This window comes from Lethenteron reissneri, unplaced genomic scaffold (assembly GCF_015708825.2).
Source record: "Lethenteron reissneri isolate LAM-NWPU_2019-01 unplaced genomic scaffold, ASM1570882v1 scaffold_1423, whole genome shotgun sequence".
Taxonomy (NCBI): domain Eukaryota; kingdom Metazoa; phylum Chordata; class Hyperoartia; order Petromyzontiformes; family Petromyzontidae; genus Lethenteron; species Lethenteron reissneri.
This window is the reverse complement of record NW_026891139.1, coordinates 17,860-89,719: the sequence shown is the minus strand read 5'-3', so window position 1 is coordinate 89,719 and position 71,860 is coordinate 17,860. Positions and strand designations below refer to the sequence as shown.

The following is a 71,860-nucleotide window of genomic DNA, read 5'->3' as shown; positions in this document are numbered from 1 at the left end:
GATACAGCTTTGATTGCCGAACGCTGGCTCTGGCCCTTAATTCCCAGGTCTCTAAGCAGTTTGGTTGTAGATGTTGCCACAAAACCTCTGCAGCCCACCTCCACTGGTCGGACTTCTGTGTTCCAGCCATGATGCCGTGCTTCGGCAGCTAGATCGGCATAGCGCAGATGTTTTCGCTCATAAGCATAGTCTCGTAATTCAAATGCATAGTCTCGTAATTGCATAAGAATTTTAGTTATTCATATTAATCGAATGCATGATATCGCAAATGCATAAGTGTTTGGTTATTCATGAATTATTGACGCATGTTTGACCTGCATGATAGAATGTCACATGCTTGTTAGAATAAAATTGCTTCACACCAACTGTTCGAGTGCTTCTTTCCAAGTCCATGCAAAACTATCTTATTCATAAGAGCTGTATCCTGTGATGAGATCTGAACTGGTGACCTAAAATAATATAAACACACTAAGATAATCGGTAAACGTTTATTCGATGATAATCGTGTTATCCTGATTGATAACTCTGGATAAACGAAACTAAGCAAATTATCAGAACTGCACACAGTAACACAATCGCAAGCATCCGCATAAATTACGATTATCTCCGTGATTATCATAATCTATGCATATAATTACACGCATTATCATAATGTATGCATATTAATACACACATTAACATAATTCATGCGATTTGCGCATTTCTCGGAAAATTATTATTTTTATTATTTTTATCAAAATTTCATTATCCCAACACATACAACACACCTCCACCACCTCCACCACCACCATCACCACCACCACCACCTCCACCACCACCTCCACCACCACCATCACCACCACCACCATCACCACCAACACCACCACCATCACCAACACCACCACCATCACCACCACCATCACCACCACCATCACCACCACCATCACCACCACCACCATCACCACCACCACCTTGAGTGTGGCTCTCTCTCTCTAACGAGTCTCTGTGACAGCGCCTTGTGGGGGAGCTCACGGCAGCTCTGCAGCTCCTCGATCCAGTCGCGCGTCTGCAGCGGCAGCAACAACAACATTGTCAACAACATCATCAACATCGTCAACAACAACAACATTGTCAACAACATCATCAACATCGTCAACAACAACAACATCATCATCGTCAACAATAACATCATCATCGTCAACAACAACATCATCATCGTCAACAACAACAACGACAACAACATCGTCAACAACAACAACATCAACAACATTATGTGACGCCTGAGTGGCTGAGTGGGTGGGTAAGTGGGTGGGTAAGTGGGTGTGTGGGATGGTGAGATGGTGAGTGGGTGGGTGAGTGTGTGGTGAGTGAGTGGTGAGTGAGTGGTGAGTGTGTGAGTGGTGAGTGAGTGGTGAGTGAGTGGTGATAGGGAACCGGTTCCCATAGAAAGTCTATGGGACAATGTTAAGAGATAGGGAACCGGTTCCCATAGAAAGTCTATGGGACAATGTTAAGAGATAGGGAACCGGTTCCCATAGAAAGTCTATGGGCCAATGTTAAGAGATAGGGAACCGGTTCCCATAGAAAGTCTATGGGCCAATGTTAAGAGATAGGGAACCGGTTCCCATAGAAAGTCTATGGGACAATGTTAAGAGATAGGGAACCGGTTCCCATAGAAAGTCTATGGGACAATGTTAAGAGATATGCAACCCGTTCCCATAGAAAGTCTATGGGACAATGTTAAGAGATAGGGAACCGGTTCCTATAGGAAGTCTATGGGACAATGTTAAGAGATAGGGAACCGGTTCCCATAGAAAGTCTATTGGGCAATGTTAAGAGATAGGGAACCGGTTCCCATAGAAAGTCTATTGGGCAATGTTAAGAGATAGGGAACCGGTTCCTATAGGAAGTCTATGGGACAATGTTAAGAGATAGGGAACCGGTTCCCATACGAAGTCTATTGGGCAATGTTAAGAGATAGGAGAACGGTTTAAAACTAAAACTGAACAAACTAAATTATATAGAAGCGTAGATGTGTTGACCACGCAGCTGCGCTCTTGCACAATGTGGGTGTGGGGGGGGGGGATTACTGAGGCAATGTACATTAAGCGTGTGCATTATGCGAGCCCTTTGAACGTGTCCTTTCTGTCTGTCTATTGTGTTTATTGAAATAGCCCTACCAATGGTAATCCCTGTTGAAGTACGCTGTCCTTTGTGAGTATGCATTTATCTAATGTATAATTTTAACGACACCTTCATATAATTCGGCTATCTAACTCCAAAACCTCTATTATGGATGATATTGGTCCCGAAATCTGACGTGTTAAACTCGAGTGTATGTCTTCTTGGTTCTTTCGGTAAAGTGACGTAGAATGGAAATAATAAAAATAATACAATAAAACATAATAAAATAATATAATGTTTTATTTCATTATTTTTATTGTTTACATAAAATAAAACGTAATAAAATAATATGATGTATTATTTTATTCTTTTTTATTGTTTCCATTCTACGTGACTTTACCGAAAGAACCAAGAAGATGAATCCCTGCAGCCACGAAAGCTTTAAATCGAGTGTATGTGTTTAATATTTTGGACGTGTTTTTTATGGCAATTTTATTGAATATAGAGAGGTTACCAGCGCCTCGCACACGTCCAGAGACCTCGTGGGCCTCTGTGGTGGCTACGAGCCTTCCCTCCGGGACATTGTCCGGCACCGCGGATGAGGCAGTGGATTCTTTTTACTCGTGGGAGGGGAATGCCAAACAACAGGGGGCTCTTCTTCAGAGAAAAACAAACGAATCAAGGGGACGTGGGAGCGTGGCGTAAGGTGTAGAAAGCTGTAAGCGCCAGGCTACCGTGGGCTCACCTCCCAATCAACGGGAGGCGAGGAGTGGTGGTTGCTCATACATCCACCGAAGATGCATATATGTCGAGTTAGATTCCTTCTATGCCCTCCTACATTATAATCCCACTATACTCTGATGTATGCATATGTATGCACATATATTTATTTACGAAACTAGGGACGGATATGCGAACTGGGGGTGCTGGATTAGAATTGCACTATAATTACTAGGATCGCATTGTGGTCGCATTATAATTTGCTGAATGTGCAATCTCAATGGATTGGAATAGCTATTTAACCGCACCATCCTAATCAAAACTCGTTGAGTATATTTATTGTTCCAATTGTAACCATTCGTTTCTCTGTTAGATCAAGTAACATGTTATTCATCATCATCACGATCAATGGGCAAACGGCGCGTAGGTGTGAAGTGCACATTTTGTACTCCTGCGTATACCATAAACCATTACATAGGAAACACTACAACAAGACGAGCACTCGTGTGTGCATGTACATGCATTTGTGTGCATATGTATGTAGGTACAAACGTGCGTGTTCGCAGTGGAACGCAATCCTAGTTGACGTACAATGCTTTGAATGTACACTCGTGTGTTTATGTACACTGCGTTGCATATCTGTATGTACACCCCTGTATATACACATTCGTGTGTATATGTATGCACATTCGTCTATGTATATACACTGCTATGCCCACTCGTGTGTGGGTGTGTGTATAAGGGAGTGTATATGTGTACTCGAGTATGTATCTGGTAGAGTTTGAGAGGATATTATTATTGTGAGGTTCGATGCGGCTGAAACACGCTGTTAGGAATGAGCCTTTGTTGTGTAGACTGGTTGAACTCGGAGGTTACAAGAGTTTGCATATCAAGACGAATTTAGCATATTTATGGAAAATGCAGATATGGGATTAGTCATGACTTGTGGAATCTGGCTATTAAGCTTAATCCTGAATACGTATATTCATGTCACCGCATAATTCGCGTTGATTTGCTAATATTCACCCTGCAATGTGCTGCAAAATGCTGCCAGTTCAAAGGCGTTACCAGGCAGATGCAGATTGTAGTATTAAAATTGTGATTTGGACTTTGAGGTGCAACTTTATACCGTGCTGACTTTATTTTATAAAAATATTGAAGTACTTGTGTTGATATGACCGCGTCAGAACAATCAAGGTGATTTGTTTAATTTAATCCACGAAAATTATTACGATTGCTGTCATACACTTTTAATGAAAATCGAAATGGTATAGCTTGTAAGCGTGTGTGTATTTACACTGTTGTGTAAGTACACTTGCGGAGCGGTAGTGTAGCGGTTTGTATGTACAAAGCGGTGTGCATGCACATTCGTCTATGCATATACACTGCTATGTCCACTCGTGTGTGGGTGTGTGTTTCGTACAAAGAATTGAGGGGCAACGTGGTGATGAATGCGGCACCACAACAGGGAACTACAGGGATGAGACTCCCCGCTCGTGGTGCTCAATGAATGAAAACAGCGCCACTGAGCGGACAGAGCCCCGCCCCTACAGCTCGTGCGTGTGACGTCATGAGTGTGACGTCATGAGTGTGATCAGCGGACAGCCACGATGCTGCCAGGTGAGGGTGAACTTGTGTGCTGGAGATGCTTCAACTGAAACTCGCCTCCACACGTGTTCGCTATGAACATTGTAGCAATAAGGGACGATTAGTCATCTTTAACATGTCAGGTCTTTATTGTTCTGCAAGTAAATTGACCTTCTTGGTTCTTTCGGTAAAGTGACGAAGAAGGGAAATAATAAAATAATAAAAATTAAACATAATACAATTATTTTATTATGTTTTATTTTCTTCTTCATCTTCTTGGTTCTTTCGGTAAAGTCACGTAGAAGGGAAATAATAAAATAAAAAAAATAATTTTATAAAGTTATTTTATTCGGTTGAAAATTATTTTTTTATTATTTAATAAAAATAAAACAATAAAAATAATTTTATAAAAAAATGTATTGTTTTATTTTTATTATTTTATTTCCCTTCTTCAATAAGGGACGATTAGTCATCTTTAACATGTCAGGTCTTTATTGTTCTGCAAGTAAATTACAGTTAAAACTCGTAGAAACACATGCACACTCGTGTGTGAATGCACATCGCTGTATAGACAGTCGTGTTTATAAGCACACTTGTGTGTGTATGTCTACTCGTCCGTGTTTTTTAAAGGAAAAATATGGTTGAAATAACGTACGATCAGTCATCTTTAAAAACAATTCAGGTCTTTATTAATCTGCAAGAAAATTCACGTTAATATTCGTATCGAAATCTTTATTAATACGCTTGCTCAAACAGGAAGGAACTAGGCAAATTATATCCCAATAGGAATTCAACAGTTAAAACATATTCTTAAAATCTAACACGTAAACGTCGATTTCCCCATTGACGTCTTTTTCGACTGAAGCCATTCGTCCAGAAGTCCAAGTCATCAAACACAAGAACAACGAACGTGCAATCCACACACACTCTGACACCTATTATTTTAAGTTATTTTATTTATTACACAATGATAAAAAAAAAAATTAAAGAACATGTTTAAAATATTGAGCAAAGTTGTGATCACAGTATTTCTCCAACTTTAGCTCAACAAAACCACTTAACCACGAGAGTAAAATTAGAAATTGAACCACCACACAACCGCTGCGCTTCACAACACATCAACAAGTAGTCCGATAGGACTACAAAGCACCACCTTAACGTGACGAAGTCTAGAATAAACTTTAACACGCAATTAGCTGTGAGAAGATGACATGGCACCTTCTACCATAAACACCACACATTTACCAGTCCCGATGATACAACCACCAGACGAAGCAACGCATCTATAGAAGTATAACATTGTTGTCATCCTGAAATAAGTGAACACTTCTGGAACTTAAAAGGAATACGTTCATCTGAACACATTATAGAGCATTCACAACATCACTCTAGCTCGGAGTACTGGAAATCACTGAAAAAATATATATAAGAGACACGAATATACACAGGGCAACAGTTAACAGATGTACTCAATACGTTTGAGTTTTCAGAAACTCCACTACATCCAGCCATCTTTCCGGATCCAACTTCATGGGGTCGAAAGTTGAATTGTCGTCAGGACTCATTACATCCACTACATTCAGCAATCTCTCAGGATCGACCTGCATAGGTTCGAAAGATGCATTTTTTCCAGGACTCATTGCAGCACTTTGAATTTCACTATTTGATTTCACTTCCCTATCATTGCGGATCTTCTGATGCTTGTTTCGGGGTGATGACTGTGAACATGTCCTCTCCCTCGTAGAGCAATTTAATGGCTTTTCACCCGAGGGTGTTTTCTGGTGCCTGTGAAGAGCTGACTTCCATACAAATGCCTTCCCGCACACAGCACGCTTGAATGGCTTCTCACCCGAGTGTGTTTTCTGGTGATCGTTAAGAATTGATTTCCGTGAAAATGCCTTCCCGCACACAGCGCAATTGAATGGCTTTTCGCCCGAGTGTGTCTTCTGGTGACTGCATAGAATTGTTTTCCGTGAAAATGCATTCCCACACACAGAGCACTTGAATGGCTTCTCGCCCGAGTGTGTCTTCTGGTGACTGTTAAGATTTGATTTATCCGCAAATGCCTTCCCACACACAGAGCAATTGAATGGCTTCTCGCCCGAGTGTGTTTTCTGGTGAGTGTTAAGATTTGATTTCAGTGAAAATGCTTTCCCACACACAGAGCAATTGAATGGCTTCTCACCCGTGTGTGTTTTCTGGTGACTGTGAAGATGTGCTGACTGTGCAAATGCCTTCCCACAAACAGAGCACTTGAACGGCTTCTCGCCCGTGTGTGCGTGGCGCTGTGGAGAGTTTATCTGCTCCATGTGACTGATTCTTCAGAGCAGAGTAACAGTCGCGGGTGTTGTTGAGAGTTAAAAGCACCCTCTAAGCTGCGTGAATGTCTAAATAAAATCCACACAAGCAAACTCTCACTGAAGTCTTACCAGTTTATCCACTAACGAAGACACTTACTTGTTGATGCACGGCGTGTCGATGTCCCTGTAACCAGTCTGAAGAGATCGCCACGAACTCTCCCAGTCGCCAGGCAATCGTGCTCGCCAGGCTGGGTCTCGCAGGAGAAAGGTAATCTGCAGAGCGAGGAGTTGCGCGTCTATCCTCAGCGAAATCCCTCTCGAAATGGTCTTGAGGTCTGATTTTAAGCCCCTTATAACTCCCCTCTAGCATTCAAATCCTTTGTTCTCGTCTTGGATTATCATAGACTTTGCATTCAATTGTTAATTTTTACATTAACAATCCGCATATGTAGCAACATAGCTTAGCTAATCCGGCCATTGTAATTTAACCTTACTATATATGCATATCTCACTGCATAATTGTACGCTTCCGTTTAAATAAAGATCTACATATCCATGCATAATTCCGTGCTTCGTGTTAATTTGCCAATATTCACCCGACAATGTCCTTTAAACTGATGCAAGTTTAGAAGATTTAACATCGACATAGAGTCTGAAGTATCTAAATGCTGATGTCCAGTTCGATATGGACTAAGAGGTGCAAATGTAAACTGTACTGACTTTGTTTTATAAAAAAAATATTTAAGTATTTGTGTTGATATGAGCGCGTCAGCAAATCAAGGTGATTTGTTTAATTTATTTCACGACAATTATTACGATTGCTGTCATACACTTTTATTGATAATCGAAATGGTATCGCTTGTAAGCGTGTGTGAGCAATGTCTTTCTCCAACTTTAGCTCAACAAGACCACTTAACAACGAGAGTAAAATCAGGAATTGAAACACCTCACAACCAATGCGCATCACACCACATCAACAAGTAATCCGATAGGACGAAGCACCACCTTAACGTGACAAAGTTTGGAATCAACAAGACAGCACGCTCACATCATTTGCTGTGCAATAATTACAACACATGCCACCTTCTAGCATAAGCATCAGCCGTTACAGCAGGGAACTGTAGCCATGTGTATGTACATGGGTGTGTACTTCTCTGTGGGTACATTCGTGTGCATGTGCACTCGTGTGTGTATTTACACTCGTTCATGGACACGTGTGGGTCTGTACACGTGTGTATGTATGTACAATCGTGCGTGCTCGCATATTTGTGTGTGTTGAAACGCAATCCCTGAGCATACACACTGCTGTATACGTGTGAAGTATGGGAATTGACGGCAGGAACTTCTTGACGGGAACACACTTTTTATTAAATCTTTACGTGTCAAAATACAACGTGTAGTCTCCTTTCTTCCGACTTCACACTCCACTACTCTCGTGTAAACTCTAGGCCTCTGGCTACACACGATACCCTTCACTCGTGTAGACCCTACGCCTCTGGCTACACAATACACTCGACTCGTGTAGACCCTATGTCCCTGGCTACACAATACACTGCATTCGGCTCGTGTAGACCTTACGCCTATGGCTACACACACTACACTCGCCTCTGGGTTACACAGAGTCCCGGTTCCGTTAGGACAGCGGGACTAGGTACCGCAGGGCCCTAGGTCTTCATCCCCGTCTTCATTCTTCGCTGGTTACACACTGCCCTCACGCCTGTGTGCATCCCCTTTTATATCCCCTGCTCACGAGAGGCGGAGCTGATGCGTACTTCAACGTGAGCATCGCTCCTTAATGAACCAATCACGACACACTCTCTCTACGATCCGTTTTCCCCAGCGCGTGTTAACACTCCTCCACCAATCACACCGCGCTGCCACCCGATCACTCCCTCTCAGCACGTCACCCGTCCACAGCCAATCAGTACCCCGTAACCCACGACCCCGCGCTGACCCCTGATCCTCCACCGTCAGCGCACGTCACCACCTACACAGCCAATCATTACGCGCTGGCATACGATCTCTAATCCCAGCGCGTATCACCTCTACATCACCCCCTCCCACATAGCTTGCAGCCGGCCCGGCTGTTAACCAACAACACAACCTAACGTCAATGCAGTAACAAAGAAACTCCACCTCTCAGTGTGCCCCGTAACGCAACAACAACAACACAACACAACACTTAAATATGAAGCAATATACAGCCCGACGAACAACACAATAAAAGCGAACACCGGAAAACGAACACAATAAAAGCGAACACCGGAAACCGAACGCGCCAAGTGTCTCTGTGACTAAACGCAGTGCCGAGGCGCTCCGGCTGCCTCGACTCCTCACGTGGCAGGTCACACAAAGTAGCGCGACCTAGCGCGAGTCCGTCTGGCCGGTCCGTCGTATGGGACGGGACGTTGGCGACCGTCCGGTGGCTCCGGCTGCTCAAGATCCGGCCGCCGGTGGTCGGCAGCTGTCAGTTCCGAGACACCTGGGAGCGGATCAGGCGGAGACATGTGAGGAGCAGGCAAAGACAATTCCCCCTCAGGGTCGCTGGTCACGTCACATGCTCGGCCCTCATGACACAAGGGGAGGCCATACGGAGGCGAGAACGGTTTCAGTCGGGAGGGGTGGACGTACCAACGGCGTTTTCCCCATTTTATCTGAACGCACTGGGGGCGTGCAACCCGCACGACCTCCACGGGTCCCCGCCACGGCTTCAACAATTTAGGCGACGTAGCCAAAGGTGCCTGCGGGCAATGCAGCCAGGCCCTGTCACCTGGTTCCCAATTGTGCACGGACACCTTCCGTGCCCGCAACCGCTCGTTTGCAATTTGGCGAGCCCGTGAATTAAGCCGTGCGGCCTCCCTTGCCTCTGTCAGCTTATGAATATTAAATTTAATATGCTCTGCCAATTTCGAATTTGCTCGTGGTGCGGACAGACTCAGCTGCGTTTCCATGGGCGGGTCGGCTTCCCGACCGTACATCAGATAAAACGGGGAAAATCCCGTAGCTGCATGGGGGGCCATTCTATACGCGGCGAGGACCCCAGGGACCTGCAGGTCCCAATCAACATGCGCCTCACACACCTGCTGGCACAACATAGAAGTCAATGTCCTGTTAAGCCTCTCCACCATCCCGTCCGTCTGCGGGTGGTACGGGGAGGTACGCACCTTCTTGGTACCCAACAGGTCGCACACCTCTTGCAGTAATTTACTCGAAAAATTCTTCCCTTGGTCAGTCAGCAAGCGTTCGGGAGCCCCCTTGTCCAGGACGTAGCCCTGGACAAAGGCGTCCGTCACAGCCGCCGCCGACTGGTTGGCGAGTGGCCACGCCATAGGCCACCGGGTAAAATATTCGACCCCCACCAACAGGTACTTATTACCCCTAGGCGTGACCGGAAAAGGCCCCAGAATGTCGAGTGCAACGAGCTCATTAGTGCGCGAGACCTGGATGGATTGCAGCGGTGGATTAGCTGGCACAGGCGGTGGTTTCCGTCTGGCGCACTCAACACAACCCTTCAGAATGTTCACCACGTCACCCCCCATTCCCGGCCAATAATAGTCACGCTGAAGCAGGGCAAGCGTTTTGTTAACTCCCAAATGCAAGAGGCGTTCGTGTGCGGCCAAGACAACCTTCCCCCTCACAGCAGCAGGCACCACAATCGCATGCCGCCGGGACAAACTGTCCCATCTCATCAATAGGCCTTGCTTAAGCTCGTAGGAGCCAGTTCGGTCGTGGTTACCTTCGGAACCCCCCGTCTTGCGGCGCAATGCCAGCAGGGAGCTGTCCGCCATTTGGAGACGGCCCCACTCAATCAATGACATTGAGAGCAGCGAGTCCTGACCCCCAGGGGTAGCGGGACCATCCCCAATTGGTGTGCTCGCGGCCGCAACCAACGCCTCCCCACCTTCCGTAACCGGCGGTTTACAGCGCGCCGATCCCGATAAGCACGCACATTTGTGACAAGGCAACAACCGCGACAGGGCATCGGCATTTGTGTGTCGCAAGCCTTTACGGTACGTAGTCGTGAACTGATAGTCCTGGAGGACTTCCAACCACCGCGACAATTGGCCCGAGGGCTGGGCGACCCGCAATGAATACTGGAGCGCCGCGTGGTCCGTCCGGACCGTGAAATGACGACCATAGAGATATGGCCTGAATTGTTGTACAACAAAAAACAATGGCAAGCAGTTCGCGACGGGTGACGCAGTAGCGCTGCTCTGCCGGCGACAACACCCTGCTACCATAGGCGACCACTCGTTCGACCCCTCCAACGACTTGGGACAGCACTCCCCCAATGCCCGTGTTGCTAGCGTCCGTGTCTAGCAAGAAGGGACTCGCGAAGTCCGGATAGCGCAAGGGTGGGGCCCTAACCAAGGCGTCCCGGAGGGAGCAGAATGCAGCCTCCTCCTCCGGTCCCCATCGGAACTTCACTCCTTTCGCCGTTAGAGCGTGCAAGGGTTTTGCAATGGTGGCAAAGTGCTCAACGAATCGGCGATAATACGAAGCAAAACCGATGAAACTGCGTACGTCTGACACTGACGTGGGCGTTGGCCACGAACTGACACAGTCCGTCTTTGCAGGATCGGTAGAAATCCCCGAAGAGTCGACAATGTGACCCAAGTACCTCACGGATTTACGAAAAAGGTGGCATTTGGCCGGTTTAAACTTTAATTTAGCCGATCGCATTCGCAAGAACACCCCCCTCAATCGCTGGAGGTGTTCTTCAAACGTTTTACCGAAAACAATGACATCGTCAAGGTAAATGAGGCACGTATCCCACTGCAAGCCCGACAAAACCAATTCCATAAGACGCTGAAACGTCGCCGGAGAGGAGTGAAGTCCCATGGGTAACCGGTTAAACTGAAACAGGCCCCCTGGAGTCCGAAATGCGGTCTTAGGCTTAGACTCTTCGTCGAGTGGCAACTGCCAGAATCCGGATAATAAATCAAGAGTCGAAAAGTATCGCGCACCAGACAATGCGTCGAGAGACTCGTCCATCCTGGGGAGCGGATACGCGTCGGCCACAGAGATCTTATTCAGGCGACGGAAATCGACGCAAAATCGCAGGGACCCGTCCTGCTTTTTAACGAGCACAATAGGCGCTCCCCAAGGACTGGAGGAAGGCGAAATAATGTCGGCTTCTAGCATATCGTTAACTGCCGACTGAACATGTTCCTTCTCAGCAGGACTCAGTCGGAAGGGATTTTGCCTGACCGGTGCCGCATCGCCCGTTTCAATGTGGTGGCGTAGCAGGTCCGTGCACCCAATGTCATACTTATGTTTACTGAAGACATCCGAAAATTCAATGAGCAACCCGCGCAGCGCACCCAACTGTACCGCTGATAAATCGTCAGAGTCCGCGCACAGCGAATCAACCCAATCGAGGTCCTCCTTCAATGTAACGTTTTTCGTGGGACTCGGATCCGCCTGCGCAACCAGCCTCTCCTCCGCAGGGACCCGCGCCGCGTGAGCTAGCACGGTGCCCTGCTGAATGACGGCCGGCCGCGCCCCAGCGTTTAAAACCATCACAAACGGATCCCTGTCAGCCCCCACCAAAGTGTGAGCCACCGACAAATCGAGACCTCCAACAGCCCTATTAGAAGGACCCAAAAGCATGCCCTGTTCCGAGGCCTCCTTCACCCATGGCTTCCGCAACCGGAGGGGAATAAACATTTGTGAACCCGGAGGCACGTGCACGGTCTGTGTCGCTAACGCCTGTATGGTAGCGCACGCCGTCCGAATTTCATTAGGGCTCGTCAAAAATGAAATACGGCGACCCGATGGTAGTTCAATGCAACGCTGATCAATGAGAATTTTGATGGGCATTTTTGCCAAAAAATCAGTGCCCAATAGACAAGGGACCGCCAGGGAGGACGAAACAAAAACGGGTCCCGACAATTTGATATCACCAATGCAAATGGATGCCCTAATCTGACCGATAATGCCCAAGGATCCCCCGTTAGCGGCGTAAAATGGCACATCCACCGGAAGAAGCGGACGACATTGTACAGGGAGAATATTATAAATGAGATCCGATATAATAGTCGCCGATGCCCCCGTGTCCACTAACACCCTGACCTCGACCCCATCAATAGATCCGGTAACTACGGATGAACCCGCTGAGGCAGCCACTATTCTGTGCCCCAACTCCGACCATTTAATGTCTCCCCGGTCCCGGCCGAATCGCCCTCTCTGAACCGAATTCCCGAACTCTACTCGGCTCTCCCCCGCCGCAACGCGACGACCCATATGTGCCGAGTATGCGGGCCGAGCATGTGAGGTGCCGCGACTTGCCGGGGTTTGCAGGGACGACTTGGGGCCTTGGTCGTCGTCCAGCCGAGGTCCCATGGCGCGCTGACGTGGGGCGCGGCAACCGGAGGCCACGTGGCCCCGGAGGCCGCAGTTATAGCAGGTGATGACAGTCGTCGGAGATCTCGGTTGCTCCAGCTTGCGGGCCGCTCGCAGAGGCGAACGACCCCCCGATCTCCAGTCCCCCGGTCGTCCCGCGATGAACGCCTCCTCTCGTGGGCTGACGACTTGGGGCACGGTGACAACTGGGCCCGGAGTTGAGGCCACGGCAGCGTTGCAGACGACTCCCTGTTTACGTTGAAGGACCTCGTGCGCTTGTATGCTTGTGGCGACCCGTAAGGATGAAATATCGGTCTCATCGGCCGTGTTGATGGGGACCCCCAGGTCCTGCGCCAACTTGAGCAGCTGCTCCAAAACCATGGCATCTTGGCCCTCCTCGTCCATACGAGGGAACGCGGCGTCGGCGAGAGCAAGCAACGCCGTGCGGTAGGCGAGCACGGTCTCCGTGTCCGCCTTCCGTCTTGCATAAAAATGATGGCGGCACGCGGAGGGAGGACCATAGACCTTGGCCATGAGAGCCAGCGCATCTTTGAGCGTGAAGCGGTCCGACCTGCGTGCGGACGTGAAGGCCGCGAGCGCGTTGTCATGCAGCATGGCAGGCAGTGCCCGCAGTGCCGTAGCGTCGGACCAGGCGGACATCTCCTGATGCGCCAAAAATCTGCGCTGAAATTGGCTCCAATCCCCGCCTTCCGCCTTGAAGGCTGACAACGTGGGAAGGCGCTGCTGAAAAATGAAGTCGTCCTCCTCCTCGTGCTTCCTCTCTGCCGCCCCGCCGGTGTGTAAGATGGCGGCCCCATCGGCGGGTGTGTGATGGCGGTCCGCCACGCGCGTTGGTGACGTCAGCGGGCGCGCATGGAGAACCCTTGCCACGTGGTGATGGCCGTTCCCGCCAAAAGTCGGTGCAGATGAAATGGCGGCCATCGCCAAATCGTTTTGGCGGGAATCTGCAGGGCGACCCTGCAGAACGTCGGCCGCCGTTCCCGCTCCTCCCGACGAGCTGATCTCCGCCAAGATGGACGCGGCGGCGAGCAGCAGCTCCGCCAGACGGGAGTGCGCTTCGCGAAGCACGGCGTCAGTCCCCCGTGGCTCGTCCGGCGCCGTCGGCGGATCCTGCCCCGTGGGCAACTCCTCTTCCTCACCCCCCGATGCCAGTTGACCCGCGTCGTCGAGGTTGTCCCCGTGGTCAATCCCGTGGGTCCGACGGTTCCTCCTTGTATCCATGCTTGGAAGACCGTTTCACTTCTGACGCCAGTTGAAGTATGGGAATTGACGGCAGGAACTTCTTGACGGGAACACACTTTTATTAAATCTTTACGTATCAAAATACAACGTGTAGTCTCCTTTCTTCCGACTTCACACTCCACTACTCTCGTGTAAACTCTAGGCCTCTGGCTACACACGATACCCTTCACTCGTGTAGACCCTACGCCTCTGGCTACACAATACACTCGACTCGTGTAGACCCTATGTCCCTGGCTACACAATACACTGCATTCGGCTCGTGTAGACCTTACGCCTATGGCTACACACACTACACTCGCCTCTGGGTTACACAGAGTCCCGGTCCCGTTAGGACAGCGGGACTAGGTACCGCAGGGCCCTAGGTCTTCATCCCCGTCGTCATTCTTCGCTGGTTACACACTGCCCTCACGCCTGTGTGCATCCCCTTTTATATCCCCTGCTCACGAGAGGCGGAGCTGATGCGTACTTCAACGTGAGCATCGCTCCTTAATGAACCAATCACGACACACTCTCTCTACGATCCGTTTTCCCCAGCGCGTGTTAACACTCCTCCACCAATCACACCGCGCTGCCACCCGATCACTCCCTCTCAGCACGTCACCCGTCCACAGCCAATCAGTACCCCGTAACCCACGACCCCGCGCTGACCCCTGATCCTCCACCGTCAGCGCACGTCACCACCTACACAGCCAATCATTACGCGCTGGCATACGATCTCTAATCCCAGCGCGTATCACCTCTACACGTGCACATGTGTTTATGTATATTGCTGTGTGCAATTACACTGTGCATGTATCTACACCCTGATGCATTTACACTCATTTGTGCATCTATACATATGTGTTGTATGTATAGATGCACAAATGGGTGTACGTACTCGTGTATGCATGTGCACCCGTGTGTAAGTACAAAGCGGTGTGTATGCACATTCGTGCATTTTCCTACAGCACTGTGTATGTCCACTCGTGTGTGGGTGTGTGTACAAGGGAGTGTATATGTGGGGAGCGATAGTGTAGCGGTTAGCGCGCTGCGCTATGAACCCGGCGACACGGGTTCGATTCCCGCTCACGGCAAACACCAGTGACGATTATCTGAACCGGTCCCGGGCCTCCCCTAGGTCGACTCAGCCTCACATGAGTACCTGGTGCGGTGTGTAAACATTGCCACTGGGGAGACAAAGGCGGTCGGGCGTGGTGCTGGCCACCCACCCCCTCGTGTACCGTTGCGGCCTTCATAGGTGCTCGCTAACAGCACTTGCCCCTACAGTCTGTTAAGGCTATACGGGGGATATTTATCTTTGTGTGTACAAAGCGGGGTGGATGCACATTCGTGCATTTTTCTACACCGCTGTGTATGTCCACTCGTGTGTGGTTGTGTGTACAAGGGAGTGTATATGTGTACCCATGTAAGTATGTGTAGTGGAACACACAACTTATTTTCATATTGTGTCGTACAATGAATTGAGGGGCAACGTGGTGATGAATGCGGCACCACAACAGGGAACTACAGGGATGAGACTCCCCGCTCGTGGTGCTCAATGAATGAAAACAGCGCCACTGAGCGGACAGAGCCCCGCCCCTACAGCTCGTGCGTGTGACGTCATGAGTGTGACGTCATGAGTGTGATCAGCGGACAGCCACGATGCTGCCAGGTGAGGGTGAACTTGTGTGATGGAGATGCTTCACCTGAAACTCGCCTCCACACGTGTTCGCTATGAACATTGTAGCAATAAGGGACGATTAGTCATCTTTAACATGTCAGGTCTTTATTGTTCTGCAAGTAAATTAACCTTCTTGGTTCTTTCTGTAAAGTCACAAAGAAGGGAAATAATAAAATAATAAAAATAAAACATAATACAATTATTTTATTATGTTTTATTTTCTTCTTCATCTTCTTGGTTCTTTCGGTAAAGTCACGTAGAAGGGAAATAATAAAATTAAAAAAATAATTTTATAAAGTTATTTTATTCGGTTGAAAATTATTTTTTTATTATTTAATAAAAATAAAACAATAAAAATAATTTTATAAAAAAATGTATTGTTTTATTTTTATTATTTTATTTCCCTTCTTCAATAAGGGACGATTAGTCATCTTTAACATGTCAGGTCTTAATTGTTCTGCAAGTAAATTACAGTTAAAACTCGTAGAAACACATGCACACTCGTGTGTGAATGCACATCGCTGTATAGACAGTCGTGTTTATAAGCACACTTGTGTGTGTATGTCTACTCGTCCGTGTTTTTTAAAGGAAAAATATGGTTGAAATAACGTACGATCAGTCATCTTTAAAAACAATTCAGGTCTTTATTAATCTGCAAGAAAATTCACGTTAATACTCGTATCGAAATCTTTATTAATACGCTTGCTCAAACAGGAAGGAACTAGGCAAATTATATCCCAATAGGAATTCAACAGTTAAAACATATTCTTAAAATCTAACACGTAAACGTCGATTTCCCCATTGACGTCTTTTTCGACTGAAGCCATTCGTCCAGAAGTCCAAGTCATCAAACACAAGAACAACGAACGTGCAATCCACACACACTCTGACACCTATTATTTTAAGTTATTTTATTTATTACACAATGATAAAAAAATTAAAGAACATGTTTAAAATATTGAGCAAAGTTGTGATCACAGTATTTTTAAAGGAAAAATATGGTTGAAATAACGTACGAGAAGTGAACGCATCTCAAATGCACGTCCAGTACAAGGATATACGCTGTGAGTTGTCTTACTAGCAACACAGAGCTCACGACCACACACGTCGGTGTAAAGCTTTCGTGACTGCAGGGATTCATCTTCTTGGTTCTTTCGGTAAAGTCACCTAGAATGGAAATAATAAAATAATAAAAATAAAACATCATAAAAATATTCTTTTATGACACATAATAAAATAATTTATTATGTTTTATAATAAAAATAAAACATAATAAAATTATTATTTTATTATACATACTAAAGTAATTATTTTATTAAGGTTTATTTTTATTATTTTATTCTTTTTCTTTTATTATACATAATAAAATAAGTATTTAAAGGATTGTATTTTTATTATTTGTATTCTATTATACTTAAAAAAATAATTAGTTTATCAGGTATCACATTTATTATTTTATTATTTTCATTTTATTATACATAAAATAAATAATTAAACGTTAAAAAAATTTTTTTTTCATTATTTCCATTCTACGCGACTTCACCGAAAGAACCAAGAAGATGACACACACAACTTGCACGCTACCAACGACACTAGGACCCTCTCGATGCTACGGAGACATCAGCGCACCTGGTCGCGTGAGCACGCCACTAAGTATTCTGATGTTTCTGTTGTTAAGGTAGCCAGATCGATTCCCGCATCCCCCACGGGGAATATTTTTTTTTTAATCAAATTTTAAATGTAATGCCCCAGCGTTAATGGTCGTGACATGTTCACATTGGTGAACCAGCTTGACCTCGATTTTGCTGTTTTGAAGCCCCTGTCCAGGCGTTAGAGATGTGACGAGAAATAAAACATATCTATAAAATAAATGTATATCGCGCCTGGCAGGAGTCGAACCCACAACTTCCAGTCTGCATGCAGCCGCTTTATCCATTATACCACAGACCCCAATAATAAAATACATACAACTTAGTGAAATAATTATTTTTATTTTATTTTTATTACGTGCCGTTCCTGAAGGTCCGGTGGCGCTTGCCCTGCAGGCGGAAGCTCTGCGAGTCTTTGAACCTGGCGGTGTGTGTGGCGCAGGTGGGGAGAGAGGGGGAGGGAGGGAGAGAGAAACCCGCCGATGATATTCACGAAACCGACTAAACTCCGATGAGCGTGTTTGGCCACGTAGGGTGCGAAAAAAGTTCAACGTAGGTACAGTCCTCGCGACTAAGAGTGCCCGAGGCATCCGTAGCTCAGTGGCAAATCACACAAACTGCCTCACGCGAAATGGATTCCTCTAAGACGAAGGTTCTCTGCAAGCCCACTGGCTATCGACAAAAGATTCGTTCACGAAGCCGCCCACATACAGTGGTACCTTCACTTACCAGTGTCCTCACTAACGAGTGTGTCGAGACACGAGCCGTCTCTCGGCCGATACTTTGCTTTGAGTCGAGAGCTCAAACTCGGGTCACGAGCCAGCTTCAGACACCCCACCGCGAGTTGGCGCGGAGAACGCCGCAGTGAACGCCGCACTGAACGCCGCAGTGAGAAACACTCACCACTCACTCACCACTCACTCACACTCACTCACCACTCACTCACTCACCACTCACTCACTCACCACTCACTCACCACTCACTCACTCACCACTCACTCACTCACCACTCACTCACTCACTCACCACTCACTCACTCACCACTCACTCACTCACCACTCACTCACTCACCACTCACTCACCTGGTACGGAGAGCAAGACCAGGCAGGTGAGAATCACTCACTCACTCACACACTCACTCACTCACTCATACACTCATACACTCACTCACTAACCACTCACTCACTCACTCACCACTCACTCATACACTCACTCACTCACTCACCACTCACTCACCACTCACTCACCACTCACTCACACACTCACTCACCACTCACTCACTCACCAACTCACTCACCACTCACCACTCACTCACTCACTCACACACTCACTCACTCACCACTCACTCACTCACCAACTCACTCACCACTCACTCACCACTCACTCACCACTCACTCACTCACCACTCACACACTCACTCACCACTCACTCACTCACCACTCACTCACCACTCACTCACCACTCACTCACCACTCACTCACTCACTCACCACTCACACACTCACTCACCACTCACTCACTCACCAACTCACTCACCAACTCACTCACCACTCACTCACCTGGTACGGAGAGCAAGGCCAGGCAGGTGAGAATCACTCACTCACTCACTCACCACTCACTCATACACTCACTCACTCATACACTCATACACTCATACACTCACTCACTCACCACTCACTCACCTGGTACGGAGAGCAAGACCAGACAGGTGAGAATCACTCACTCACCACTCACTCATACACTCATACACTCACTCACTCACCACTCACTCACCACTCACTCACCTGGTACGGAGAGCAAGACCAGGCAGGTGAGAATCACTCACTCTCTCACACACTCACTCACTCACCACTCACTCATACACTCACTCACTCACCACTCACTAACTCACTCACTTACCACTCACTCATACACTCAATCACCACTCACTCACCACTCACTCACCACTCACTCACCTGGTACGGAGAGCAAGACCAGGCAGGTGAGAATCACTCACTCACCACTCACTCACCACTGCAGTCATAATGCAAACAAAAAACACAACTCTGACAATGTATGTATTATCAGAGTTATGTTTTTTGCTAGCATTATGACTGCAGGTATTGTGGTCTATGCAAACATGACTCCTCGTAAAAAGGTGTCAGTTTTGTTGCCAGATAGAAGGGTAAACAACCAATGATCATGTTTTTACTGCCAAATGAGGTTCCAATGGCATGTACAGCTCGTCCAGACGATTCGACTGTCGCATCGTCGACCATCAACACACTCTAAACGACCGCACCGTGGACGTTATGCGAGAGCCGGGGTGCTGCGGTACACCGGGTGCTGCGGTACACCGGGGTGCTACGGTACACCGGGTGCTGCGGTACACCGGGGTGCTACGGTACACCGGTGCTGCGGTACACCGGGGTGCTACGGTACACCGGGGTGCTACGGTACACCGGGGTGCTACGGTACACCGGGGTGCTACGGTACACCGGGGTGCTACGGTACACCGGGGTGCTACGATACACCGGGTGCTACGGTACACCGGGGGCTACGGTACACCGGGGTGCTACGGTACACCGGGGTGCTACGGTACACCGGGGTGCTACGGTACACCGGGGTGCTACGGTACACCGGGGTGCTACGGTACACCGGGGTGCTACGATACACCGGGGTGCTACGGTACACCGGGTGCTACGGTACACCGGGGTGCTACGGTACACCGGGGTGCTACGGTACACCGGGGTGCTACGGTACACCGGGGTGCTACGGTACACCGGGGGCTACGGTACACCGGGGTGCTACGGTACACCGGGGTGCTACGGTACACCGGGGTGCTACGGTACACCGGGGTGCTACGGTACACCGGGGTGCTACGATACACCGGGGTGCTACGGTACACCGGGTGCTACGGTACACCGGGGTGCTACGGTACACCGGGGTGCTACGATACACCGGGGTGCTACGGTACACCGGGGTGCTACGGTACACCGGGGTGCTACGGTACACCGGGGTGCCACCACGAGGTGCAGGGCAGGAGGCAGCCAGGGCAGCGTTGCGTCTCACCACAGGATGTCGGCTGGCGGCCACGCCAACACGGCACACTCCATGTACACCTCCCAGCCCTCTCTCGCCTCGTACAGCCTGTCCTGCTCCGACAGCAGCTGTGGAGGTGCGGCTGTGGGGGGGGGGGGGGGGGGGCAGAGACAGCCGGCCGGAGGGGTCGTTCGTCAGAGGAGTCGGTCCAAAGTGCCCTGCCTAGAGGGGGGCAGCCTACAGCCGCCTGTCCAGTCACGGGCCTCCTCCTCATCCTCCCACTTCCCTCCCACCTCCTCCTCCTCCTCCCTCCTCCCATGTCCCACCTCCACCCCACCTCCCCATACTCCTCTTCCTCCCTCCTCCTCCTCCTCCTCCACCCTCCTCCTCCCACCTCCTCCACCCTCCTCCTCCTCCACCCTCCTCCTCCCACCTTCTCCTCATACTCCTCCTCCCTCCCCCTCCCTCCCTCCCCCTCCCCATACCCCTCCCCCTCCTCCTCCTCCCTCCTCATCCTCATCCTCCTCCCCATCCTCCCACCTCCTCCCCATACTTCTCCTCCCTCCTCCTCCCTCCTCCTCCCTCCTCCTCCACCCCTACCCCCCCCCCCCCCCCCCACCGCTCACCCGGCACTTTGACGTAGGCGTTGGCCAGGATGGTGCCGTGTTGGTTTGAGGCCTCGCACTGGTACACGCCGGTGGCCTCCTGCAGCCGCCTCAGGGTCAGGGAGTCGCCGTCCACGCTCCGCCCGGCTACCGCGGGGGCCTCTGCTCCACCGCACACCACACCACACCCGGCACGGCACGGTGTGGTGTGGTGGTGTGGTGTGGTGTTGTGGTGTGGTGTGGTGGTGGTGTGGTGTGGTGGTGTGGTGGTGTGGTGGTGTGGTGTGGTGGTGTGGTGGTGTGGTGGTGGTGGTGGTGGTGTGGTGGTGTGTGGTGTGGTGGTGTGTGGTGTGGTGTGGTGGTGTGGTGGTGTGGTGTGGTGGTGTGGTGTGGTGTGGTGTGGTGTGTGTGTGGTGGTGTGGTGGTGGTGGTGTGGTGGTGTGGGTGTGGGTGGTGTGGTGGTGGTGGTGTGGTGGTGTGGTGTGGTGGTGTGGTGGTGTGTGGTGGTGTGGTGGTGTGGTGGTGTGGTGTGGTGGTGTGGTGTGTGGTGGTGTGGTGTGGTGGTGTGGTGGTGTGGTGTGGTGGTGTGGTGGTGTGGTGGTGGTGTGGTGTGGTGTGGTGGTGGTGTGGTGTGGTGTGGGTGGTGTGGTGGTGTGGGTGTGGTGGTGGTGGTGTGGTGGTGTGGTGTGTGGTGTGGTGGTGTGGGTGTGTGTGGTGTGGTGGTGTGGTGGTGTGGTGTGGTGTGGTGTGGTGTGGTGGTGGTGTGGTGTGGTGGTGGTGGTGTGGTGGTGTGGTGTGGTGGTGTGGTGGTGTGGTGTGGTGGTGTTGTGGTTGTGGTGGTGTGGTGGTGTGGTGGTGTGGTGGGTGTGGTGTGGGTGGTGGTGTGGTGTGTGTGGTGGTGTGGTGGTGGTGGGTGGTGTGGTGTGGTGTGGTGTGGTGGTGTGGTGTGTGGTGGTGGGTGGTGTGGTGGTGTGGTGGTGTGGTGGTGTGGTGGTGTGTGGTGTGGTGGTGTTGTGTGTGGTGTGGTGGTGTGGTGGTGTGGTGTGGTGTGGTGGTGTGGTGTGGTGTGGTGGTGTGGTGTGGTGTGGTGGTGTGGTGGTGTGGTGGTGTGTGGTGGTGTGGTGGTGTGGTGTGGTGGTGTGGTGTGGTGGTGTGGTGGTGTGGTGTGGTGTGGTGGTGTGGTGTGGTGGTGTTGTGTTGTGGTGTGATGTGGTGTGCGGGGTCTTGACGCGATTATTATCAGAAGAATTTGGCAAAATGTATTGCGACTTGGTATTGCGCGGTGTGATTTGGCATTATTATCACAATTTGGCACAATCTGGCTGAATTCGGTAGGCTCTGTGATTGGTTGACTAAGTGTGCAATCAGCTGTGAGTGAGCGTGTGTGATAGGCTGTGAGTGAGTGTGGGTGTGTGATAGGCTGTGAGTGTGATAGGCTGTGAGTGAGCGTGCGTGTGTGATAGGCTGTGAGTGAGATAGGCTGTGAGTGAGCGTGCGCGTGTGATAGGCTGTGAGTGAGATAGGCTGTGAGTGAGTGTGGGTGTGTGATAGGCTGTGAGTGAGATAGGCTGTGAGTGAGATAGGCTGTGAGTGAGATAGGCTGTGAGTGAGCGTGGGTGTGTGATAGGCTGTGAGTGAGATAGGCTGTGAGTGAGATAGGCTGTGAGTGAGCGTGCGTGTGTGATAGGCTGTGAGTGAGATAGGCTGTGAGTGAGATAGGCTGTGAGTGAGCGTGCGTGTGTGATAGGCTGTGAGTGAGATAGGCTGTGAGTGAGATAGGCTGTGAGTGAGATAGGCTGTGAGTGAGATAGGCTGTGAGTGAGCGTGGGCGTGTGATAGGCTGTGAGTGAGATAGGCTGTGAGTGAGATAGGCTGTGAGTGAGCGTGGGTGTGTGATAGGCTGTGAGTGAGCGTGTGATAGGCTGTGAGTGAGCGTAGGCGTGTGATAGGCTGTGAGTGTGATAGGCTGTGAGTGGCTAAATCATGGGACCTCCTTTGCCAGTACCAAAATATGAGAAGGGGTTTTCCCCTTTTTTCTGGCAACAAAACAGCTGTGTTGAGATGTTAAACCACCAAACTGAAACCTTTCACAAGGAATCATGTCACTGCATTAACCACAATACTTGTGGTCAGAATGCAAGCAATAAACATCCTCTGATAGTAGTATGATGCATTGTCTTTGAAACTGTGAAACTCACAGAAACTGATTGGTCCACACCAGAGAAAGCTGCCTCTGGTGTGGACCAATCAGTTTGAAAGACAATGCATCATACTATCTCCTGGCCAAACCCCATTTGGCGGAGCCAGGAGATTGAATCTTTACCCTCTGGGCTCCTCCAGAAACAACAAAAAACCACTGCAGGTGGCCACGTGGAATGTTCGAACGCTCACTGCGGAGGAGAGGCTGCCACTCCTCTGTCGAGAGCTGGAATGGTACCGCCTGGACCTCTGTGGTATTCAGGAGGTCCGGTGGACCGGCTCTGGCTCCTGCCACCATGAGGGGTGGACAGTCCTCTACTCGGGGCAGGAGACTGCCAAACAACAGGGAGCGGCTGCTCTTCTGAAAAAAGAATGAGGGGGGCGTGGGAGCGTGGCGATGAGGTGTGGGAAGCTGTAAGCCCCAGGCTACTTTGGGCTCGCCTTCCCATCAACCAGAGGCGAGGAGTGGTGGTCATGGTTACATATGCCCCCACCGAAGATGAACATCCGTGGAGGGTTGCAGGCAAGGTCGATGAGTCAGATGCCTTCTATGACCTCCTGTCACAAGTGGTAGCTAAAGTGGCCCCTCGGGATATACTATCAGAGTATGTTTATTGTTTGCATCCTGACCACTAGTATATGTGGTTAATGCAGTGACACGATTTCTTGTGAAAGGTTTCAGTTTGGTGTTTTAACATCTCAACACAGCTGTTTTGTCGCCAGAAAAAAGGGGAAAACCCCTTCTCAGGCTACGAGCGTGCGAGCGTGTGAGCGAGTGAGCGTACGAGAGAGCGGCTGAGCGTGTGAGCGAGCGCGTAGGTTTGGACGAGCGGGCGAGGAGGCGCCTCACCGCTGATGGGGACGCCGTTGAAGAACCAGCGGACGAGCGGTTTGGGGATTCCGTCGGCGAGGCAGGCGAGCCTCACCGTGTCCCACGGTGCGTAGAAGCGCCCCTCTGGCTCCGGAGTGATCCAGTACGGCTTGGCTGGAGGGGGGGAGCAGGGGGAGGAGGGGGGGTACTCGTTTGAGGTCGAGTTGACCTAGGAGAGGCCCGTGACCGGTCGAGATAATCGTCGCCGGGACCTGGGCTGCAGAGGTCGCAAACGGGTTTTGATTCCTTACCCGTACCCGGCCGCACCAGGGTCGCAAACGAGTACCCGTACCCGTCCGGGCATCGGGTAGCCGGGTATGGGTAGGGTACGGGTATCGGGTACCCGGTTACGACCTCTGGGATGAAGCCATGTTGCAGGCGCGGGTGGGTTGATTCTAGGAACTTGAATTGTGAGAAGAGACAAGACGTTGGGAAATGAGTGACAAACGGAAACTCACAAGTGACTCACGGCCTACCCGTACCCGGCCGGGTACGGGTAGCCGGGTATTGGGTAGGGTACGGGTATCAGGTAGGGTACGGGTAGCCGGGTATCCGGTAGGGTACGGGTATCGGGTAGGGTACGGGTAGCCGGGTATCGGTAGGGTACGGGTATCGGGTACAGGTAGCCGGGTATCGGGTAGGGTACGGGTATCGGGTAGGGTACGGGTAGCCGGGTATCGGGTAGGGTACGGGTAGCCGGGTATCGGGTAGGGTACGGGTATCGGGGGGTACCCGGCTGCGACCTCTGCTGTGCCGCAGGGCTCGCTAACCGTCGTGCCGCCGCTCCCCGCCGCTGCGTGGCCCCGAGTCACCTTCCACGGTGACGGTGACGGTGTGCCGGGCGCTGCCCTCGCTGTTGGCGGCGTGGCACTGGTAGGCGCCGGCGTGGGCCGCCAGCGCGTGGTGGATCGCCAGCGTCCGGTTGAAGGCGCCGAAGGTGAATCGGCCACTCGGGAGCTCCCCGCCCACCTTGGCCCAGCGGAGATGCGGCGTGGGGCTGCGCGCACACACACACGCACACACACACACACGCACACACACACACACACACGCACACACACGCGGGGGCACACACACACACGCACACACACACACGCGGGGGCACACACACACACGCACACACACACACACACACGCACGCGGGGGCACACACACACACGCGGGGGCACACACACACGCACGTGGACACGCGGGGGCACACACACACACACGCACACACACGCACACACACACACGCACACACGCACACACACGCACGCACGGGGGCACACACACACACGCACGCGGGCACACACACACACACGCACGCACGTGGACGCACGCACGTGGACACACGCACGTGCGCTCGCATGCACGCACGCACGCACGTCCGTGGGTGTGCGTGCGAAACCGGCGTGGAATATGCCGTGTAGTGTATAGTGTAGTGCGTAGCAGTGTAGTGTACAGTAGTGAAGTGTATAGTCGTGTGGTGTGTGTGTGTACGTACGTGTGTGTGTACGTGTGTGTGTACGTGCGTGTGTACGTGCGTGTGTACGTGCGTGTGTGTACGTGTGTGTGTACGTGTGTGTGTACGTACGTGTGTGTGTACGTGTGTGTACGTGTGTGTGTACGTGCGTGTGTGCGTACGTGTGTGTGTACATGTGTGTGTACGTACGTGTGTGTGTACGTGTGTGTACGTGTGTGTGTACGTGCGTGTGTGTGTACGTGTGTGTGTACGTGCGTGTGTGTGTACGTGTGTGTGTACGTGTGTGTGTACGTGCGTGTGTGTGTACGTGTGTGTGTACGTGTGTGTACGTACGTGTGTGTGTACGTGTGTGTACGTGTGTGTACGTACGTGTGTGTGTACGTGTGTGTACGTGTGTGTGTACGTGCGTGTGTGTGTACGTGTGTGTACGTGTGTGTGTACGTGGTGTGTACGTGTGTGTACGTGTGTGTGTACGTGGTGTGTGTACGTGCGTGTGTGTGTACGTGCGTGTGTGTGTACGTGTGTACGTGTGTGTGCACGTGCGTGACCCTCTGCTCACGATCATTAAGGACCTTCACGATGGCGAGTGGGCCCGGGTAAAACTACGTGGCCGGGAGTCGGAATCATTCCCTGTTTACCTTGTTGTGCGACAGGGATGTCCTCTGGCTCCCACATTATTGAACATCAATTTCGACCACGTAGTTCGTGAAGCCTTCGATGGCTGTACCGGAGGAATTTACATCTGGTACAGATACAATGGGAGGCTGATCGATGCCCGGGTGCGGTCAAGGGATGGCGCCCTATTGGTCAACTGCGTTATGTATGCCGATGATCTGGTAATTGCTGCTCACTCAGAGGAAGAGTTGGAGACGCTGCTGCTGAACCTGGAGCTTGCCACTAAGAGGTGGGGCCTTACCATCAGACCCACCAAAACTAAGCACCTGCCTGGGTATTTTGTACCATCGGGCACTCCACCCCCACAACTCCTAATTGGTGATGGGGCAGTTGTGGAGAGAGTGAAGAGTTTCCCATACCTGGGCAGTGTGCTCATGACCGGCTCTGGTTTAACAGCAGAGGTCTCACTCCGAATCAGTCGAGCGGCAATATCTTTTCATCGGTTGCGTAATGCTGTGTGGAAGCTACCTGGTCTGTCACTCCGCACGAAGCTTCAGGTCTTTTCAGCCACGGTCATTCCCTCCCTTCTCTACGCTTGCAAAACCTGGATCCCCCTAATGGAACATCTTTGCCGGTTAGAAACATTTAGGCTGGCCTGCCTACGATCCATCCTGGGTTTAACCAGGCTGGATTGTGTGAGGAGCTCACAAATCCTTGCAAGATCTGGACAAAGTCCCATCGGTGAGCTCCTCCGGCAGGCACGGCTGCGTTGGCCCAGATACCGCATGCCTAAACAGCTTTCGTGTCTGTCGGTAAAGTCACGTAGATAGAATTTTTTTTTTAAAATCACGACGTTTCGATCGCAACACAGAAAGACTCAAGAGTATGCCTAAACAGCTTTTGTTCGGCAGGATAGAGGGAGCTAAACGGGCGCGGCACGGGCTAGAGAAGAGATGGAGTGATGTGGTACAGGAGGACGTGGAGCTGAGTGGACTTGCCGATGACTGGTACCAGCGGTGTCAAGATCGGCCTCAGTGGAGGAGGCTCGTGAAGGACGCTACTGGGCAGTTGGAGGCAGTCGCCCTCCAACAACAACTGAGGGCGGAGGAGCGACGCTCACAACAACGAGCGGCGCGCCGGGTGGCTAAAGCACAGCAAGTTGGTACAGTAGGGGGCACAGGTGGTGCATCAGCTAGTCATCTCGGTCATCTCAGTCAGTCGACCCCTGGCACCTGCTGGGTCTGCCCCGTGACCTCCTGCCAGCGGGCGTTCGACACTTCGCGTGGCCTCAACATGCACATGGCCTGGCACAAGCGTCGTGGTGACGTCACCGCCACTTAGTGGCGAATGGCGGTTGTTGTTGTTGTGTGTGTACGTACAACCCTTGTACGATGCAGCCCAGCAGTAGCGTGTCTCCCTGAAGCACCAGTCTGCTGCTTGTCTCACCCCCAGGCTCCACGAAAACCGGACGTCTCTTCGAGGGATGAGCTGTGTGTGTGTGCGTGCGTAGGGGAGTGGGTGGGTGGGTGGGCAGTGTCGTGGTTCGCACCGCGCTGCGCTCCCACTCCGCTGACCCGAGTTCGATTCTCGCTCACAGACAACACTTTGATTAGCTGAACCGATCCTGGGCCTCCCCTAGGTCGAATCAGCCTCAAATGAGTGCCTGGCGCGTTGTGTAGTAAACATCGCCACCGGGGAGACAAAGGCGGCCGGGCGTGGTGTTGGCCACCCCCTTGTGTGCCGTGTCGGCCTTCATAGCTGCTCGCTAACAACAGTCAGAAGGGTAAAAAACCAATTATCATATTTTTTACTGGCAAATGAGGTTCCAATGGTGTAAATGCTTCACCCCGAGCTCTCATCTGGTCCAACACCATGTGAGACTAGGCTCTAAGGAAAGCTGTCTCGGGTGTGGACCAATCAACTTCAAGGACAGTGCACACACATTATCAGAGTTATGTTTTTGTTTGCATTATGACCGCAGGTATTGTGGTCTATGCAAACATGACTCCTTGGAAAAAAATGTGTCAGTTTTGTTGCCAGATAGAAGGGTAAAAAACCAATTATCATAACAACAGTCTGTTGAAGCTATACGGGGGGGGGTCTTTGTCAAGTTCGGCAAAACAACCCCCTACCTCCTCGTCGGTGCCGCATGAGAACGCTGTGGTGGGCAGCAGTGCCGTGGGGGGAGGGCAAATATCAATCGACCATTTCCCTCACGTTTGTAACCACCACAGCGGCCAAATGGGGGCTCTGGACAGGTGCGAGGGGCTGGTCACCCCTCCACCTTCAATAAATTCGCACAAAACAATAAAAACATATTCTAGCGGGGGCACAGGCGTCTATGACGTCTCCTGGCCAAACCCCATTTGGCGGAGCCAGGAGACTGAATCCTTACCCTCGGGGTTCCTCCAGAAACAACAAAAAGCCACTGCGGGTGGTCACGTGGAATGTTCGAACGCTCACTGCGGATGAGAGGCTGCCACTCCTCTGTCGGGAGCTGGACAAATACCACCTGGATCTCCGTGGTATTCAGGAGGTCCGGTGGACCGGCTCTGGCTCCTGCCACCATGAGGGGTAAACAGCCCTCTACTCAGGGCAGGAGACTGACAAACAACAGGGAGTGGCTCATCTTCTGAGCAAAGAATTGAAGGGGGTGTGGGAGCGTGGCGGTGAGGTGTGGGAAGCCGTAAGCCCCAGGCTACTTTGAGCTCGCCTTCCCATCAACCAGAGGCGAGGAGTGGCGGTCAAGGTTACTTATGCCCCCACAAAGATGATCATCTATTGTGGCGACAGGCCCAACTCTCATCGTCTAGAGCACCGGTCCCCAACCTTCTTGGCACCAGGGACCCGTTTCGTGGAAGACAATTTTTTCACGGACCGGGCGGAGTGGGGGGGGGGGTCACAATTGGGTCTTTCTCCCTTTTCAAAGAAGATCTCCAGCGACGTTTGTTTTGACTCATCGTGGCTACTCGGGGTTAGCAGCTCGTGGGCTCACCAAACCTGTGACTGAAACAAGTGCACACACACATGTACACACACACACGTACACGCACGTACACACGTACACACAAAGATAACAAAGATCCCCCGTGTAGCCTTAACAGACTGTAGGGGCAAGTGCTGTTAGCGATCACCTATGAAGGCCGGAACGGTACACGAGGGGGTGGGTGGCCAGCACCACGCCCGACCGCCTTTGTCTCCCTAGTGGCGATGTTTACACACCACACCAGGTACTCATTTGAGGCTGAGTCGACCTAGGGGAGGCCCAGATAATCATCACTGGTGTTTGCCGTGAGCGGGAATCGAACTCGGGTGGCCAGGTCCGTAGTGCAGCGCGCTAACCACTACACTACCGCTCCCCATACACACGCACACACAGACACGTACGCACACACACGCACACACGTACACACACACACGCACACACGTACACACACACATGTACACACACACACGTACACACACACACGCGTACACACACACACGTACACACACACACGTACACACACACACGTACACACACACGTACACACACACACGTACACACACACGTACACACACACGTACACACGTACACACACACACACACGTACATACACACGTACACACGTACACGCACACACACGTACACACACACACGTACACACACACACGTACACACACACACACGTACACACGCACACACACGTACACACACACACGCACACACGTACACACACACGTACACACACACACACACACGTACACACATACACACACACACGTGCACACACACACGTGCACACACGTACACACACACACGTACACACACACGTACACACACACACGTACACACACACACACGTAGCCACACACACACACACACACGTACACACACACGTACACACACACACGTGCACACACGTACACACACACACACACGTACACACACACACACGTAGCCACACACACACACGTACACACACACACACACACGTACACACACACGTACACACACACACGTACACACACACACGTAGCCACACACACACACGTACACACACACACACACACGTGCACACACGTACACAGACACACACACGTACACACGCACACACGTAGCCACACACACACACGTACACACACACACACGTACACACACACACGTGGCACCAGCGATCACCGCCGCCACTCACCGGCTTTGACGATCAGACGAATCGGCTTCTTCTGCTGCACGATGCCGCTGCGTGGGTGGCGGGTGCAGCACACGTAGTAGTCCACATCTCCGCGGAGCGCGTTGGCGAAGTGGAGGTCTCCTTGCAGGCCCTGGGATACTCGGGCATCCAGCCGCACTCTCTGCATGGCTGCAGCGCCAGCACCACCACAGGGGGGGGGGGGGTGAGGGGTGAAAGGGGATCGGAATCAGAATCTTTAAGACTGCGGGAGCAGGAATCCGATGAGCCATGAAAATTCCTAGTCACAGATGTCCACCGCGAAACCCGCATCATCGTCATCATCAGCATCATCGTCGTCATCATCAGCATCATCGTCGTCAGCATCATCATCATCAGCATCATCATTATCATCAGCAGCAGCATCATCAGCATCATCATCATCAGCAGCATCATCATCAGCATCGTCATCAGTATCATCGTCATCATCAGCAGCAGCATCATCATCAACATCGTCACCATCAGCATCATAATCATCAGCATCATCATCACAAGTCATGGCAGCAGAAGAGAGACTGTACAACGTGTAACGACGCTTTGCCCCCCGATTCACAAATCTGGAAGGAGACATCACGGCACGATGCACTCCACTTCTCGCTTGCCTCGCTGACCCCCGGCATGTGACATTCTAGTCGTTGTCTCTGCATCTACATCAGCATCCGTAGGAGAGAGGAACAAGACCTGCACACCAGGAGAGGTAGTCAACATCTCCTAGCCACCGTGATGATGACGATGGTGAGAGAGACACGCAGACTCCAAATATACAGCGGCAGCAGGCGTCGTCAGGGTCGGGGATCGAACCCACGACCTCCTGCACACCAGGCGAGGTAGTCAACATCTCCTAGCCACCGTGATGATGACGATGAGAGAGAGACACAGACCTCCTGCACACCAGGCGAGGTAGTCAACATCTCCTAGCCACCGTGATGATGACGATGAGAGAGAGACACAGACCTCCTGCACACCAGGCGAGGTAGTCAACATCTCCTAGCCACCGTGATGATGACGATGAGAGAGAGACACAGACCTCCTGCACACCAGGCGAGGTAGTCAACATCTCCTAGCCACCGTGGTGATGATGAAAGAGAGAGACACAGACCTCCTGTCTACCAGGCGAGGTAGTCAACATCTCCCAGCCAGCGTGGTGACGATGGTGAGAGAGAGACACAGACCTCCTGTCGACCAGGCGAGGTAGTCAACATCTCCTAGCCACCGTGGTGATGATGAAAGAGAGAGACACAGACCTCCTGTCTACCAGGCGAGGTAGTCAACATCTCCCAGCCAGCGTGGTGACGATGGTGAGAGAGAGACACAGACCTCCTGTCTACCAGGCGAGGTAGTCAACATCTCCCAGCCAGCGTGGTGATGATGAAAGAGAGAGACACAGACCTCCTGTCTACCAGGCGAGGTAGTCAACATCTCCTGGCCACCGTGGTGATGATGAAAGAGAGAGACACAGACCTCCTGCCTACCAGGCGAGGTAGTCAACATCTCCCAGCCACCGTGGTACTCACAGCCGTCCAGCCAGAAGACGTCGGGAGGGGGGAAGCCGCGGGGAGGGTGGCAGCGCAGCGCGGCCGGAGAGCCCTCCGTGGCCGTGACGGGCATCGGGTTCTCGCGGGGCCACACCGGGACACCTGCGGCACAAGTGCGGTGGGTTCCAATTGGGTGCACACACACACACGCAGCTTGGGGGCAACACTATGTATTAACGGTGAGAGATATAACAACGTACATGAGGTGGTGACCACCTTCCTCAACTCGCTAACACTCTGGGACACGACACAGAGGGGACCAGGCAGGCTGCGGGCTGCCTGGCCCAGGACGACGACCCGGGACTTGAGGACCGATGATGTCGTCTTCACTTCGGAGTTCAACAGCCCTCGCTCTGTGTTCACACCACGCTGATATCCCCGTCCCAGGCCACGCCTCCCTTCCCCCACCTTTGGGAAGGAACAAAGACCCCCCCCCCCCCCCGTGTCGCCTTAACAGACCGTCGGGGCGAGTAGCGCCGCTAGCGAGTAGTGCCGCTAGCGAGTAGCGCCGTAGCGAGTAGCGCCGTAGCGAGGCCGGCACCGCGGCGCACGCCGCTACTCACGCGCCAGCCGCACGGTGATGTTGGCGCTCAGCGCCGTGCCGTCGCGGTTCTCCGCCGCGCAGCGGTAGACCCCCTCGTAGGCCTCCACGGCGTAGCCGCTGCCCACGGACGCCGTGTCCACGGTGAACGTGCCGGAGCCGTTGCCACGCTGCCTCACGTGGGGGTCACAGTCGGGGTCAAAGCGCCGGCCGTCTTTACTCCACTGGAACCTGACGCGCAGATGGGAGGGGAGGGAGGGGAGGAGGGGAGGGAGGGAGGGTGGGAGGGGAGGGAGGGAGGGTCGGAGGGGAGGGAGGGAGGGAGGGAGGGAGGAGAGGGAGGGAGGGGAGGGAGGGGAGAGTCAAGAGGGAGGGAGGGAGGGAGGGTCAAGAGGGAGGGAGAGGAGGGAGGAGAGGGAGGGAGGTTCAAGAGGGAGGGAGGGAGGGAGGGAGGAGAGGGAGGGAGGGAGGAGAGGGAGGGAGGAGAGGGAGCGTACTTGGGCGTTGGGTTTCCTTCAGCCTCACACTCCATCACAATGTCGTCCTGCGGCTCCACGATGTAATTCAACGGCGAGTGGCGCCTGATGGTCGGAGGGTGAGTGTCTGCAAGAGATCGACGGGTTAACAGAAGCGTGGCCGCGGCGACAGACGCGGGAGAGACCCGGAGCACGAATGGAAACACGTGAAACCCTCCGGTAGGAGTGTAGCGACCGCGCTCATCCGACTCGTGACGACGCGACGATCAAGAAGCACGGAGGAGACGTCGTCACGGCCTTGACCACCTGAACGTGAGACTGCAGTTGGCTACTCACGGCCAAGGGACAGGCCGAGGGGGTGGTGACGGGCGCCCAGCACGGCCAATATCAGCGCCACGAAGCGTGCCGTGGGGAGGGCGCCCATCGGAGGAGCGGACGGTCGGACCGGGGGCTTCCTTCACTTGGCTAGGAGGAGGGAGCAGGAGGGAGGGAACAGGAGGAGGGGGTAGAAGGGAGGGAGCAGGAGGGGAGGGGGGAGGTAGCAGGAGGAGGGGGGGAGAGCAGGAGGAGGTGGAGCAGTGGGAATGATATGTATTAAGACTGCAGGAGGAGGAATCTAAAGAGCTATGAAGTTCTCTTGCACAGATGTCCAGCTGGGGCACTGGGTCAGAACATCACAATAACAACAAACACGATGTGAGGGCAGAGCACAGGAAGAGTAAACAAATCACTTAAATATATATACTAATAAACTAACCAGTGTTTGATCTTGCCACGTAAAGTGTGGATGACTCTGCTGAAGCTGCGGTGCCTCAACTATTGGAAGTAGTCACCCCCTGTGAGTGGCTGGCTGAGGTGCCATCTGTTGAGGAAGTACTGAAGGCGATCCGGAGTCTGAGACCAGGAAAGGCACCGGGCAGAGATGATCTCCCAAGCGAAATGCTGAGGGAGGGTGGCGTTTGTGCACAGACTGCCCTATATGACATCATAACAATAGTCTGGACCGCTGGACGGGTTCCGCAGGATTGGAAGGATGCCCTGGTGGTCCCCCTCTTTAAGAAGGGGGACCGCACAGACTGTAACAACTACAGGGGCATCTCACTCCTCAGTGTGCCGGGAAAGGTCCTGGCAAGGATTATTCAACATCGCCTTGCTAGGCACGCTGAGGAGAGGCTTGCGGAGCCCCAATGTGGTTTCAGGAAAGGGTGGTCCTGCACAGATGCCATATTTTCTGTCCGTCTGCTACAGCAGAGGTGTAGGGAATTCCAAAAACACCTACATCTCTGCTTGATCAACCTAGTCAAGGCCTATGATACAATCAGTAGGCCTGGCCTCTGGGTTGTTCTTTGTGCTTTCAGAGTCCCTGACTCTCTGCTCATCATCATTAAGGACCTTCATGATGGTGAGCGGGCCCTAGTAAAACTACGTGGCCGGGAGTCGGAGCCTTTCTCTGTACACCTTGGGGTGCGACAGGGATGTCCTCTGGTTCGCACATGATTTAACATCTATTTCGATCACGTAGTTCGTGAAGTCTTCAATGCCTCAAGGCTTCACGAGAGAGTTCATCCATAGGTCAACCTAAATATGTATCTGCCGGCAGGAGGCGATGTTGCCTTTGGTTACAGGACCCATTTCTGATAGGGTCCTTGCCTGTATTTTATGGTTCTTCAGAGAAATCTTGATTTGAAGCTTTCGTGACTGCAATGATCCATACTCTTTGATTCTTTCGGTAAAGTCACGTGGGTAGAAACTTTATACCAAAGAGTATCTTTCAGTAAAGTCACGTAGATAGAAAAAAAGCGATAAAAAATATCACGACGCTTCGATCGCAACACAAACGGTCGTCATACGCTCGTGTTGCGATCGTTTGTATTTTTATTTCTATCTACGTGACTTTACCGAAAGAACCATAGCATATGAATTCCTGCAGTCACGAAAGTTTTAATTTAAAATGTCCTTGCCTGTAATTATCCATCTTGTAGGTCGCCAGCAGTGGGTGAGTGGGGGGTGAGTGAGTGGGTGAGTGAGTGGGTGAGTGAGTACGTGAGTGGGTGAGTGAGTGAGTGGGTGAGTGGGCTGGCTGGGTGGGTGAGTAGGTGGGGTGGGTGAGTGAGTGAGTGGGTGAGTGAGTGGGTGAGTGAGTGGAGTGAGTGAGTAGAGAGTAAGTGGAGAGAGTGAGTGAATAAGTGAGCGAGTGGGTGAGTGAGTGGAGTGAATGAGGGAGTGGGTGGGTGTGTGATTGAGTTGTTGGGTGGGGGAGTGAGTGAGTGGGTGAGTGGGGTGAGTGAGTGGGTGGGTGGGTGAGTGAGTGGGGTGAGTGAGTGGGGTGGATGGGGGGTGGGTGAGTGAGTGGAGTGAGTGAATGGGGTGAGTGGGGTGGGTGAGTGGGGTGAGTGAGTGAGTGAGTGGGTGAGTGGGGTGAGTGGGGTGAGTGGGGTGAGTGGGGTGAGTGAGTGGGGTGGGTGAGTTGGGTGAGTGGGGTGAGTGAGTGGGGTGAGTGAGTGGGGTGAGTGAGTGATTGGGATGGTGGGTGGGTGAGTGGGTGAGTGAGTGGAGTGAATGAGTGAGTGAGTGGGTGGGTGGGTGAGTGAGTTGGTGAATGGGTGGGGGAGTGAGTGAGTGGGTGAGTGGGGTGAGTGAGTGAGTGAGCGAGTTGATGGGTGGGTGAATGAGTCGGGTGGGTGAGTGAGTGGAGTGGGTGGGTGAGTGAGTGAGTGGAGTGGGTGAGTGAGTGGGTGAGTGGGGTGAGTGGGTGGGTGAGTGAGTGGGTGAGTGGGTGGGTGGGTGGGTGAGTGGGTGGGTGGGTGAGTTGGTGGATGGGTGGGGGAGTGAGTGGATGGGTGGGTGAATGAGTGAGTGGGTGAGTGGGGTGAGTGAATAAGTGAGTGAGTGAGTGGGTGAGTGAGTTGGTGGGTGGGTGAATGAGTCGGGTGGGTGAGTGAGTGGGTGAGTGGGTGAGTGAGTGGGTGAGTGGGGTGAGTGGGTGGGTGAGTGAGTGGAGTGAATGGGTGGGTGGGTGGGTGAGTTGGTGGATGAGTGGGAGAGTGAGTGGATGGGTGGGTGAATGAGTGAGTGGGTGAGTGAGTGGGATGGTGGGTGGGTGAGTGAGTGGAGTGGGTGAGTGAGTGGGGTGGATGGGGGGTGAGTGGGTGAGTGAGTGGAGTGAATGAGTGGGTTAGTGGGTGAGTGAGTTGGTGGATGGGTGGGGGAGTGAGTGAGTGGGTGAGTGAGTGGGTGAGTGGGGTGGGTGAGTGAATGAGTGGGTGAGTGAGTGGATGAGTGGGTGAGTGAGTGGATGAGTGAGTGGATGAGTGGGTGAGTGAGTGGAGTGGGTGAGTGGGGTGGATGGGGGGTGAGTGGGATGGTGGGTGGGTGAGTGGAGTGGGTGAGTGAGTGGGGTGGATGGTGGGTGGGTGAGTGAGTGGGTGGGTGGGTGAGTGGGGTGGATGGGGGGTGAGTGGGATGGTGGGTGGGTGAGTGGGGTGAGTGGGGTGAGTGGGATGGTGGGTGAGTGAGTGGAGTGGGTGAGTGGGTGAGTGGGGTGGATGGGGGGTGAGTGGGGTGAGTGGGTGAGTGAGTGGGGTGGTGGGTGGGTGAGTGTGGTGAGTGGGATGGTGGGTGAGTGGGTGAGTGAGTGGGGTGGTGGGTGAGTGAGTGAGTGGGTGAGTGGGGTGGATGGTGGGTGAGTGAGTGGGGTGAGTGGGGTGGGTGAGTGAGTGGGGTGAGTGGGATGGTGGGTGGGTGAGTGAGTGGGTGAGTGGGGTGGGTGAGTGGGGTGAGTGGGGTGGATGGTGGGTGAGTGAGTGGGATGGTGGGTGGGTGGGTGAGTGAGTGGGGTGGATGGTGGGTGAGTGAGTGGGGTGAGTGGGGTGGGTGAGTGAGTGGGGTGAGTGGGATGGTGGGTGGGTGAGTGAGTGGGTGAGTGGGGTGGGTGAGTGGGGTGAGTGGGGTGGATGGTGGGTGAGTGAGTGGGATGGTGGGTGGGTGGGTGAGTGAGTGGGGTGGGTGAGTGAATGAGTGGGTGAGTGAGTGGATGAGTGAGTGGGTGAGTGGGTGAGTGAGTGGAGTGGGTGAGTGGGGTGGATGGGGGGTGAGTGGGATGGTGGGTGGGTGAGTGGAGTGGGTGAGTGGGTGAGTGAGTGAGGTGAGTGGGATGGTGGGTGGGTGAGTGGGTGAGTGGGGTGGATGGGGGGTGAGTGAGTGGGGTGGATGGTGGGTGAGTGGAGTGGGTGAGTGGGTGAGTGAGTGGGGTGAGTGGGATGGTGGGTGGGTGAGTGAGTGGGTGAGTGGGGTGGATGGGGGGTGAGTGAGTGGGGTGGATGGTGGGTGAGTGGGGTGAGTGAGGTGGTGGGATGGTGGCGAGTTTGCATTTTGAGAGGGTCGTGTACAGTACAGCGATCGTGTACAACGCACTGTACAGTACGCAGTGCAGCTTACAGTGCCGCACCAAGCTTGGCGATGCTGTACAGTGCGGTGTTGTGGTGTAACAAATATAAATAATACTGTATAGAAAATAAAATGTAAATAAAAGTTACAAAAATACTGTATAGAAAATAAAACATTAAATAAAAGTAACAAATAGAAATATAAAATGTTTAATTTCCACTTCACCTTCAGTGCTGTGAGCGAGTAGCAGCAGCAGCGCACGTGACTTCTGCCGGCACGTGACACAAGCGGGGGGGGGGGGGGGGTCACGTGACGTCTGCCGGCACGTGACACAAGCGGGGGGGGGGGGGGCGTCACGTGACGTCTGCCGGCACGTGACACAAGCGGGGGCGGGGGGGGGCGTCACGTGACGTCTGCGGAATACACCACGCCGCCGTTGACCCTGCAGGCCATTGACCGAGCAACCCGACGTTCCTAGCAGCTCCCTCCGCAGGACAATGTGTTTAATTAGCTCAAGTAAAGCTGACCGCCGACGAGAAAGGATTTACCGTCGATTTAACTTGTGGTTGAATCGCCGATGCGCCCGCACAAGTTGCACCGGCGTGGCTGGTTCGGGGCGCTGTGTGCGCGTGAGACGCGTGCTGACGATGTGAAGGGGTCACGCCGTGGGAAGGAGAGGCCGTGTGTGGTGTCTGCTGCGTGATAATGGTTGGTACGTTCTCCAGAGCAACGCTCGCGACGATTGTGTTGCGTTTCAAGGAACCTTACTCTCAGTTCTTTCGGTAAAGTCACCGTGTAGGTAAAAAATGAAATTAAAATTAATAAAAAGAAATCACGTTTCGGAGGCAACACAAGCTTCCGTCTTCAGGTGAAACTGTCACAGCAAAAAATCTGTATCAGTTCCACCTGAAGACGGAAGCTTGTGTTGCCTCCGAAACGTCGTGATTTTTATTTTATTATTTTTTTATTAATTTTAATTTCATTTTTTACCTACGTGACTTTACCGAAAGAACTAAGAGTATGAATCCTTGCAGTCACGAAAGCTTCAAATCTACAAGTTTCAAGGAACCACATTTTACAAACTGCAGACTCTTTTCACGTATTGGCCGAGACATTGTCTTCAACGTTGAATTACAAATGACCACACATTGTGTAATTTTTGTGAAATAAGCATCCCAGACTGGATTCCGTCCTGTCTTTCAAACAAGGTGTGGCATGGAGAATCTTGTCTGTGATGGCTGCACACTGGTATGGTTTGCGCGGTATGGCGTGTCCAATGCAGCATTTATTTCAAGTCCCACAAGGCGTGATTCGCGTGGCGATGTGAATGTTCAAGCAGTAGTTGTGCGGCAATACCCAACACTTTTTTCAAAGTAATTCATGCCACGAAATGCAGAAATGACTTTTTATCAGATTCCAGCAAAACGCAAATGGCTCACTGTATTGGTGTGTTATTCAAATAGCTATGTGCCAAAAAGATGTGGCACTACTTAAGCATATTGGCACAAGATAGAGGAAAGTGGAAACAAATTACGAAATGCTCAGTGGACACCTACGGGCTATCTGCTCACGGATTGTGATGATGATGAAGTACCTGCCAATATTTGCTTTGGGCCTGATGATTTTCATGCTTAAAATACATTTTGTTTTTCCAACCAGCCCAGTGCCCATCTGCATCTCGCGGTGAAGATGAGGAGCCATGGGAGACATCATCATCATCATCATAATAATGTCGGAGCCTGTGACGCTGAACGTGGGCGGACACCTTTACAGCACGTCGCGCGCCACGCTCACGCGCTACTCGGATTCCATGCTGGGCGCCATGTTCAGCGGGGACCTGCCAACGGCGAGAGACGCGCAGGGACACTACTTCATCGACCGCGACGGGCCGCTCTTCCGCTACGTGCTCAACTTCCTGCGCACTTCAGAACTCACCCTCCCGCAGGACTTCAAGGAGATTGATCTCCTACGAAAGGACTTTTATCAAATAGAGCCGCTCATTCAATGCCTCAATGAGCCAAAGCCCCTTTACGCGTTGGATACTTACGAGGAGACAGTGGAGCTGGCAAGCACTCGCAAGCTAAGCAAGTACTCGAACCCAGTGACGGTGATCATTACACAGCTCACCATCACAACCAAGGTGTTTGCACTGCTCCAGAGTATCGCTGGAAACTTCACGCGCTGGAACAAGCACATGATGGATACGCGTGACACGCAAATGTCTTTCACGTTTGGGCCGTGTGATTATACGCAAGAAGTGTCGCTGCGCGTGCACCTGTGGGAGTACATTGCACGCCAGGGGTTTTCTCTGAGATGCTCCCGCGTGCACCACATGAGTGAGCGTGCCAATGAGGAGACAGTCGAGCACAACTGGAGCTTTTGCCGCCTGGCGCGGAAGACCGACGATTGATCGTCGTGGCCTGGTGCATTTTCCACCACCTTGTCCCCTTTGCACCTCCTGTGAGTTTAGATGTCGGGACTCGAACCAGTGAGCGTATGCCGTGAAATTATAAACGTTGCACGTCGCCCATCGCTCCTACTTTTTTACCAAAACACCTTCCCGTGGGCACAATGTCTCGTCCTTGAGCAATGAACATGGACGCCGGGTTTTCATGGCAGGCCCCGATGGGCTGATATAACTAGACCCTCTTGTGACCGCTAACAACACGTACCCCAGCGGTGTATGACTATTGGGGGATCTTTATTTCGTGACATCCAGTTGTAGCCTCGTAGCCCACGATTTTCAGCGAGCGCATAATCAGACTGGCATAGGGCAGGAAGAGCTGGTACAAGAGGATTCGAAGTGGTGTGTTTCGTGTATTTGGGATGAGAGGTTATATAAGGTGCTTTGGGATGCTGGGGTTAGATATTAATCGGCAACACGCCCAGCCACCCTGTGCCTTCCCAGTGGTGATGTTTACACGCTACACCAGGGGCTCTTATTAGGCCGAGTCAACCTCCGGAAGGCCCACAACAGAATCGGGATCGAACCCATGCTGCCAGAATCATAATGGTTTCCTCCGGTATCAAGAAATATTCACGTTATGTTAATGCAGTACACAACTGCACCACCACGCCATACACTGCTGTAGTATGTGTATGTTTGATGAGTGAGATTCTCTTATCCAGCCAGTGAAGAATATCTGAAGCAGCCCTGGTCCTCTCCGAAGGTCGACTCAACCTTAAATGAGAACTTGGGATCGTGTGTAAACATCACCATTGAGACTAAGGTGGTGCTGGCAACCCAGCCTCCCTTGGTGCTGCTAACAGCATTTGCCGCAGCAGCCTGTGGAGGAGGCCGTCTGTAAATGACGTCACGCACCTGGGGGGGGGGGTCAGACATTTGTGACGATGTGTGACGGGGGGGGGGGGTTTGAGAAATGTGACGTCAAATCAAAATGCGCAACTTTAAATAAATATAGACGACACGTTCTACTTAATTAAATAGACTTTGTAATAAATGTTTTCTCCTACAACATCAGAGTGCAGCGCCACATTAAATACGCACCGCAATGACAATAATAGTTTAAAGCGATTTGAAGCAGGTTTTTCTTTTTTTGGGGGGTGGGGCGGAGCAGAGTTTTGTGGCGTCATATTTGAGGGGGGGGGTCTGACTTTTTGTGACCCCGAGTGACGAGGGGAGGGGGGGTCAAAAATCGGCCAAAATCGCGTGACGTCATTTATGGACGGCCCCGAGGTTCTACAGGGGATATTTGGTATACTGAGCGGTGGCGTAGTGGTTAGTGCATCGCGCTATCAACCCAGCAACATGGGTTCGATTCCAATCCACGGTTAATATCCGTGCTGATTATCTTAACAGGTGATGGTCTCGGTACTTGGTGTAGTGTGTAAAGGTGAGCACGAGGGAGACAAAGGCGGCCAGGCATGGTACTGGCCACACCCTCCCCTTGTTTGCCATGTTGTCCTTCATCGGCAGAGGTTCCTTATTTGAATTTAGTGGCCGCCCTTATTAATTCTGAACTTGTATTGCATATAACTGCGTGATCAGGAAACGCAGGCAAACATCTTATTTTCATAATTGCTGTTTTTCAATAAAAAATCAACTTGGACAATACTTCGATGGAAAGCTTTCGTGACTGCAGGGATTCATCTGCTTGGTTCTTTCGGTAAAGTCACGAAGAAGGGAAATAATAAAAAAGTAATTTGTAATAATTTTTAATAATTATTATAATTATTAATAAATAATAAATAATATTCTTATCTTTTATTTTTATTATTTTATTATTTCCCTTCTACGTGACTTTACCGAAAGAAGCAAGAATATTAATAATTGAGTTGAGTCTTTAAATAGACATGATATCAAATCGAACATCCTCCGTTTATTACACGCTTTTATGTAACTCGCTCTGTCTGTTGTCGTTCTACAGTATCCTCAAATCTTGTAACTCAATTTTAACCCGCTTCCCAATGTGGTATCGACTACACACTTGGTATACTTATGTCATACTGATGACAATACTATATTCTATCATAAAAAATACATACTGTATTTTTAAACATTATTTTTTATATGTTACGTTTCGTCTTGGCTCTAATTGTCCACGCTCAACTGACGTTGACCCTTTAGTTATGGCAAGCTTCAGAGCCACTTCCTGGAGCCGTGGAGTTCTGCCATTACTAGTACCGTACATTTCATTAAAGCATGTTTTAGAAAAAGTTTTTAAAAATATTACTTATTTCAGAAGGAAATTATTGATTTGATTTAAACGGTGCTCTGAGAACACTTGAGAGCCTGTTAGGGGAGGGTTGGGACGTGTGTGTGTGCAGCATGGGGGAGGATCATCGTAAAGACAGCCCAAATAAGTCGACAAATATCCACCTCCTACCATTTACATGCCTCATTCCTGTAACAAGACACCTCTAATGAGTGAGACAACTGCATAAATACACACTACAGGTGCACACCTGTCAACCCCTTATCAGTGGCTATCTTGATAATTGGTTCTTTACCCTTCTATCTGGAAACAAAACTGACACCTTTTTACAAGGAGTCATGTTTGCATAGACCACAATACCTGCAGTCATAATGCAAACAAAAAACACAACTCTGATAATGTATGCACTGTCCTTGAAGTTGATTGGCCCACACCCGAGACAGCTTTCCTTAGAGCCTAGTCTCTCACATGGGTTGGACCAGATGACGCCAAAAGGCGCACTGGGCGCAGTGGCTACCTTATTACACACCAATTCAGACCTTACTGGTCACCCCGTGCCCTTATACATCTCAACGTTCATCCTACAAAGTTCCATCACAAGAGAGAAACCACGAACTAATGGACTACTTGTTTGCCCGTGTTGAAACGGCTGTACACCGTCTGGACCTGAGAACTCAATTTCCCTGCACAAGAATACGGGTGAACCTCATGGGTTGACGGGGATGTGTTACAATGCCCCACCCTGCTGCTCTCTACAAAACAGATGAATAATTGTCTGTACATATGTAGAGAAGTTCCGACGGACGTACTCGTAGACGGAGATAAGTTAAGGGCTTCGCCAGGGTTTATTAAAGCTGTTACAATATTACACAGCAGGGTACACAACTCCCAGGGTTTATTAGAGCTTATCAATACTACACAGCAGGGTACACAACTCCCAGGGTTTATTAGAGCTTATCAATATTACACAGCAGGGTACACCACTCCCAGGGGCTAGGGGGGTCCTACTCTGAGTCCGGGTCCCTGCCGGCTCGCTCCGGTCTCTCTCTCTCGTGTCGGATCGTGGACTCTTGCCGACTCCACCGACTGGAGAGAGAAGCACCTCTACGGCTACCACCGGCTTCTCCCCAGACTCACCACTCGATCCCTCTCTCTACCCCTGGTTCCCTCTTCACCCTGCTTACTCTACCCGTTCCCACAGTGACCCCGCTTACGTCACGGGGTATCCCTTAAGTACCCCGGGAGACGTGACGTCATCGCACTGAACGGCACACCATGACGTCACGTCCCCATTTTACTCCTCTACACATATACATTACTGCAGGGTGCTTCAAACAAATGTGAACACCTCGGAGAATTTGCAACAATACCACAAGAAATGTGCCTCCGGGCTTTGGAGACCACCTGGAGAAGATTCCAGGCACGTGTTGACAATGATGGCGAACAATTGGAGACTCTTTGACGTTTTGAAGCTATTAACATTACATTTGTTATCATGTAACAGTGTATTATTTTCCGTTCTTTTTCCATTAAAAGCGATAGTATTATATACATGTAAACATTTATTTGAAGCACCCTGCATATTAATTAAACATGAATTCCTCTTTGCTTTTTTTGGATAAAGTCACGTAGGTAAAACAATCAGTAAAATAAAATAAATGACAAAGAGTATGAACCCTTGCAGTCACGAAAGCTTCAAATCAAGATGAATTTAATATTAATTGACATTTAATTTTTTATATCCGTTGAAATGGAACATCTCGCTTCCGAGTGTATCCAGGGTTTCAACATATTCATAGCAAGTATGTAATTCCTCGTAACATAATTTTTTAAATCTATATCGCATACAGTTTGAATCGAGACATTGAATATATATCATACCCAGTGGAACACATAAATGAACAAGTGAATAACTAAATTGTGTACACTGCCGGTTCACGTAGAATGTACTTGAGCTAAACAGGCAGCGTGCATCGTGAACGACTCCACGCCATGCTCAACGTAACCTGTGTCCTGCCCATGATTCTAGAATTCCTCCGAGGCATCGTATTCCTGATTCTAAGGTAGGAATCGTGAGACTCCTCGCTCAGCTGTGGCTTTCATTCATTTGGATGATGATCGTTATAAGTAATGAGGCAGCTGATTGGCACAGTTGGCCTTATGCATGTGCTATGTCACAAAATGTGACAGGGCTTCTAAGTGGGGCATGTGGAATGCACGTGCCATGCACTATCGCGTTGCTTGACCTGAAATCATAGCCGGGGTCCTGTTTGTGTGTTACGAGTGTGCTTGAGCGCGGGTGTTCGGCTACTCTAATGGTGGCACTGGCTCTAAAGCACGCGGTGCACGTGGTGACGCTGACAAGGGAATGCCGCGAAGTCAATTCGTCGTGAGATTTTCTGCATAACGGCGATCTGCTTGACTTGGATGGTTCGCGCTGCCCCGCGCTTTTTCAGCCCGCTCGGCGAACGCCAGGGAGGCCACGACATGCCGGTCCGTCCTCAACCCATCCGTCAGCCACCTGAGCCGCATGCTGACCGACACGCACGGTGCAGCTTGCACATCTGAAGAGTGCTGGGAGTGAGCTGCAGCTATGGAGACGATTTGAGGTGACAGCGCTGACCATCACTTTCAGTTGATGTTTGTACAACGATGACTGCGTACTGGGAGTCTCTTTATTGTTGATACACAACAACCACCCCAGGCCCGGCTTGCTCCTGCTCTTGAAGCTCTTCCCTTCCCTAGAACGTCCCCTCTCCCCATGCTCTCCCCTTTTGTCCTTCTCGAGCCCTCCTTCTCGAACTTTCTCTCACTTTTTTTTTACCCCAGCCAATTCCCGTCCTTCTTCCTAAACGGTTCTTACCAGAGGTCGCAACCGGATACCCGTACCCTACCCGATACCTGGCTACCCGTACCCGGCCGGGTACGGGTACCCATTTGCGACCCTGGTGCGGCCAGGTACGGGTACGGGTACGGGTAAGGAATCATAACCCGTTTGCGACCTCTGGTACGGGTACGGGTAGGCCGTGAGTCACTGGTGAGTCACCGTTTGTCACTCATTTCCCAACGTCTTGTCTCTTCTCACAATTCAAGTTCCTAGAATCAACCCACCCACGCCTGCAACATGGCTTCATCCCAGAGGTCGCAATCAGGTACCCGATACCCGTACCCTACCCGTACCCGGCCGGGTACGGGTACCTGTTTGCGACCCTGGTGCGGCTGGGTACGGGAACGGGTAAGGAATCAAAACCCGTTTGCGACCTCTGGTTCTTTCCGTCGCCTCCTGGTTCAACTCTGCTTCCCGTTTGAACCTTTTATCCCATCCCTTCAAACTTTTCCTCCCGACCAATCATCCTGGAGGCCCCTCTACACCATTAGGATGCTTCGGTCGACTGCCTGGAAGTCCGTTTGGCTGCTGCACCTTTGCTTGGGGTGAGCGTTTTCTAATTTCGGCCATTACATTTGGATCCAAGCTTATGGAGGAATGCCCAGGCTCGCAATTGGAATGAGTGGAGTCATGTACATTTCTTAGCCATCCTGTGCATTATTCTAGTCTGTGTTCTGTAACCAAGTGGAGGCCCGATCGTATTATTTCATGCAACATTAATATGGGAACCTAAAATAACGTACGAACTTTTCTTACCTTTTCACAACTGTCTTGTAGACGATTGTTGCGCTGTATGCTCAAGCTGCATAGATATAATCCGGAGCCTAATGAATGTGTAAAGTAGTAACTTGGCGGGAGACGACTTGACGGGTAGCACACTCTTTATTAACACCAACTTATATTACACGGGTGGCTAACTGCAGCCTAACCCACGATGTTCCCCTGGCTACTCCCTCACGGGCTCTTACGCCCCGTAGCTTCTCGGAACCCACCCGGCTGGGGTGTCCGTCTCGACTCTGGGTCCCACAGCCTCGTCCCACATGGACGTCAGACCACGGGTCCCACAGTCTCGCCTCTGAGCCGCACAGGGTCCCGGCCCTTACAAGGACAGTGGGACTAGGGGTCTCGGGGCCCTACCTCTTCAACTCCGTCTTCGATCTTCAACTGGTTATCAACTCTCCGAGTGCTCCCGCGTGTCCCCCTTTATAGTCCTCCATGCGGACGTCGCTGAGAGCACCCACCCCAGTTGACCAATCACTGCGCGCTGCCCACGATCCTATTTCCCACCTTGTGTCAGCGCGCACAACCACGCACCCCGCGCCGCCCCGTGATCCATCACTGTCGGTCGCGCGTCAACACCACCACACTCGATGTAGCCACGCCCGGCGCGCTCACACACACGCCGCCCCTTTGTCAGCGCGTACCGCCACTACACAATCACTGATCTGAATTCCCACATCGTGCTCAATTCCTAGATGCCACGATTTCACCTCACCCATCGCCCCTCTGTAATTGGGCTATATTTGTCATAACTTTTTCTCAATTCTCACGTGTGTAATGAGCCCAGTTCATCAGTTGGTTCCATGGTGTAATGGTTAGCACTCAGGACTCTGAATCCTGCGATCCGAGTTCAAACCTCGGTGGGACCTTCCCATAATTTTACGAATATTTAAATTCTACTTTTGTTACAATTAAAATCTTGAGTTCTGAGTTAACGCGTTCCTTCGGAGTGGGCAGGTAGGAACTTGGTTCAACCCATCCGAGAGCGTATGTGTTTGGGAGGGGCTATGCACGACAGACAGACAAATAATCCCTGGTGGAACCAATTGTCTTTTATTGTTGCAATAAATACGTCTCCGCATGTCGAGTAAAGGAATTGTGAACTGAGCTGTAATGGGTTCAATGGTGTAATGGTTAGCACTCAGCACTCTGAACCCTGTGTTCTGAGTTCAAACGTCGGTGGAACCAAGTGTCTTTTTGTGTTGCAATAAATACATCCTCCGTATGTCGAGTTCAATCAATGTATTCGTTCTTATTTGACAAGTTACATTTCTTTGGATCTCGTAAGTTTTCTTGAAACCCATCTTGCTCTTACAAGAGCTGATTTCAATGCTACAGCTCCCACCACAGCTCAGTTCACAATTCCTTAGCAGGCGCCGTTTTCTAGTTCGCCTTTAACGCCCTGAAAAGTTCCACGTAAACGGCCTTCAGACAAATAAAAGTCTTTACCGCACTAACTCCTTAGAGGGCTTAAGCTCTGCTTGTTGGTCAGTGATTAATCGATTCAAATTTTTATTGAGACCACTTCATTGATGCAAAAAAGAAAAACCTGCGGCAACGATCTAACCACCGCTGGATGAAGATATCCGCACATTGCCGCAAATTCACATCGGGTGAAGAAACAATTGATTGTGGAGCAACGCTTATTTAATCACTCCATCTCTGGTGCACGTGTTCTAGGGCACTCAAACCTGAGCTAGCACACTTAGATTTAATTTATGGATGTACTGCCTGTTGTTCATACGTTTACACTATCATAAAACATTACCAAATGTGTGAATAATGTGCGTGTTTAACCCCGTTTTTCTCTCCCCAATAATTTATTTAGAAGCAAATCTTAAAAAAATGCACAACACAGGTTCCACCGAGATTTGAACTCGGATCGCAGGATTCAAAGTCCTGAGTGCTAACCATTACACCATGGAACCAACTGATGATACAGGCTCATTACACACGTGAGAAAAAATGAAGATAAATCGAGACAAATGACAGAGGGGACATCGGCAGGTGTCACCGTGGCTTCTAGGAATTGAGCACGATGTTGGAAATCAGATGAGTGATTGCAGATTTAGTGGTTGTCACGTGAAGTCATTTTGGGAGCACAGCACTCCCGTTTGGCTCAACAGTCAGGTTGCCTTAGATCCTGAAGTCAAATTAAAACTCACATCTCGTAATTTTAATGACAAAACTACATGTTTTTTTAAACGTGGCGGGGTTACAAACGAGACGTGAACATAGTTCACAGAATTTAGAGTCCTGAGTGCTAATAACCATTATAACCGGCACACTTGCCCTACTAACTTCATAATCTCTTAACAGCAACCACTCATTCTTTAAAAAAAGTTGGAAGCAGCATTATTGTTTTAATGATTTAATACAATTGATTGAACCCACTCTCGTGTTGACTGTGTAACAAGCTTTCTGTGTGAAGGTTCCATGGTGTAATGGTTAGCACTCAGGACTTTGAATCCTGCGATCTGAGTTCAAATCTCGGTGGAACCAAGTCATGATTAAAAAATTCTTTTGGTAGTTGTTTCAATAATTGGGATCAACAGTTCTTAGTAATTATTTAAACTGCTTTTTCGTTTTATAGGTAGGAACAATAAGTTCCACACTGCTTACCAGGGATTTTTTGTCTGTCTGTCGTGCATAAATATATATATAATATAAACAGCTCTTTGATTGGTGGAGACCTCCTGCCGGAACGGAGAGGGGAGGGGCCTAAGGGAGGAGGGTGTCAGGGGAGGTGCCTAAGGGAGGGGGGGGTCAGGGGAGGGGCCTAAGGGAGAGGGGGTAAGGGGAGGGGCCTAAGGGAGAGGGGGTAAGGGGAGGGGCCTAAGCAAGGGGGAGGGGCCGATAGTGAAGGGGGCTGTCTGCCTGGCTGGCTGCCTGGCTGCCTCAAGTCACGTGATCTTGTACACAGGTAGAGGAACAGCAGGTTCCACACTGCCCACCAGGGATTATGTGTCTGTCTGTCGTGCACGAATGCGCTGTCCAACCAAGTTCCGACCTGCACACTGCGAAGGAACGTGTTTTTTTCCGTGTGTCTGTCCCGTCCGTCTGTCTCCGTGTGGACGCTAGACTTGCGAAGGGTTTGGCTCGCGAGCCGTGGAGTTGACGTTGACGACGAGTCGCTGGTTCCACGCCGCAAGCCCCGCGGTGAGCCGGCGCTGTTCCGCTTTCCCATCCGGAAACTTGAAAGTAGTTAAATGAACAGTTGAGTGCCGTTATTTCGCATCGTTTAAAAAAAAAGTTCCTTCGGAGTGGGCAGGTAGGAACTTGGTTGGACAGCGCATTCGTGCACCACAGACAAATAATCCCTGGTGGGCAAGTATGGAACCTGTTGTTCCTCTACCTGTGTACAAGATCACGTGACTTGAGGTAGCCAGGCAGCCAGCCCCCTTCACTATTGGCCCCTCCCCTGACCCCCCTCCCTTAGGCCCCTCCCCTGACCACCCCCCCATATCCTCAGGCCCCTCCCCTGACCCCCCTCCCTTAGGCCCCTCCCCTCTCCGTACCCGGCAGTAGGTCTCCACCAATCAAAGAGCTGTTTATATTATATATTTATTTATGCACGACAGACAGACAGACAAATAATCCCTGGTGGGCAGTGTGGAACATTGTGTTCCTGCCTGTGTATTTCCTTGCGCCACTCAAGCTGCCTGGAGGTTGCCCCGAGCGGGAAGCTCACACGGCCGAATCGAACGAAGAACGCCACTTGACCGACTCAGAACGAGACGGTTCCGGGGCCAAACCAGAGCCGGTCTCGGACGCTCCGCCCAGACACGGAGGGTGACACGCCCCCTCCACCACTCTAGCCATGACTGCCCCACGGTGGCTATGAGATGTTGACTACCTCGCCTGGTGCGCAGGAGGTCTGTGTCTCTCTCTCTCATCATCATCACGGTGGCTATGAGATGTTGACTACCTCGCCTGGTGCGCAGGAGGTCGTGGGTTCGATCCAGACCATGGCTACGCCTGCTGCTGTATGTTTGGAGTTTGTGGTGTCTTTCTCATCATCAAGGTGGCTATGAGATGTTGACTACCGCGGCTGATCTACAGGTCTGTGTCTCTCTCTTTCATCATCACCACGGTGGCTAGGAGATGTTGACTACCTCGCCTGGTGCGCAGGAGGTCGTGAGTTCCATCCCGACCCTGACGCCTGCTGCTGTATATTTTGAGTTTGTGGTGTCTCTCTCATCATCATCACAGTGGCTCGGAGATGTTGACTACCTCGCCAGGTACGCAGGAGGTCGTGGGTTCGATCCAGACCATGGCGACGCCTGCTGCTGTATATTTGGAGTTTGCGGTGTCTCTCTCATCATCACGGTGGCTACGAGATGTTAACTACCTCGCCGGGTGTACAGGAGGTCGTGAGTTCCATCCCGACAGGCTAAAATAACCCCTGCCCCGATTAAACCCGGGTATAGTTTGGCCCAGTCCAGAGTATACCCGGGGGGGGGGGGGGGATGAAGTCTCCAAGGCTAAACTAGACCCCCCGGGGGTTTAAACTCGACTGGGCCAGACCATACCGCTCCAGGCCAGACTCTGCCCATGTGAAAGTTCAAAGGCAATTATCCAGACAGAGAACAGGCGACAACGAACTGCAATCGATATCTAAAACGCGTACGCGTGGAAGTAAGAATCTAAATTTGATCAATTGAAGCATTTTTAGGGTTCAGGGGTTATTATTAAAGTTTTTTTCTGGTTGAAGCAGTCAAAGTCGATGTGTTTACAGTTTAAAATAAAATGTTGGAAAAATTTAGTAATTCACGTGTATATCGCTCAACGCCATTACTATCACGGGGGTATGATTTGGCCTAGAGGGGCATCATTTGGCCTAGGCCATAATATACCCGGCTATAATCTAGCCTAGGCCGTTTAGACCCCGGGTATACTACACCTGTGGGTATACTACGGCCTGTGGGTATACTACGGCATTTGGGTATACTCCGGCCTCTTACACCGGGTAAAGTCTCGTAATTAGAATGACCATTGTCAGCCGTGATTGATCTACGGCTGAATGAAAGCCTCCCCAGCTATCGTCATCTCTCAAGATCCCAACACAGGATTCTGTCACGTTGACAAAAGACAAATAGTTCACTGCAGTCACGAAAGCTTTCAATCAAAAGATGCACACATTTATTTAAAAGCAAACGGGCATGTGTGGATACTACCCTTTGACCTGTATCACAAGAACAACGGGTCTCACCTGAGGGATCTGTACAGGTTACTTCCAAAAACACAAACTTTGTCCTAACATCACTTATTCAATGTTTGACCCTTATAAATAAAATGTTGCATGTACACAAAATCAGTGTTCATTCTAAATTATTGACAGACATTTTCCATTTTAACAAAATGTAATTACTGCAGTGAAATATACTGCACCAGGTTAAGCTATTTCAAATAATTATGCACCGTCTGCTTAACAGTGGATGTAAAACATACTATTGTGTCATTCAAAACGAGTAGGCCATTGCATGCTTGCGTCTCGAGTCAAAATGTAGCAAATTCTCAACATTACCGACAAATTACACAACTGAGATGAAACATCATCGCCCCCTACTGACAGGCTCTTGTTCACACACTCTTTGGTTCTTTCAGTAAAGTCATGTCAGTAGCAAAAATAATAGATCAGGAAGTTTAGATCGTAACACAGGGATCTACCCAACCCACAGGGAACACAAAGACTGGCCGCTCACTCTTACTCTGCAGGTTGAACCCAGGAACTGAGTGTTCAACTTCACATTATTTTCATTAAAGGCCCGTGACAAAGGAGCATCTATTGGAGCGACGTCTCAAGCTGACACATCTACCGGGTCTCCCTTTGACTTTGTGTTTTCTAAGAAGTTCACCCACACCTCCACCTCCACAAACTGCTGGGAGTTGCCTCACTCTGCCTCACAGTCAGAATTCCCCTCCTGCTTCACGTTGCCTCCATCAATGTGAAGGTCCCATTTTGCAGTATAATCTTCATCTTCACATTTTACCATCACTTCTTCACTCTTCACCATCACTTCTTTGCTCTTCACCATCACCTCTTCACATTTCACCTCGATACCTTTAAGTGTCCAAGCTGGGATTTTCCTCCAGTTATTGTTTGATGAGGGATGGGCTCATTGCGGCACTTTGACTTTCACAAGCTGATTTCAGACTCCACTCCTTGCAGATCTTCTGATGCTTGTGCGTTCTCTGGTGTCTTTAAAGATTTGATGACCGTGCAAACGCCTTCCTGCCAAGTGGACCTGAAGGGTTTCTCTCCTGTGTGTGTTCTCTGGTGTCTTACAAGAGTAGATGAATCCACAAACGCTTTCCCACACACACGGCACTTGAAGTGTTTCTCTCCCGTGTGCATTCTCTCGTGTCTTTGAAGATGTTCTGACCGTGTAAACGCCTTACCGCAAAGAAAGCACCTGAAGGGCTTCTCTCCTGTGTGTGTTCTCTGGTGATTTTTAAGAGCAGATGACTGTGAAAATGCCTTGCTACACACAGTGCAATTGAAGAGTTTCTCTCCTGTGTGTGTTCTCTGATGATTTTTAAGAGTAGATGACTGACAAAATGCCTTCCCACACACAGTGCACTTGAAGGGTTTCTCTCCTGTGTGTGTTCTCTGGTGGGCCTGAACAACGGATGCTTGTGCAAACGCCTTCCCGCAAATCGTGCACCTGAAAGGTTTCACTCCAGTGTGTGTTCTCTGGTGTATTACAATATTATGTGACTGTGAAAATGCCTTCCCACACACACTGCACTTGAAGGGTTTCTCTCCCGTGTGTGTTCTCTGGTGTCTTTGAAGAGTTTGTGACTTTGCAAACGTTTTCCCGCACAGAAAGCACCTGAAGGGTTTCTCTCCTGTGTGTGTTCTCTTGTGATTTTCAAGATGATACGACTGTGAAAATGCCATGCTACACACACTGCACTTGAAGGGTTTCTCTCCCGTGTGTGTTCTCTGGTGTTTTTTAAGAACAGATGACAGTGGAAATGCCTTCCCACACACAGTGCACTTGAAGGGTTTCTCTCCTGTGTGTGTTCTCTGGTGCTGTGTCAAATTTCCAGTGCGATCCGTGCTGTATGCACTCTGGTCGCATTGTTGCCTTGCCGTACCGAGCTGTGCTGACTGCCTTTGCTCCATTAGACCAATTCTGCAGAGGAAGCGTCGAAGGAAGCGTCAGCTGCAGACAGATAATAGGAATGTCCACACCATTCTAGATTTGAAGCTTTCGTGACTGCAAGGATTCATATTCTTAGGTTTTTTCGGTAAAGTCACGTAGGTAAAAAATTTAAATTAAAGTAAAAATAAACAAATTAAAAAATTCACGACGTTTCGGAAGCAACACAAGCCTCCGTCTTCAGGTGGAACCGTCACAGCCACGACAGCTGTATCAAGTAAAAAAAGAAATACAAAAAAAAATACAGCTGTCGTGGCTGTGACGTTTCCACCTGAAGACGGAGGCTTGTGTTGCTTCCGAAACGTCGTGAATTTTTTAATTTGTTTTATTTAACTTTTATTAATTTACATTTTTTACCTACGTGACTTTACCGAAAAAAACCTAAGAATATATCCACTCCGGTATCGAGGCACAGAAGAACGCATACGTACAGTCACACTTGACTTACACGTCTATACTTATTCATATATTCATGATGTAGTAAAAACGTTACTCAAATTCATCACACGGGCTGTGATGGCACACAATGAGAGGGCAAGTGGTCATAAATATGCCTGGGAGCCCTCGTATCTTAAAAATGAATGTTAACCCAAAACTCCGAGCACACAATTTCGGCTGTCTGGCTACAAAAGGAATATGTATAAAAGCTAAATTCAGCTGACATTGCAAAGGGTGTTGAAAACAATTCTATTTGTGCTATGCAGAAATGCATAAATTAACGTTCAACCACAACTTAGATGTCCTTGAATGCTGGGATGAACAGATCCGAATTCAGCTGCATGTGCTTCCAGAGGGAAACAAAAATAAACTATTGTTTTGATATAACCTCCGTGTTCAACAGAGTTAATAGACTTTACTGCAAACACAAACTTGACACTGTCACACACTGGCATGGTTAACAGGTGGTGGTGTGTCCAGACCCATGCCTGGCCACCTTCATCTGCTCAGAATAAATGATTCCTCACTCCACCAAGTAATTGAGGATCAATCAACATAGCCGAGGCTAACTGGAGTTTGTGTGTCTCTCTCTCTCCGTGGTGAGATGTTAACTACCTCACCTGGTATACAGGAAGTCGTGGGTTCGATCCCGACCCTGACGCCTGCTGCTGCTGTATATTTGGGGTTTGCGTGTCTCTCTCTCTCCGTGGTGAGATGTTAACTACCTCACCTGGTATACAGGAAGTCGTGGGTTCGATCCCGACCCTGACGCCTGCTGCTGCTGCTGCTGTATATTTGGAGTTTGCGTGTCTCTCTCTCCGTGGTCGCGTGGATTTTCCTCCGAATCTCCCGGGTTTCCCCTCCACATTTAGAGTCAACATCAGCACGCGTTTAGCGTCTTTGACCGATACACATTTCCACACGTATTCTTGGTTCTTTCGGTAAAGTCACGTAGATAGACAATAACAACAGATAATAACATCAAATAAAGGACACTTGTGTTGCGATCGAAACGTCGTGTTTTTTCTCTTTATTTACAATTTTAATAATTTTTATTTCATCATCTGTTATTTTTATTAAATTTTCTGTCTAAGTGACTTTACCGAAAGAACCAAGAATATGAATTCCTGCAGTCACGAAAGTTTTAAGTCCACACATTCACACGCAAGTTCACAAAGCCTCACCTTGCGTTGTGGGCAGGTAGCTTCTGAGAACAAGAGCGGTAGAGCAGCTCAAGCCGGCTTGGCCTGGTAACAAAAATAGAAAAATAGAAACGGCATGAATATTTACAGTGAGGAAAAAAAGTATTTGATCCCCTGCTGATTTTGTACGTTTGCCCACTGACAAAGAAATGCTCAGTCTATAATTTTAATGGTAGGTTTATTTGAACAGTGAGAGACAGAATAACAACGACAAAATCCTGAAAAACGCATGTCAAAAATGTTATAAATTGATTTGCATTTTAATGGCGGAAATACGTATTTGACCCCCTCTCAATCAGAAAGATTTCTGGCTCCCAGGTGTCTTCTATACAGGTAACGAGTTGAGATTAGGAGCACACTCTTAAAGGGAGTGCTCCTAATCTTAGCTTGTTACCTGTATAAAAGACACCTGTTCACAGAAGCAATCAATCAGATTCCAAACTCTCCACCATGGCTAAGACCAAAGAGCTCTCCAAGGATGTCAGGGACAAGATTGTAGATCTGCACAAGGCTGGAATGGGCTACAAGACCATCGCCAAGCAGCTTGGTGAGAAGGTGACAACAGTTGGTGCGATTATTCGTAAATGGAAGAAACACACAAGAACTGTCAATCTCCCTCGGCCTGGGGTTCCATGCAAGATCTCACCTCGTGGAGTTGCAATGATCATGAGAACAGTGAGGAATCAGCCCAGAACTACACGGGAGGATCTTGTCAATGATCTCAAGGCAGCTGGGACCATAGTCACCAAGAAAACAGTTGGTAACACACTACGCCGTGAAGGACTGAAATCCTGCAGCGTCCGCAAGGTCCCGTTGCTCAAGAAAGCACATATACATGCCCGTCTGAAGTTTGCTAATGAACATCTGAATGATTCAAAGGACAACTGGGTGAAAGTGTTGTGGTCAGATGAGACCAAAATGGAGCTCTTTGGCATCAACTCAACTCGCCGTGTTTGGAGGAGGAATGCTGCCTATGACCCCAAGAACACCATCCCCACCGTCAAATATGGAGGTGGAAACATTATGCTTTGGGGGTGTTTTTCTGCTAACGGGACAGGACAACTTCACCGCATCAAAGGGACGATGGACGGGGCCATGTACCGTCACATCTTGGGTGAGAACCTCCTTCCCTCAGCCAGGGCATTGAAAATGGGTCGTGGATGGGTATTCCAGCATGACAATGACCAAAAAAACACAGCCCAAGGCAACAAAGGAGTGGCTCAAGAAGAAGCACATTAAGGTCCTGGAGTGGCCTAGCCAGTCTCCAGACCTTAATCACATAGACAATCTGTGGAGGGAGCTGAAGGTTCGAGTTGCCAAACGTCAGCCTCGAAACCTTAATGACTTGGAGAAGATCTGCAAAGAGGAGTGGGACAAAATCCCTCCTGAGATGTGTGCAAACCTGGTGGTGGCCAACTACAAGAAACGTCTGACCTCTGTGATTGCCAACAAGGGTTTTGCCACCAAGTACTAAGTCATGTTTTGCAGAGGGGGTCAAATACTTATTTCCCTCATTAAAATGCAAATCAATTTATAACATTTTTGACGCGTTTTTCTGGATTTTGATGTTATTCTGTCTCTCACTGTTCAAATAAACCTACCATTAAAATTATAGACTCATCATTTCATTGTCAGTGGGCAAACGTACACAATCAGCAGGGGATCAAATACTTTTTCTTGGTTCTTTCGGTAAAGTCACGTAGAAGGTAAGTAATAAAACAACAAAAATAAAACAATGAAATAATATAATAGTAATATAATTATTTTTATGTTTTATTTTTTATTATATTATTACTTCCCTTCTACGTGACGACTTTACCGAAAGAACCAAGAAATTGAATCCCTGCAGTCACGAAAGAAGCTTTAAATCTAAATTTAGATCAAATACTTGTCCCCTCACTGTAACAATAAAACAGAGTTACAAAGTGGCGAGCCGCGTGAAGACACATTAATTTAAACTAACTCAGGCGAGGGCAGGAGGCAAGGCCCCGCGTGGCCAGGCCGCGCCTTGTGATGTTCCAACCTGGATATCGATTCCAATGCTACTCAATTGACATCCCTACGAGAGGCTCTACCTTGGTAAACAACAACCACAAACCACCACGAGAATTTATCACCTCAGATTTCAGAAAAAGCGTGGAGCGGGCAGCTTCCTGTTACCTCGTGACGTCACGCGGCAGCAGAAAGTGACATGACGTCACTTCCGGGATACAAGACACTCCCCTCCCACAGATTCAGCAGTGACCATCGCGGAGGTGACGTCACGCACCACAAGGGCGTGGTGGAGTGTGACGTCACAGAGCTGGATTGGAGTTTAAGTTTTTAGATTAAATTTCCATTGCTCCATCTCTTGAACAGAGACCCCTTGGGTGTGTGAGCTGAGCAACTACAACGTGGACATTATTGTGTGTGTACACAGTGAGTGTGTGTACACTGTGTGTGTACACTGTGTGTGTATACTGTGTGTGTGTGCACAGTGTGTGTGTACACTGTGCGTGTGTGTGTACACTGTGTGTGTGTGTACAGTGTGTGTGTGTACACTGTGTGTGTGTGTGTACACTGTGTGTGTGTGTACTGTGCGTGTGTACACTGTGCGTGTGTACACTGTGTGTGTACACTGTGCGTGTGTACACTGTGTGTGTACACTGTGTGTGTATACTGTGTGTGTGTGCACAGTGTGTGTGTACACTGTGTGTACACTGTGCGTGTGTGTGTACACTGTGTGTGTGTGTACAGTGTGTGTGTGTACACTGTGTGTGTGTGTGTACACTGTGTGTGTGTGTACTGTGCGTGTGTACACTGTGCGTGTGTACACTGTGTGTGTATACTGTGCGTGTGTACACTGTGCGTGTGTACACTGTGTGTGTACACACGCACTGTACACAGTGTGTGTACACACACTATGTACACTGTGTGTGTGTACACTCTGTGTGTACACATTGTGTGTGTACACTGTGTGCACAGTGTGTGTACAGTGTGTGTACACTGTGAGCGTGTGTGTGTACACAGTGTGTACACACACACACTGTGTACAGTGTGGGTGCACTGTGTACACTGTGTGTGCATTGTGTACGTACAGTGTGCGTTACATGTACGCACACAATCAGACAAGTATTCATTCTAAATTATTGACAGGCATATGCACAACATTTAATTACTGCAGTGAAATATACTGCATCAGATGACATCTTATTCTCTGGTTCTTTCAGTAAAGTCTCGTAGAACGAAATTTAATAGAATACGACGTTTCGATTGGAACACAAGCAACCATCGTCAGGTACAACAAGTGAATGAGAAAACATAGTGAACTTAGAAATATAATGCAACACAACACAAGAGTCAGCCAACACAACAGTCAACACCCTACCTGGTTGATTACGTTCTGCCAAAATTGAACAATTTAGTTTAGATAACATCTTATTAACAAGGAGCTATTTAAATAATGCACCCTCTACTGAACAGTGGATGTGAAACACATAATTGTGCAATTCAAAACGAGTAGGCCTTTGCATGTTGGCGTCTGGGTCAAAAATGTAGCAAATTCTAAACATTACCTACTAACGACACAGCTGAGATGACAGATCAATCATCGCCCCCTACTGACAGGCTCTTGTCCACACGCAGGCCGGTGCAGGGCCACCACCTTGTGCCACACAGGGGCAGCTGCTACTTGGGGTGCTCTTAGAATGTTTGAGACGAGGTACGATACAAAACTCCGAGTTGCTGAGCGGATTAAGTCAGCACCATGTAAAAGCAATTATAACATCGTGAATGCTTGGGAGCTTATTGGCTCTCAGAGATCTACCCAACACACAGGTCCACAAAGACTGGCCACCCTTACCCTGCAGACTGAACCTAGGAACTGAGTGTTCAACTTCACGTTATTGTCATTAAAGGCCTGTGACAAAGGTGCATCTATTGGAGCGACATCGTCTCTGGCTTACACATTTACCGGGTCTCCATTTCACTTTGTATTGTCTCGGAGGAAGTCCACCGACACCTCCACTTCCACAAACTGCTGGGAGTTGCCTCGCTCTGCCTCAGTCAGAATTCTCCTCCTGCTTCACGTTGCCTCCATCCATGTGAAGGTCACATTCTGGACTTGAATCTTCATCTTCACACTTTACCTTCACTTCTTTACTCTTCACCATCACTTCTTCACATTCCACCTTCACCTCTTCATATTTCACCTCGTTACCTTTAAAAGTGTCCAAGCTGGGATTTTCTTCCGGTTCTTGTTTGATGAGGGATGGGCTCATTGCAGCACTTTGACTTTCACAAGCTGATTTCACACTCCAGTCCTTGTGGATCTTCTGATGCTTGTGTCTTCTCTGGTGTACTTGAAGATTGGAAGAATCTGAAAACGCCTTCCCGCACAGAATGCACTTGAAGGGTTTCTCTCCCGTGTGTGTTCTCTGGTGTCTTTTAAGATCTGATGACCGTGAAAGTGCCTTCCCACACACAGTGCACTTGAAGGGTTTCTCTCCCGTGTGTGTTCTCTGGTGTTTTATAAGAGAAGATGACTGTGAAAATGCCTTCCCACACACAGTGCACTTGAAGGGTTTCTCTCCCGTGTGTGTTCTTTGGTGTGTTACAAGAGTAGATGAATGTGCAAATGCCTTCCCACACACACTGCACTTGAAGGGTTTCTCTCCCGTGTGTGTTCTCTGGTGTCTTATGAGATGATGTAAAAAAGAAAACGCCTTCCCGCACAGAGTACACTTGAAAGGTTTCTCTCCTGTGTGTGTTCTCTGGTGTCTTTTAAGAACAGATGACTGTGAAAGTGCCTTCCCACACACACTGCACTTGAAGGGTTTCTCTCCCGTGTGTATTCTCTGGTGTTTTTTAAGAGAAGATGACTGTGCAAATGCCTTCCCGCACAGAGTACACTTGAACGGTTCCTCTCCTGTGTGTGTTCTCTGGTATCTTTTAAGATTATTTGACTGTGAAAATGCCACCCCACACACACTACACTTGAAGGGTTTCTCTCCCGTGTGTGCTCTCTGGTGTCTTTTAAGATAATATGACCGTGAAAATGCCTTCCCACACACACTGCACTTGAAGGGTTTCTCTCCTGCGTGAGCTCTCTGGTGCTGTGTCAAATTTCCAGTCCGCTCCGTGCTGTATCCACGCCGGTCGCATTGTTGCCTTGCCGTACTGAGCTGTGCTGAGCGCCTTTGCTCCATCAGACCAAGCGACAGCTGCAGACAGAAAAAAATTATATCCACACCACCTACACGTCAGACACAGAGTAATGCATATACACAGTCACACGTGACTTACACGTCTATACTTATTCATATATTCATGATGTAGTGAAAAAGTTTCCCAAATTCATCACACAGGCTGTTATTGCACACAATGAGAGGGCAAATGGTCATAAAAATGCCTGGAAGCCCTCGTATCTCCGTGGTGAGATGTTAACTACCTCACCTGGTATACAGAAAGTCGTGGGTTCGATCCCGACCCTGACGCCTGCTGCTGTATATTTGGAGTTTGCGTGTCTCTCTCTCCGTGGTGAGATGTTAACTACCTCGCCTGGTATACAGGAAGTCGTGGGTTCGATCCCGACCCTGACGCCTGCTGCTGCTGTATATTTGGAGTTTGCGTGTCTCTCTCTCTCTCTCCGTGGTGAGATGTTAACTACCTCGCCTGGTATACAGGAAGTCGTGGGTTCGATCCCGACCCTGACGCCTGCTGCTGTATATTTGGAGTTTGCGTGTCTCTCTCTCTCCGTGGTGAGATGTTAACTACCTCACCTGGTATACAGGAAGTCGTGGGTTCGATCCCGACCCTGACGCCTGCTGCTGCTGCTGTATATTTGGAGTTTGCGTGTCTCTCTCTCCGTGGTCGCGTGGATTTTCCTCCGAATCTCCCGGGTTTCCCCTCCACATTTAGAGTCAACATCAGCACGCGTGCAGCGTCTTTGACCGATACACATTTCCACAAGTATTCTTGGTTCTTTCGGTAAAGTTACGTAGATAGACAATAACAACAGATAATAACATCAAATAAAGGCCATTTGTGTTGTCGAAACGTCGTGGGGTTTTTTGATTTATTTACAATTTTGTTTACTTTTATTCATTTTATTATGTTATTTTTACTAAATTTTCTATCTCCGTGACTTCACCGAAAGAACCAAGAATATGAATTGCTGCAATTACTAAAGTTTTAAGTCAAAACACCGAGACACGCGTTGACAAAACCCACCTTTGTGTTGTGGGCAGGTAGCTTCTGTAAACAAGAGCGGTATAGCAGCTCAGGGGGGCTTGGGCTGGTAAAAAAACGAAAAAAAAACTGCGTCAATATCTACAATAAACCAAAGTGACAAAGTAGCGAGCCGCGTGAAGACAAATTAAACTTAAGGGAGGGAATTAAAGCAAACGCGACCAGGCGAGGGCAGGAGGCAAGGCCCCGCGTGTCTAGGCCCCGCGTTGTAAAGTTCCAACTTGGACATCGATTCACAAGCTGCTGCTGCTCTAGTGACATCCCTACGAGAGAGAGAGCGAGGCTCTAGCTTGGTAAACAACAATAACAACAACCACAACAAGCACAACAACAACAACCACAACAACCGCGATGAGAATTTCTCACCTCGGATTTCACTGCACGCGCGAAGCTGCAGCCTGTGACGTCACGCGGCAGCAGGTGACATGACGTCACTCCCGGGGTACAAGCAACAGCCCCTCCCACAACGAGTGGCTACTCTAACTGACGTCATTAATACATTATGTAAATGTATTGTGATCGAAACGTCGTGGGTTTTATGCTTTAATAAGTGACTTTACCGAAAAAGCCTAAGAGTATGAATCATTGCAGTCACGAAAGCTTCAAATCTACAATTTAATAAGCGACTTGACCGAAAAAAGCCTAAGAGTATGAATCATTGCAGTCACGAAAGCTTCAAATCTACAATTTAATAAGTGACTTTACCGAAAAAGCCTAAGAGTATGAATCATTGCAGTCACGAAAGCTTCAAATCTACAATTTAATAAGCGACTTTACCGAAAAAAGCCTAAGAGTATGAATCATTGCAGTCACGAAAGCTTCAAATCTGGAACTCATCATGGATGTGGCTGAACGTCACCGTGTAGGAGCCCAGAGCGTGACACCTTCACGCGCTGGGCGAGTGGCGCAGTCTCGCTTCCCATGCGAGAGGTCGCGGGTTCGATCCCCGCGTCCTCCACAGGCGAATATGTTTTTAAATCCTTTATATTAAGTTCACTTGCTTGCTTGCTTACGACCATGCAAACCTTTCGGTCGTTTTTTAACCCACTTCCCGTGATCCAATCGAGCTGACATTTTGCACACAGACTCGTTGTGCGAGACAATTAATGTTCGTTAGAAAATTTTTACAAAATTTTACACTGTTTAGGGAAAACAAATTAAATATTTAATTACCAATTGCTTAATACTGCAGACAATCATCTGACCCATAGGTGGCAACCATCTCAAGCCAGAGGACGAGAGGACTCTAGCCGCCACGCATATAAAGGATTTAGAGTGAAAAACTTTGTTTTTACGGGTTATACTTATTTTACATTTATTCAAATAGAAAACGTTACACATTTGGTGAGTCCATTGGGCAAGGCACTGACCGCTTGATTGGGATTTGCTGTTTATTAAAAGAAACATTGTTGATCGAAATTTTGCTTTCATGGCTTTATTTTGGTGATTTCGAAAAGTGTATTGGTTTAGCCATGTTTGTTTGTTGTAGTACAGAGTTAGACTGATGGCCTTAATCTAAGTTGTCTTATTGTTGTTGTTGTTTGACTTGCATCCCACTGGGATATTTGCACACAGCGTTGGTGTACGGTGTTTTTTTCTGCAATATTTTTCTGTCTGTTCTTGGTTTTCTGTTTGCTCTTAGTCACATATTCACTTTAAGATGTTTTTTGTTCATGTCTTTGTTTTTTGTTTGTTGCGGTTGCACCCGATTCAAGAGCCGAATGGCTCACAGGGCTACACCTAATACATGAACTTGAACTTGAAAGCTTCATATCTAGAACTCATCATGGATTAGGCTGAACGTCACCGTGTAGGAGCCCTGAGCTTGATACCTTCACGCCCTGGGCGAGTAGCGCAGTGGGTAGCGCCCTCGCTTCCCATGCGGAAGGTTGCGGGTTCGATCCGCGGGTTCGATCCCCGCGTTCGCCACAGGCGATGCGTTCACTTCTCTTTTACACACTCGTGGCAATGATCACCGTCAATCTATTACAAATGTTTCCATAAGTTTCAACCTCCCACCCCCCCACATTCAGACTCTGTCTTCTCGACAGAGAACAGGTCTGTCGAGAAGACAGAGTCATTCAGACTCTGAGACCCATAGAATCACTCACACACACAGAGCGAGCCATAGACTCATCACACACACAGACCCATAGACTCACTCACACACAGAGACCCATAGACTCACTCATACACAGAGACCCATAGACTCACTCATACACAGAGAGAACCATAGACCAGGGGCGGTTTCTTCATTAGGGCGATTGGGCGACGCACCACCAATCTCATCCAACCACAGAGTCACGCTAGCCGTCACTGTGTCTCTGGATATAGTCCAATCAGCGTCATGTCACGTTCTGTGGAGTACCGCCTCTTTTTGGGCGATTTCACTCCGGCTGAGAATCGCCCCGAGTGTTCCCATAGACTTACATTCAAAGATGTTTTTTTTCGAACGGGGGGCGCTCCAATGCATTCTCTATGGCTTCCGGGAGGGCTCACACTAACGTGCTTACGTCATCATACGTATCCTTAACTTGTGCAGCGATTGGTGGGAACAAACATACACTATTAAAAATCTTTAAGAATAAGTGACAAATAATATTTGAAAACAATTTTGAATCTGAACAGCAAGAAAACATATCTTCATCAAATGTGATTAAAAATAAAAATAAAAAAGAGAACGCGAGCGAGACAGACTGTTGGGACATCTCGCGAGTTGTTATTAAATCCTGTGTACATGCACACTGAAATATGAGGAGGTCCCCATTTTGTGCCTCCCAGCAAAATACGATCCAGAGCGAAGGGTTGCCAAAACTTTACACCACAAACTCTGATTGTGAATGACAAATGAAAGCCGACAGGGAAGAAGAATAGGACTTTAAAAAAATTAACCCGTAAAAACAAAGTTTTTCACTATAAATCCTGTATATGTGTGGCATCGGTTTTATTTTTTTTTATTCATTTCTGTTTTTCTTGAGTAAGAGTTTCATTTTTATAGTGTGTTGACACACTATCAAGAATAATTTTCTGTGTTTAGGAAAAATATATGATTGTGTTAGTGAATTTTTTTTTTCCTACAAAGTGGAAAATTTTGAAAAAAAATTTTCACGAAAATAAATTGTCTCGCACAACGAGTCTGTGTGCAAAATGTCAGCTCGATTGGATCACGGGAAGTGGGTTAAAAAACGACCGAAAGATTTGCACGGTCGTAAGCGCGCAAGCAAGTGAACTTAATATAAAGGATTTAAAAATGGATATGTATTTCCCCCTTTCGTCCCCTCTGCTTTATCAGTGTTGATTCCTGTCACCAAAGTACACGGATTTCACACTCTCTTCGATCGGCACAGTACCACCCTTCGCTTCTCATCGTCAGATTCATAAACTTGACGTCTACAAAATGAACAGCTTTTTCTCAGCAACCCCAGGTGGGACTCGAACCCACAATCCCTAGCTTAGGAGGCCAGTGCCTTATCCATTAGGCCACTGGGGCTACATGTAGCATGATGAAAACCTGGCTTATGTACAGACTTCGTAAATAAACTCACAATAAAAAAATATATGTTTTTCCCCTTTCATCCCCTCTGTTTAATTCATGTTGATAATTGTTTTTTTTCCTAAAAAGGTGGGAAATTTTGGAAAAACTTTCTTCACGAAAATTAATTGTCACGCACAACGAGTCTGTGTGCAAAATGTCAGCTCGATTGGATCACGGGAAGTGGGTTAAAAAACGACCGAAAGATTTGCACGGTCGTAAGCAAGTGAACTTAATATAAAGGATTTAAAAAAAAGTTAAATTGCAGTCACAGTTGACGTTCTTAAATGCTCTCAACAGTAACCCAAAGTTTACTCGGATGACATGCTGGGTGAAAGGTTTTGATTGTGGCCTTGTTAAATAATTGCGCTTTGTGTTTTTTTCAGGCCCAATAATTGCTTCCAGGTTGATCGTTCGCCAAAACCTTCCATGCTGCGCACATTCTTGCTGCGTTGCGAGCTGTAGGAAGTCAATGAAAAGAAGAGGGAGGGAGAGAGAGAGAAAAACCCGTATAATTAGAGTCGGGCAGACATGTGCGGGACACTTGCAAATGCATCAGTTGTATGACAGGCGATACATTTGAAACTAAATATTAAGTTACCGTTCTTCGCGGCATTCGTTATTTAAACACGTACCTGACAAAGACTTACCCATTGGGCCGTGTGTTTATTGGCGTGTGTATCAATACAATTGCAAAGGGGAGTGGTGGGGACATGATGGCTCGTGCATTTGAGCTCACGAGCCTCGTTTTATAGGATCCCGTTCTTTGGCCACAGGGCCCAACGCAACTGAACCTGCCCTAGGTTGACTCGGGGAAAAAATTAGTACTCGGTACGGTGAGGACAACACGAGTCCTCGGGTGAATAACAAAACAAAACCAGTGCACTTTGTTGCTGGCCACATAACAAGGCTTCATTGATCTTGCAAACAGCACTTGCCCTGATAGTCTACAAGGTAATTTGTATATTGATATATTTAAAGGAAATATGTTTCAGGCAAAAAACGTACATTTGTGAGTATATAAGTGAACAGTAATTGCCACGTGTTATATTTGTGCCTGGAAAATAATTGCACCCAGAAAGAATTACATAGCGTTACACATCATTAATAAGCACATACATTAAAACAAACTATCTAGTTGACATGCCAATCAATTGTTAACTGCACACACAAGTTCGACCTATAATGGGCTCTTAACATTTACGTTTTATTAACGCGAGGTACTCTTCTTAAACATTTCCACATGAAACCTGTTCGATGGCCCACTCTCACAGAGTACCTTTGAAGAGATATGGCAACGTTCCACAATCCAAGTGCATACTTGTTTTTTTGCCCATGTGTATGGCCATGTGCCGTTAGCGATCACCTATTACACCCGACACCCAATCAGAGGAAAGTTAGTCAAATTGCACATGTATTGCTCTCTGATCTAAGCCACCCAATATGATTTCTGCCCATGGGAAATCGGTATTCGAAATAGGCTTAGGTTTCCTTTAGGTGAATTCAGCCAAAATAATGATTATCTACGGCAGTATATCAGTATAAGTGATGAGAGACAAAGGCAGTGGCGGCGTGGTGTGATGCTGGCTACACGAGCTTCGTGTAGCTGTGCCGACCTTAACAGGGCGCTCACAACGCACTGTGAACACTTGGCTTGACAAATGGCTAAACAAGGTTCTGTGTGCGTCGGTTTGTCTGCGTGTATGCTGGGAGCTGTGCTGCAGATGCCCGAGCACTGTGCAGCGCTACAATCCCACCAAAAATTGTTCAATTCCCCACCATACACATCTGTCCCGGGTCACAGCTAGGTTTACTCGGCCAAAAGTGAGTATCTGGTACAGGACGTATTATATCAACAAAGGTAAATAGGCAACCGACAATGTGGTGTGGGCCGAACCGCTCTCTCGTGTGCAAAGCTGGCCGTGGCGAGTTCTTGCTCATGATAAAGTCTCCAAGTCTCCAAGGTTCAAGGGCAGGGGGGGGGGGAATCATTGATTTCTGTGTGTGCATCACTGTGCGTGTGTTTCCTATATCTCCCTTTGGGTGCTCCCCTCTATGAGCGCGGCAAGTATGTGCAGGTGTGCCATGTGTATGGCCCGTCATGCGCGGGTGAGCGAGCTTTCCCAGGCATGTACATACCACCCCCCCCCCCCCCCATGTGTTGAAGTGCACACGCGCACGTGTACGAGTGCGCCCAAGCAAAATGTGTGTGTCCACCAGCGCACGTGCGTTGCGTTCACCTGCACGGGGAGCACGTGGCTTGCTTCTAAAACACGTGCTGGTGTTTATACACCGCAGCAGGTATTTATGTAGGGCTGAGTTAACCTAAGGGAAGCCCAGGACATCATCAAAAGTCACTCGCCGTTGATGTTTACCATGGCTGCAAATCAAATCCAGGACACTAATGTCGTAGCGCAATTGCGCTGACACACACGTCCATGCACACGGGATGTGTTTTAAACGTGCGTTCATTTTCTTTTTCGTTGATTCTGACGTGAATTTGCAATCATCACTGATTCTTTCTCATGGGTAATCAATAATGGAACATTTCTTTGAGAAAGCAACGTTAACCAGTATTATCATCATGTTTAAATAATAAGTCAGAAATTCAAGCCCTTGAACAATCTACCGCTGAATGACGGCCTCTCCTCGCCTTGTTGGTTTTGAGGGTCGCCTGACCATATTTAACGGTGCTGGGTTGGCAAAGGTTAAGACGAAGCCAAAAAGGATTTCAGATATTAAAGAGCACTGATGTTCTCTCTGGTTAGAAATTTTACTTTTGGGTCTGAATTGATAGCTTAGTGCACTAACCACGGCACCACTGATCCTCCCAACGTATTCATATTCATATGTAACTACCACATCATCATCAGTTATGGTATATACACTGCTGGATGAAGATCTCCCTATGCCACGTCAATCCTGTCTTGTTTATTTTAACTCGTATTGCGTGGCCTTCAGTTATCAGATCAACCAATAACAGCAAAACAAATTCCATTAGGAATTTGAAGATTAATTCCTACAAACAAGCAAACTCTCTATAGATGCCCAATGACGTTTGAGAGAAAGAGCCACTCGTTGAGGAGACACAACACATTTTCGATTCCGGTTTCCGGAATTGAGGATGCATTTATATTGTCCTCGATGTGTGAGAGTTTTGTGGTGGAATTCCGAGACAAATTCCCAATAGAATTCCAACAGACGTTAGAAATGGGATTGAGGAGGTGTAAAAGAGCCGGGGTAATCTGGTGAAAGCTGTGAGCTTAATGCCTCTGTCGAGAATTACATTTCCATCTGCTTACCAGTGTCAGGAACTGTAATGTCCAGAGGCATACCAGTGATCGTACCAGCTGTAAAACGCTTCTTGACCACAATTACAACGTTCAGTGGATTCGCAACCCACCGCTAACTGTTGCAATCACAGCTCGATATCGACAATTCCCAAAAACAACGGCATCGTGAGGTCATTTTCTCCGTGTATGCGAGTGTGTTTAGTAGCACGCTGGTGCTTTTTGTCTTGTGAAAATGACTTAATAGGAGTGCTAATTTGAGTGCTGCAACATTTCACTTTGCACTTGTGATTTGGGGAATTGGCAATCGTCACCTAACCCTCACGAATTCCCATTGCAGCCAGTGCTGTGGCCCATCGTGGGATAAATGGCACTCGTGTGCTTATGCAGCAATGGATGGTTTTTTTCGAAAGAAAATTATGGTTTATTTGTATAAAAAACAGTCAGATCTATTGGTAAAAATGTTTTTATATTTGCTATGAGGAAGGTTAATCGCAATTGTTAGAAATATCACTTATTGTACGTTATGCTGTGTCCTTTGCGCAGTGTGACGGAGGAATGTGTTGTAGTTTGCATTATTTGTTGTCGTGCACCACTGCCAATGCAGATGTAGAAAAGCGTTGGGGGAATTAAACGAAAAGGAAAGTGAGATACAAAAAAGACTCTCAACTTGACGGATATACCGCATTAGCAATGATACATTTAAATAATGGGAAATATTTTACATGATCGTGAACAATACATGTAAGTGTCATGTATAAAAACTTTGCATTTTAATCATTTCTACGTTAATTTATCTGGGAAAACATACCGACCTGACTGAGAAGATTATCGAGTTGTGCCTAAGTGCATCCAATGGTTGATTTATGTACAGACGTTGGTAGAAGAAATAGAGAATGTCTTTGTCTCAGGGCTCTACGGGGTAATTCCCTGGTGTCTGTCAGTTGCCAGTCACAATATGCCTGTCCTTTAAACACGGAGGCCACGTGTAATGCAAATGCTGCTTGAGTGAGCTCACTCGTGATGACCAAGGTTAAAAATAAAAACAAGTTTTGGCTCGTTCATTAATGTACTTAAATAATGCCGTGTAGCCCGGGAGAGAGCATGTATATAACGTCTAGCAAAAAATTCAAACACTTTTGGCCCTGACAGTGTATTGGCTTGAGCCATCAAACTGCACGTGCACAAATAGAACAGATTGTTTGTTCATAGTGCATCGGCAGTGGCGCCCAAAGCACAAATAGCAAACAACGCAACACATTTGTCAATAACACTGTAGCCGTCAACATTTAAAGTCAAGTGTATAGGCGATATATACAACCCAAAGCATGTCGTATGAAGTGATGTCTCCAACTCTTATGCACTCCACCTCTCTGGTCCGCTGTGTGTGCTGTGAAGGAGGGAAAATGCCCCAAACATCGCCCATCATAGCCCTTTTTCTTTTTCAGGCTATGGTGTTGTTGACGAATGCGTGTTTTTGTTGTTATTACGTGTGCGAATATGCTCAGCTTTTAAAACAAACGTAGGGAGAGCGTGGCGGTTACCTGCCATGGCACCGGTGTAGCTTAGCGTGGCTCATGCACGGTGAAACAGCGGTGCAGGAAAAGCTCGCAGCTTCCTCTTCAAGCGTTTTTTTTTGTTGCTTTAAAAATATGCCTCCATGGAACACTGATGCCCTGTTCGTAATGCCCCAAAAATGTGGCAGCCTTCATAAAGCTCTATATTAATTAAAACAATGCGTTGCATTGATCATTTTTTGGACTCGTACACATTGCCAGCAGGCACATTGTGTGCTTGCCAAGAAATATTCCTTTTAGACATCTCCGCTGCGGGTGAAATCTTGGCGGGACTATCTCTCTCATGATCCAGCATCACAACAAGATATCTGCCCATTGTGTTGGCTGAATATGGTCTAAATTCTGGATCTAAGTGATGGCGCCAAAGGTGGTGGCGATTATTATGTTCATGGTAGTGATGGTGATAATATAATACAGAAATGACATTATTGATCATCATCTTCATCTGTCGTCACGATGGTTACGACCATCTGGCGGAGGGTAGAAAGCTCTGGTTAGGCCTGGTACCATTGTTGCTTTGGCCACGATGGCATATTTTGATCTTGATCTTGACCAGCATCAGCACCATGAGAGTGTTTGCTGTCAAAGTTATCTGTTATCCAGCCAGATGCCACTGCGGCAGAGTGCTTGCCTCAGGGGAGCGGGGCTGGGTCCTTAACTCCGTCCATCATCCATCGAGGGTCGATACACTCCATACCAATTTGAGAGACTCCACTAGTAGCTGCCATGTATAGAAACCGGGCCCGTAGCATATTATCGTAGAATATCCACTGCTGGATGGCAATAATGGCCTCGAAGAGAAATGAACACTGCCTCACCCTTCCGCAGTGCAGCGAGAGAGCCGGACTCAACTCCAGTCGCTTATGGCCCCGTGCATTGTACCTTTGCGCCATTACCGATGACTCTGTGCGTGTGTGTCTCTTGTAGCCAGAGCCGGCGGCGGCGGCGTTAGCGCTGCCACGAGACATTCGATCACCCCCCCCCCCCCCGGTGCACGAGCATTGCGGCCACGTTAGGAAGCAGCCACCATGTGGTTTGCGTTTTTCTTTTTGGCCAGGGGACGGTTCTTTGCTAAACAAACGCTGGCCTGTGAAGCCTAATGAGACGAGGCCAGAGCTGTTGCTGATGAGGCAGGAGGGGGGGAAGAATAAAAGCAAAGGGGTTTGTTTTTTTCAACAATAAAAAGAACAGATCGGTGCATTTGCGTTTTACGAAAGAAAAGAAAATGCGTTTATGGTTGTGATTTAGGACGGACGATGAGATTAGTTTGTTGGTGATTGGTGTGTGAATGGGCATGCTTTTTGTGTCTGGTGTTTGCCTGTGTGTGGAGAGGTGATAAGCGCATGTTGCCGCTGTCCTGGAGACCAAGGTTTGTGTGATGTTTCACAGGCGTGTAACGATGCATGGATTCGATTTAAATTGATTCTCACAATCATGATACAATGATCAAATTGCGTGTGAGAGATTTGATTCTTTTAAATTCGTATATGTTGTATTTAATTGGCTCATCGTAAACTCTGCAACCACTAGAAGTGATACATTTACCGAAATAACAACACTGTTTTACAGAAACCGTGACCCCCAAATTGTGAACATTTCATAGAATTTCCAGGAAGGGGATCATTGAATGCCCGATAGTAAATGCAATACCGTACATTACAATCTCAGTGACTCGGGTCTGATTCTATTGCTGGTCAGAAACTGACTTTTGCCTCCACTATGTTGACTTCGACTAAAATGAGGTCCATCCCCGATGAGAAGACAACACGACGGACACCGCACTCGCCCACCTCTCGTCTCGCAGATCATGACGTTGCTGAACGCGCTCTCTCCCGCCGTGCTAAACCACTGGATCTTGATGTCGTACGACGTCTCCGGCTGAAGTCCGCTCAGCACGTGCCAGTCTCTGCTCCCTGGGGTGACACGGCGAACGGCAGCTGTTACGGCCGAGCCGCATCGTGGATCAATTCGACCAACGCGTGACCGCGTGACTCACGCGGCACGCCACGTGTTTATCAGCTGCAGGATGCAATCAGCTACGGCGTGACATATCTTCACGCTCCTGTAACGTGATTGTACTATGAGCATCTCGATGGCGAGATGTTAGCTACCTCACCTGGTGTAGAGGAGGTCGTGAGTTCGATCCCGACCCTGACGCCGACATATTTGTAGTTTGCATGTTCTCCCCATGGTTGCGTGGATCATTCTCCAGGTCCTCGGGTTTTTCCCCTCGACATTTGGAAACATGCATTTAGAGTATTTGGCTGCTGTAAATGCCCACATGATAAACCACTTCGTTGAGCCATCATTTGAGGTCAGGTCGCTGGCCACTTCATTGAGCTATGTAGCTCAATGGGCCTTACCTGATAAAATGTTAAGTTTGGTTTAGTCTTTGTTTCGGAATGAAAGTTACAGGGGACTTGTTCTCTTGAACAGCAAATTATGTTCGTGCAGTATTCTCTACGTCTTCCGTAGACGTGTTTCGTTTGCTCTGATTTGCACGTGCTTCGTTGCTGTACTTTATATTGCAA

At 49.2% G+C, this 71,860-nt stretch overlaps 3 protein-coding genes and 4 non-coding genes across 7 annotated transcripts; 3 read left to right on the top strand and 4 right to left on the bottom strand.

Annotated features, from left to right (window-relative positions):
- Window positions 1-20,003: 20,003 nt before the first annotated feature.
- On the bottom strand, window positions 20,004-37,821 carry LOC133362284 (neuronal cell adhesion molecule-like). Its single transcript, XM_061581213.1, has 13 exons — window positions 37,776-37,821; window positions 33,501-33,629; window positions 33,186-33,291; window positions 32,711-32,919; window positions 32,127-32,249; window positions 30,577-30,744; window positions 27,781-27,889; window positions 25,134-25,318; window positions 24,301-24,435; window positions 21,273-21,413; window positions 20,677-20,788; window positions 20,381-20,501; window positions 20,004-20,144 (listed from the first exon to the last, which is right to left on the bottom strand). The coding sequence occupies exons 2-13, from the start codon at window positions 33,586-33,588 to the stop codon at window positions 20,004-20,006; spliced, it is 1,638 nt and encodes a 545-aa protein (XP_061437197.1). The 5' UTR covers window positions 33,589-33,629; window positions 37,776-37,821.
- Window positions 37,822-38,230: 409 nt separating this feature from the next.
- Window positions 38,231-39,960, top strand: LOC133362282 (BTB/POZ domain-containing protein KCTD6-like). Its single transcript, XM_061581210.1, has 2 exons — window positions 38,231-38,262; window positions 39,215-39,960. The coding sequence occupies exon 2, from the start codon at window positions 39,250-39,252 to the stop codon at window positions 39,958-39,960; it is 711 nt and encodes a 236-aa protein (XP_061437194.1). The 5' UTR covers window positions 38,231-38,262; window positions 39,215-39,249.
- A 6,730-nt stretch (window positions 39,961-46,690) lies between these two features.
- Window positions 46,691-46,762, top strand: TRNAQ-CUG (transfer RNA glutamine (anticodon CUG)). The gene has a single exon. It is a non-coding gene; the product is annotated as a tRNA-Gln (tRNA).
- Window positions 46,763-47,749: 987 nt separating this feature from the next.
- TRNAQ-UUG (transfer RNA glutamine (anticodon UUG)) lies at window positions 47,750-47,821 on the bottom strand. Its single transcript has one exon. It is a non-coding gene; the product is annotated as a tRNA-Gln (tRNA).
- A 502-nt stretch (window positions 47,822-48,323) lies between these two features.
- TRNAQ-UUG (transfer RNA glutamine (anticodon UUG)) lies at window positions 48,324-48,395 on the top strand. The gene has a single exon. It is a non-coding gene; the product is annotated as a tRNA-Gln (tRNA).
- Window positions 48,396-50,510: 2,115 nt separating this feature from the next.
- On the bottom strand, window positions 50,511-59,684 carry LOC133362283 (zinc finger protein 135-like; the record flags this gene model as incomplete). Its single annotated transcript, XM_061581212.1, has 3 exons — window positions 50,511-50,539; window positions 52,296-52,924; window positions 59,023-59,684. Coding segments are annotated over 3 exons (1,320 nt in total), but the record flags the coding sequence as incomplete, so codon positions are not given.
- A 4,663-nt stretch (window positions 59,685-64,347) lies between these two features.
- On the bottom strand, window positions 64,348-64,420 carry TRNAR-CCU (transfer RNA arginine (anticodon CCU)). The gene has a single exon. It is a non-coding gene; the product is annotated as a tRNA-Arg (tRNA).
- Window positions 64,421-71,860: the final 7,440 nt, after the last annotated feature.

What these genes read in the sequence shown, in the direction of transcription:
- LOC133362284 (XM_061581213.1), bottom strand. Translation starts at nt 33,588, where the DNA reads ATGGGCGCCCTCCCCACGGCACGCTTCGTGGCGCTGATATTGGCCGTG. An exon ending in GAAGGAAACCCAACGCCCAA is followed by an intron (nt 32,920 to 33,185) that starts GTACGCTCCCTC and finishes TCTGCGCGTCAG; the next exon opens with GTTCCAGTGGAGTAAAGACG. An exon ending in CGCCTACGTCAAAGTGCCGG is followed by an intron (nt 20,789 to 21,272) that starts GTGAGCGGTGGG and finishes CCCCCCCCACAG; the next exon opens with CCGCACCTCCACAGCTGCTG.
- LOC133362282 (XM_061581210.1), top strand. Translation starts at nt 39,250, where the DNA reads ATGGGAGACATCATCATCATCATCATAATAATGTCGGAGCCTGTGACG.